Source organism: Balaenoptera musculus, chromosome 6 (genome assembly GCF_009873245.2).
Source record: "Balaenoptera musculus isolate JJ_BM4_2016_0621 chromosome 6, mBalMus1.pri.v3, whole genome shotgun sequence".
In the NCBI taxonomy this organism is placed as follows: Eukaryota; Metazoa; Chordata; class Mammalia; order Artiodactyla; family Balaenopteridae; genus Balaenoptera; species Balaenoptera musculus.
In genome coordinates this window covers 78,556,919-78,624,629 of record NC_045790.1, presented here as the reverse complement: position 1 = coordinate 78,624,629, position 67,711 = coordinate 78,556,919, and the positions used below count along the sequence as shown (strand labels likewise).

The window sequence follows — 67,711 nt, the reverse complement described above, 5'->3', positions numbered from 1 at the left end:
AATAAAGACTATTACAAGAGACAAAGAAGGACACTACATAATGATCAAAGGATCAATCCAAGAAGAAGATATAACAATTATAAATTTTTATGCACCCAACATAGGAGCACCTCAATACATAAGGCAAATGCTAACAGCCATAAAAGGGGAAATCGACAGTAACACAATCATAGTTGGGGAGATTAACACGCCACTTACACCAATGGACAGATCATCCAAACAGAAAGTAAATAAGGAAACACAAGCTTTAAATGACACAATAGACCAGATAGATTTAATTGATATTTATAGAACATTCCATCCAAAAGTGGCAGAATACACTTTCTTCTCAAGTGCACACAGAACATTCTCCAGGATAGATCACATCTTGGGTCACAAATCAAGCCTCGGAAAATTTAAGAAAATTGAAATCATATCAAGCATCTTTTCTGACCACAGCACTATGAGATTGGAAATCAATTACACGAAAAAAACTGTAAAAAACACAAATACACGGAGGCTAAACAGTGGGCTACTAAATAACCAAGAGATCACTGAAGAAATCAAAGAAGAAATAAAAAAATACATAGAAAGAAATGACAATGAAAACACGACAATCCGAAACCTATGGGATGCAGCAAAAGCAGTTCTAAGATGGAAGTTTATAGCAATTCAATCTCACCTCAAGAAACAAGAAAAATTTCAAATAAACAATCTAACCCTACACTTAAAACAACTAGAGAAAGAAGAACAAAGAAAACCCAAAGTCAGTAGAAGGAAAGAAATAAAAAATCAGAGCAGAAATAAATGAAATAGAAACGAAGAAAACAATAGCAAAGATCAATAAAACTAAAAGCTGGTTCTTTGAGAAGATAAACAAAATTGATAAACCCTTAGCCAGACCCATCAAGAAAAAAAGGGAGAGGACGCAAATCAATAAAATTAGAAATGAAAAAGGAGAAATCACAACTGACACAGAAATACAAAGGATAATAAGAGACTACTACAAACAACTATATGCTAATAAAATGGACAACCATGAAGAAATGGACAAATTCTTGGAAAGGTACAATTTTCCAAGACTGAACCAGGAGGAATTAGAAAATATAAACAGACCTATCACAAGTAATGAAATTGAAACTGTAATTAAAAAATCTTAAAACAAACAAAAGTCCAGGACTAAATGGCTTCACAGGTGAATTCTATCAAACATTTAGAGAAGAGCTAACACCAATCCTTCTCAAACTCTTCCAAAATATTGCAGAGGGAGAAACACTCCCAAATTCATTCTATGAAGCCACCATCACCCTGACACCAAAACCAGAAAAAGATATCACAAAAAAAGAAAATTATAGACCAATATCACTGATGAACATAGATGCAAAAATCCTGAACAAAATACTAGCAAACAGAATTCAACAAACATTAAAAGGATCATACACCATGATCAAGTGGGATTTATCCCAAGGATGCAAGGATTCTTCAATATATGCAAATCAATCAATGTGGTACGCCATATTAACAAATTGAAGAAGAAAAACCATATGATCATCTCAATAGATGCAGAGAAAGCTTTTGACAAAATTCAACACCCATTTATGATAAAAACTGCAGAAAATGGACATAGAGGGAACCTACTTCAACATAATAAAGGCCATATATGACAAACCTGCAGCAAGCATCATACTCAATGGTGAAAAACTGATAAAATTTCCACTAAGATCAGGAAGAAGACAAGGATGTCCACTCTCACCACTATTATTCAACATAGTTTTGGAAGTCCTAGCCATGGCAATCAGAGAAGAAAAAGGAATACAGATTGGAAAAGAAGAAGTAAAACTGTCACTCTTTGCGGATGACATGATACTATACATAGAAAACCCTATAGATGCCACCAGAAAACTACTAGAACTAATCAGTGAACTTGGTAAGGTTACAGGATACAAAATTAATGCACAGAAATCTCTTGCATTCCTATACACCAACAACGAAAAATCTGAAAGAGAAATTAAGGAAACACTCCCATTTACCATTGCAACAAAAAGAATAAAATACCTAGGAATAAACCTGCCTAAGGAGGCGAAAGACTTGTACTCAGAAAACTATAAAACACTGATTAAAGAAATCAAAGATGATGTAAACAGATGGAGAAATATACCATGTTCTTGGATTGGAAGAATCAATATTGTGAAAATGACTATACTACCCAAAGCAATCTACAGATTCAATGCAATCCCTATTAAACTACCAATGGCATTCTTCACAGAATTAGAACAAAAAATTTTACAATTTGTATGGAAACACAAAAGACCCCAAATAACCAAAGTGATCTTAAGGAAGAAAAACGGAGTTGGAGGATCAGGCTCCCCAACTTCAAACTATACCACAAAGCTACAGTAATCAAGACAGTATGGTATTGGCACAAAAACAGAAATATAGATCCATGGTACAGGATAGAATGCCCAGAGATAAACCCACGCACATATGGTCACCTAATTTACAACAAGGGAGGCAAGAACATACAATGGAGAAAGGACAGCCTTTTCAGTAAGTGGTGCTGGAAAACTGGACAGCTACATGTTAAAGAATGAAATTAGAACACTACCTAACACCATACACAAAAATAAACTCCAAATGGATTAAAGACCTAAATGTAAGACCAGACAGTGTAAAACTCTTAGAGGAAAACATAGGAAGAACACTCTTTGACATAAACCACAGCAAGATCTTTTTTGACCGACCTCCTGGAGTAACGGAAATAAAAACAAAACCAAATGGGACTTAAAAGCTTTTGCACAGCAAAGGAAACCATAAACAAGACGAAAAGACAACTCTCAGAATGGGAGAAAATATTTGCAAATGAAACAACAGACAAAGGATTAATCTCCAAAATATACAAACAGCTCATGGAGCTCAATATCAAAAAAAAAAAAAAAAAAAACCCAATCCAAAAATGGGCGGAAGACCTGAATAGACATTTCACCAAGGAAGACATACAGATGGCCAAGAGGAACATGAAAAGATGCTCAACATCACTAATTATTAGAGAAATGCAAATCAGAACTACAATGAGGTATCACCTCATGCCAGTCAGAATGGCTATTATCAAAAAATCTAGAAACAACAAATGCTGGAAAGGGTGTGGTGAAAAGGGAACCCTCCTGCACTGTTGGTGGGAATGTAAATTGATACAACCACTATGGAAAACAGTGTGGAGTTTCCTTAAAACACTAAAAATAGAACTACCATATGACCAGCAATCCCACTACTGCGTATATACCCTGAGAAAACCATAATTCAAAAAGAGTCATGTACCACAATGTTCATTGCAGCACTGTTTACAATAGCCAGGACATGGAAGCAACCTAAGTGTCCATCGACAGATGAATGGATAAAGATGTGGCACATATATACAATGCAATATTACTCAGCCATAAAAAGGAAAGAAATTGAGTTATTTGTAGTGAGGTGGATGGACCTAGAGTCTGTCATACAGAGTGAAGTAAGTCAGAAAGAGAAAAACAAATACTGTATTCTAACACACATATATGGAATCTTAAAAAAAAAATGGTACTGATGAACCTTGTTTTGGGGCAGGAATAAAGATGTAGACATAGAGAATGGACCTGAGGACACGGGGTGGGAGGGGGAAGCTGGGGCGAAGTGACAGTAGCATGGACATATATACACTACCCAATGTAAAATAGCTAGTGGGAAGCAGCAGCATAGCACAGGGAGATCAGCTCGGTGCTTTGTGATGACCTAGAGGGGTGGGATAGGGAGGATGGGAGGGAGGGAGGCTCAAGAGGGAGGGGATATGGGGATATATGTATGCATATGGCTGATTCACTTTGGTATACAACAGAAACTAACATTATTGTGAAGCAATTATACTCCAATAAAGATCTATTAAAAGAAAAGAAATTAAAAACATGACAGCAAAGTTAAAAAAGTAAACAATACAGAGTTTGGAAGACAGATTTGAGGAGTCTTCCAGAAAGAAAAGCACAAAGAAAGAAACCAGGAGAGGAAGGAAGGCCAACATCCAAGAATTGCTGTTCTGGAAGGCAACAACAGAGAAAGCAGGATGACAAAATAAGACAAATTTCCAGAGCTGAAAGACATGAGTTGCTAGATTGAAAGAGCCTATCTAGAACCCAGAAGAATGGATGAAAATAGAGTATACCATCATTAGGACCCTATGCCTAGTGAAAAAATTGTCCAAGTTTCCAGAGAGAAGAAGCAAGAAAATCAGGAAACAAGAATTAGAATGGCTGTGCACATTTCAGCAGAAACACTAGAAGCAAAAGGCAATGAAGCAATGCTTTCAAACTTCTGAAAGAAAATTCTTTCTAAACTTTAATTCTGTACCTAGCCAAACTATCAAGAAAATGTCTATAATAATGACGTTTTCAAGATATTCAAGGTCTCCAAAAACCTTCTCTTTCATATGCTGTATGCACTTTTAAAAGAAGCTCTTGGAGAACTTGTTCCAACAAAGGAAGAGTAAGTGACATGGAATATAGGAAATAAGAGATTCAGCACAGGAATGGTATGAAGTTCAATTCCCAGAGAGACACTGAAGGGAGAGCCCAGGATGAGAGACTTTGCAGTTGCAGAAGGATACTGGTCCGGATTGGAACAGTGTGACTTAAGAAAGCTGTCATCTAAATATAGCGAACACTGCTGAATGTTATACATGAAAATTGTTAAGAGAGTAAACCCTAAAAGTTCTCATCACAAGAAAAATTTTTTTCCGTTTCTTTAATTTTGTATCTAAATGAGATGATAGATGTTCACTAAACTTACTGTGATAATCCTTTCATGATGCATGTAAGTCAAATCATTATGCTGTACACCTTGTAACTATACAGTGATGTACGTCAATTGTATCTCAGTAATACTGAAAGGAAAAAAAAGAATAAAAAAAAAAGAATAAAGAGTCCATTAAAAAAAAAAAAAAAAGCTGTCATCACCAAGTGCCATTATAGCATCTTTTTATCTGAGGACAGAATGCTGCGGTGAGCCTGACCCTAGTTCTCATCTGTGCTCTCCTGTCCTTGCCTCCAAGAGCTGATGAAGTTCCTCCTTCCTTCCCTTCACGCTGTTTGGATTAGCTGTTCATTCTGCCTCATAGGAATATTCTGTTCCTACCTCTTGGTGGGAGGCTGTGTCGAACTATAAAACACGAGAGGGAGGGAGGAAAGGGGAGAAAGAGAGAGAGAGAGAGAAGTGCACTCTTCTATTGCCACAGACATCCTGTACCCAGGTCACACTAGATCCTCCCAGATTGCCCATCTCTGGTAAGCCTTGTTTCCAGAGAGTTACTCATTGGATTTTCAACTGATGTGCCCAGAAGGAAGGAGAGAGGGAGGGATGGAAGGAAGGAAGGAAGGAAGGAAATAAAGAAGAGGAAGGGAGGGAAGAGGAAGATTAGTGTTATATGGAACATAATTTTCAAACATTCTCTAATTTAAATATTTGAATTTCATTCAAAAAAGTTTTAATCACTTGCCTATGTTTTTCATAACTGTAGACAAATGGGTCTTCACAATAGTATTTTAAATTTCTTGATTAAATACTACACTGGATAATTCAGGTTATCAGACCCTCTGATAGCCATTTGTCACTTTCTTTTCTACCAGCATCTGAGTACCCTCCTTCTTTAGAGGGAATCCCACACCACGAATGTTAGTGGGAAGGAGAATGCCACAGATCCTGAGAGAAATTTAAAGGAACAAATATTTTCTCTCCCCATCCCCTAAAACCCCAGCTTATGTGTATAACCTAGACTTAGCACCTATCTCTAAAGGAGTGATACAGACTTAAAAGTAGTTATTAAATCACTCACACCACAGTGATGGTAGAGGGGGTGCTACAGTGGCAATATCTTGGTTGGATCCCAGACCCTCTGGGGCATTGATGTGGTTGAACTCCCCAGAGATGAGCTTCCCTTGCTTGGTTTCTGCTTATAATCTGTAATCTGCACTGGATTCTTAAGCCTTCTCACTGATTCTGTGAGTTACCCAAAGCCTGTAGATAAGATTATTTTCTGCTAAGACTCAAAAAGGACTGTAAATCCATTAATGTTTCTAGTTTGTTTACATGTAACATCTCTTAATTTTGATGTCAAAACCCCAAATAATTAGTCTATGTATTCTGTCTTGTTTTTCTTCTTGATCTGACAAATTACCACAAACTCTATGACTTAAAACAACATAAACTTATTATTTTACAGTTTTGGAGGCCACAAGTACAAAATAGGTCTCATGGACTAAAATCAAGGTTTCAGCAGGATGGAATTTCTTCTAGAGACTGTAGGGAGAATCCATTCCTTGTCTTTTCCAGCTCCTTAGAGGCTGCCTGCACTCTTTGGCTCACGGCATGACATCATTCCCCCATGCCCTCCAGCAGTGACATCATTCCAAGTTCCTTTTCTGCATTCGTATCTCTTTCTCTGGTTCTGACTCTCCTCCCTTGCTCTTTCCCTTGTAAGGACCCTTGTGATTTTGTTGAGATGAGCTGAATAATCCAGGACACCCTCTGCATCTCAAGATTGTTAATCACATCTGCAGAGATGAGATTCTTTTGCCAGTAAGGTAACATGTTACAGTTTCTGTGGATTAGTACTTTGGTGGGCTATTAGTCTCTATACTGCAGCATCACAATAATTTTGTACCTTTATTTTTTTTTCTTTTTACAATTTCAGAATTATTAGGTGATTTAAATTTTAAAAAGGAAGAATGCTTTATCTTCTCTCATAGTTTGCCTTTTAATCTTCTAATTTTGAGAACCTAAATAAGCACGCACCAAACCTTTTGAGACCTTTTTAATATTTGTATGTGAGGTGATTTTTAAAAATTTGTAAGTGCTTTTTTTAAAAAATTTATTTTATTTTATATATATTTTATTTTTGGCTGTGTTGGGTCTTTGTTGCTGTGTGCGGGCTTTTCTCTGGTTGTGGTGAGCTGGGGCTACTCTTCATTGCAGTGCACAGGCTTCTCATTGCAGTGGCTTCTCTTGTTGCTGAGCATGGGCTCTAGCGCACGGGCTTCGGTAGTTGTGGCACGCGGGCTCAGTAGTTGTGGTTCGCGGGCTCTAGAGCACAGGCTCAGTAGTTGTGGCGCATGGGCTTTGTTGCTCCATGGCATGTGGGATCTTCCCAGACCAGGGCTCGAACCCGTGTCCCCTGCATTGGCAGGCAGATTCTTAACCACTGTGCCACCAGGGAAGCCCATAAGTGCTTTTTGAAAATAGGAAATGAGCATTTATTATTTCAAACATTAAGTTTATCTAAATGGCCACAACCTGACATAGGGCTGGCCAAATAAACACTTACACAGCATCGGTTAGAGGAAATACTCTCTGAAAGGTTGGGCAGAAAGAAAAAAAAAAAAAAAAGATATGCTTCCTATTCCTGAAGAACATATCATTTAGTTGACAAGATCACAAAAGAGGCCATCTCCTCTGCTGCTGGAGAGAATGGAGCCATTGATAAATTCCAGCTGTGTAGTGACTGGGAGAATGTGTGTTCCCGTGGGCTTCTTCGCCATCCATTGGGTTAATGTGTACTCTGTGCCTCTTACCATTTTAGAGGCTGTTCAAATGGCTGTAAATGGATATGGTCCTTTGAGGAGTTTATAACTCCAGAGATTGTAGACTCGATGGGATTTCAGTGGGAGCACTGGGCAAGTACACAGATGAACGACTAAAAATACACATCACGGCATGTACAACTGACCTTGTGCAGATGCTCTGTCATAAAGGGAGCTAGGTATCTACCAGACGGTACCATAGAGCATCTACCAGACTTGTGGCTAGCTTAGATTTGGGCAAGGTACGGAGAGGACATACTTTTCTTATTTTAGTCAGAAAACCAAGTATTTCCTAAGTGTTTACTGTGTCCTACAAGCTTTCTACGTATTTTCTCACTGTATCCTTGCAATAACTCCTGTTTTAACAGAAGAGGAAACAGGCTTAACCAAGATGAGTGACTTAGCTCAATTGATTAAGGGCCTAAATGGCAGAGGTAGGATTCCACCTAGGTCTGTTTGAGTCTTTCCACTATAGCACCCTGCCTCAGACAAAGTATGTCTTAAAGATCACCCAGATTTACTGAGTCTAAATGATCTTGGGGAAGAAAATATTTCATGATGATGATTATTATATATACTTTAAAAAATTATAGGAAACATCTTTTCTTTCTATTGTCTTGACTCCCCGGAAGGAGAGATTAGATTGTAATGTAGCCAATGCTCAGATTCAGATCCAAGACGGTCATCTCAATGGCCTTTGCCCTGTGGCAGGCCAGGTCTCTTTCATTTTTTGTTTTGGAGCGACTATGGTTTCTATAGGGTTTTTCTCCCTCCGTCTTGAGTATTGGAAGCTCTCAAATTCTCCTAAGAACCAGTTCGTGATTTCCCAACTGGCTGGTGAGCAGAAGAAACGCTCTCCTCTCCATGGGCCTAACCCAGTGCGTGACACCCGGGATAGAATGAATGCCCGTGTTAAGAGGGATTTTAGAGATTATCCATTCTAAGCACCTTGTATTTAACTGGTGAGGTAACTGGTATTTGGGGAGAGCCTGTGACTGTCTGGTGGTGTTTCAGAGCTGGACCCAGAGTCCAGGGCTCCTGTCTTCAAGCCAATACCCTTCCTTCTGCTTTGCAGGACTAGGAGCTGAGAGTGTGGGCCAGCTTTTTTCCCCTCCCTTCCTTCCATTTCTCTTGAGTGCAAAGGTAAAGGCACAAAGGGTGTGGGGTTTTTGTTTCAAGGCACCGAAGGAAAGGACAACTAGAGGCATATGGCCCAGTCACTAGTGACTCCCCTGTTAAGCATAGAAGTAAAAATTTTTCCCAAACTAGACCTTAACCTAAAATACTTGGGGTATTTAATGCAAAGCCCTCACTGTCAGCTAATTAAAAAAAAAAAAAAAAAAAAAGCAACCTAGTAGGCAAAAGACTTAGGAAATTAACCAAAGGTCTTAGGGGAAAAGAGCTGTTCATGTGTGTCAGTTACATAAAGGAATACAAATTGCATAATGACTCATCAGAACATAATTTCAGAAAACCTAGTTGAGATGGCTTTTTTTCCTTTTGATATGATACTTATGAAAGTATCATATGTATCTTATGAAAAACCCAGTTTTTCCCTTTCTTTTCATTTCTTCTTTCTTTTTTCTGTGAAGTATGCACTTATGCACTTACTTGCTTTTTCCATTAAATCACAGATGTGGGTCAAATTGTATCCCCTCCAGAAGATATATGGAAATCCTAAACTTTGGTATTGGTGAATGTGACCTTACTTGGAAATAGGGTCTTTACAGATACTCAAATTAAGATGAGGTCCTACCTGACTAGGGTGATCCCTAATCCAATGTGACTGGTGTCCTCATCAGAAGAGGAGAAGGCAGACAAGCAGGTAGGGAGAATAGTGTGTGATGACGGAGTCTGAGGCTAGAGTGATGCAGCTACAAAATAAAGGGACCCCAAGGATCGCCAGCAACACCAGAAACTAAGAGGAAGGCATGGAACAGATTCACCTTTAGAGCCTTTAGAGAGAGCCTGAACCTGCCAACTCCTTGATTTTGGACTTCTGGCCTCCAGAACTGAGAATACATTTGTGTTGTTTTAAGCCACCTAGTTTCTGGTAATTGGTTATGGTTGCCCTAGGAAACAAATACAGTCCTCAAACATTTCCAGACTTCCTGCTACAGCCAGAAGCTTTGAGTAGCGAGGGTGGTGGGGAAGAGAGGACCAAACAGGTGCATAGAACAATGTTTTACCTTCTAGGAGATCACAGGCCAGCAGTTCCATTAGGAACCTTGGTGATTCCCCCATCCCATTCACACAGGTTTATCCACTTTTCAGAACAGCAGTCGAAGACAGGTGACATCCATGGTGCCATCTGTGGTTACCCCTTCAATGCACGCAATGATGGCAGGAAACAGTGTGGGGAAAGGAAATGATAATAAGTCTGTGGAATCAGGCAGCCATTGAGATCAGCCTCAGAGAATTGAGAATTATTGAAAATTTCAGTAATTTTCAATTACTGAAAGAACAACGATAATATTTAGGGTTCTGTTTGGAGTTATTTTGGGGTTCTTAGCCAAGATGAAGAGGACTGAAGAAATCAGATAGTAGAGGGTAAGAAAGTTCTGTCTGAAAAGCTGGGATTCAAGGGGAAAATGTGGGGCAGAGATCAACAGCTCCCCAAGGACCCACATCACTCTAGCATCACCCCTTCCCAGGTCCTCTCGTGAACAGTAAATTCCTACTGGGTTGGCTTGAATTAAGTTGTGATCATTTCCCCAGCTCTGATTTCACGTAAAGAGTTGAGCTGGTAATGAGAGAGGAGGGGACCCACAGTGGCTCTGCTTTTTGTGCTAATGAACTTACCCAGGCTGGCCTTGTCCTCTGAAGGCCAGTTCAGACCATTTCCTGTGTGGACTTTGGAGAACATGAAGAGAGAGGAAGGTGGAGGAAAGACAGTGGAAAGTCTGGGGTAAGAGAGAGCAGCAAGGAGAGGTAAGACCAGAATGAGAAAATGGTTTGTACCCAAATGTTGGTGCTCACACCTTGATAGAGCCTGACTTGAATGCTTCCCAACCTAAATTTTGTAAGGTAACTATGGGCTGCTTCGATTTTAAAATCAGCTGCTCACTAATTGATCATTTAAGTTTAGCAACACTTAATTGGAAGAGGTTTATATGTCTAATGGAAACAGCCTAATAGGCCGAATAGGAGGCAGCATGATACAGTAGAAGGCACAGAAGACCTGCATCAGGCGTATGCCTAGAGCAGTGTTTCTCAACTTTTTTTCATTATCATCTCACTGAAGATTTAGACATGTTTTCCTAGTTGCCTCCCACATGAAATTTTATACCATAGATATCTTAGAAATTTGTTTATATACTACATGCACATCTGTGTTTATATACAGTTTAAATTTGTTTATATACTGTTACAAGAAGCAGTTTGTCCCATCTGGGGCCAATATTGCCCCGTCGATAATTTCTGCTTTAGATGAGAACTGACTTCAGGACCTAGGAATCCTCAGGAGTTGGGACAGAAGTCCCTGGGTACAAGCTGACAGACCTGGCCTTCAAGTCTACTTCTGCCACTTCCAACTGTGCCCGTGAGCAATTTACATAACTCACTTTGAGTTTTAGTTTCTTCATCTATCTTATCTATATTAAGAGCAATTTAGGTGAAAAGGTACAGAAAGTTTAAGTACTTTGCACGTTGCTAGACACCTAGTCTGTGATCAAAGCAGACGTTTTTTCTGGCTCTTTGCTAGGCTGTTGTCCAGCCCCCTGCATCTACCATCAATGAATGGGGTATATGACAGTGACGTCAGGGAGTTAGACAAATGTGAGCCGTTCATTTGCAGAGGGTTTTCCTCCTTGAGGCACTTTTCCATAATGAGCGTGATGACCTTCTTCTCTAGAAGGGTTTGCTGGGCCTGGGCAGCCTGGATCTTTGGGGAGCTCTGCTTTTGCTTCCTCTCACCTGCCTGTTCATACCATGCAGAAGAGGGCTGCAGGCTGCTGTCGCCTTCCCAGTTCTCAGGACAGATCGAGCCAGAACGTAAGGGCCTCTCCGGGGAATTCAAAAAGCCAAATGAGAGAAATATATTAAGAAACAATAACAAAAAAGAAAAGTCATAAGCCTTCAAAGTGTTTAAAATGAAGGAGCAACACACAAATGAACTGTTGTGTAGAAGAAAATTTGTCTTCAGTTGTGGTTTCTAAGCGTAAGATGACTCCCTATTTAGGTAGCGGGAGAAGAAAAAAGAAGAGGAAAAAAATTATAGAGGAACTCTTCTAAGGAGATGAATGAAAGAGGAAAAATGCTTCCTTCATGCGTGCTGGTGGCACTCAGTACAAAGTTTAGAATAGGGTGGTCTGTTTCTAAATGAGGTGTTTTTTTAAAAATTAATTAATTAATTAATTAATTTTTTATTTTTGGCTGTGTTGGGTCTTCGTTTCTGTGCTAGGGCTTTCTCCAGTTGCGGCAAGCGGGGGCCACTCTTCATCGCGGTGTGCGGGCCTCTCACTATCGCGGCCTCTCTTGTTGCGGAGCACAGGCTCCAGATGCGCAGGCTCAGCAATTGTGGCTCATGGGCCTAGTTGCTCTGCGGCATGTGGGATCTTCCCAGACGAGGGCTCGAACCCGTGTCCCCTGCATTGGCAGGCAGATTCTCAACCACTGCGCCACCAGGGAAGCCCCTAAATGAGGTTTTTGAAGATAATCAGCTGTGAAATTTTAGGAGCTGATGATGATGCATTTGCATAGGCCAGGGCTTTTGCTTTTCTTTTCCCTACAGGACATCTGAATTTTTGCCATATTACAAGGTACTACAGACTGAGGCCTGGAAGGACTTGAAGGTAACAACTCCAGCTTTTTGACAAATTCTTTGAGAAACCTGAGGACCTCCCCCGCCCCTAAAGAGGTTATCATTTACCCAAGGTCGCACAGCTAGTGAGTAGCAGATGGACATACCTAGGTTTTCTGATTTCAAATCTGCTGGCCTTGTTGCTCCAAGTTAGCAGTTAGTAATGCCAGGACGCAGAAAGAGCACAGAGTGTGGTTACAACTGACTTGGATTGCAATCCTAGCTCTTCCCTTTATCAGCCATGTAGCTTTAGAAAAGTCATTTAATCAGCTTTTCTCAGATAAATAATAGCACTGTGGAAGAGCAAGTTTCTGCTTGTTGTGAGGGGCAAGCGTGTCTGCACATAGTAGGTGCTCCATCAACGGGACCTCATCTCAAACTCCAAACCCAGGTGTCTCGGATCCCAGAGTATGGGCCCCTTTGCCCACACGCTTGTGAAATGGGTCTAATCCTCTGTAACACATGACATGCGAAGAAATCCTAAAGTCTCCATCAATTTTTATCATATGAAGTTTATACAGCATCATTCATTATAAGAAAAATGCATATTAAAACAATAATACTATCTCACTCTTCCTATTTGTTGGCAAGTGTTTGGGGAAACAGGCACACTCATGGTTTGGAATATTAATTTGTATCACCTCTTTGGAGAATAATTTGACAATACATGTCACAATTTAAAATGCACTTACTCTTTATTAACCTGCCTGTTTCACTTTTACAGATACATTCATACACATCCAAAATGCGTATCACTGCAGCATTCTCTGCTACAGCAAAGTTTGCACAGGAACTAAATATACCTTATAAAAAACATGATAAATTGTGGTGTGTCTGTACAATGAAATATTATGCAGCCATCAGGATGAACCAGCTCTACATATACTGTTATGGAACCATTTCTAAGATGTCCTGGTAAATGTAAAAGAAAGATACAGACTGATAAGTACAATATGATATGGCTTGTGATATATAGGCTGTAGATACATTTATGCTTATATATGGAAAGGCTACCTGTGGAAGTATCCAGAAGAAATTCAGGGGAGGAAAATTGGGGAACTGATGGCCAAGGGTGAGAATGAGATTACCATTTGGTATACCCTTTGGAAACTTTTGAGATTTGCTCCATGTACACGTATTACCTATTTTAAAAAATAAACACAAAGCAAAAAGAAAGCCCAGCCAAACAAATAAAATACTTGTGGTCTCAGTGCTGGCACAAACAGCCCTCCTGCGCATCTACTCTGATGTGCTTGGCCCAGTCTTCTTTGGCTCACTGGCCTCTTGGATCCTCACCTTGGCTCTCTCTTGACTCCCAATACCCACCACCAGCCTCCTTTGTCCTGAAAACCTGTTTCAGACAGGCTCCTCTGGCTTCCATCTCCGGTGCTCTCTCTTGGGCGCAATGCCATGCACGTTCTCTGGCTCTGCGGAGCTCAGCTTGCTGGAGCTCGCCGACCCCTGGCCAGGCCAGCCAGGTCACTAGACAACGTGCATCTCTTGGCAGCAGCCACTGCCTAGGTGTAAGGAGGGAATGGTCTACGTGGTTGTCCACTGTGTAGATGTACTACTGGGGCTGCCTGTGGTGACCTTTTACCTTTGATTGGCCCAGGGCATCTTGGTTTCTTCATTCAGTTTTTTCTTCATTGGTTGGTTTGTTGGTTCTTTTGTTCATTCATTCATTCAATACTTCTGAACCAGAGGAACAGAAGCTATGGTCTGATGGGATTCATTTTAGGGATGTGCCTGGGAATTTCATTTCCCTCTACTTTCCTTTTCCCCAACCCTATGGATAATTTAGATTTTATCATATCCTGATAGCATAAGACTTAACAATTAAACCAACTGAACATGTTGCATTATCAGGGGCAGCTTCTGGGGGTTACAGTTAAATGACCTCCCTTTCACCCTCACTGGAAAGGATCTACAGCAAAGAGGCATTTAGTTTAATGACATTCGCAGATGAGTCTTATTTCTCTTGGCTGATTTTTTAAAAAAATTTATTTACTTATTTATTTTTGGCTTCTTTGGGTCTTCATTGCTGCACACGGGCTTTCTCTAGTTGCGGTGAGTGGGGGCTGCTCATTGCGGTGGCTTCTCTTGTTGTGGAGCACGGGCTCTAGGCATGCGGGCTTCAGTAGTTGTGGCACACGGGCTCAGTAGTTGTGGCTCGCGGGCTCTAGAGCACAGGCTCAGTAGTTGTGGCGCACGGGCTTAGTTGCTCCGCGGCATGTGGGAATCTTCCCAGAACAGGGATTGAACCCGTGTCCCCTGCATTGGCAGGCGGATTCTCAACCACTGAGCCACCAGGGAAGCCCTGATTTTTTTTTGAACCAGTAAAATCCTTATTTTGAGACTTTTCAGTGTTTCAATTTTTTCAGAGGGCATCTTGGAGAAAACAATGAATGCCTGTAGGCCATTGACCACTTTCTATCTTCAGCCATCAGGGATCTTGGGTGAGGTTAGAAGAGCTGCCAGGAACCGCCTCTGGCTTGATTAAGCTTCAGAAATACCTCCATTGATCCTATTCAAATGTTTATTGAGTACCTACCTCAGAAATGATACTGAATTGACTTCAGAAAATCACCTTTGCCCAAGGCCTGGGAGGGGAAGGCCTGTGGACTCTGGTGGGAAAAAGAAATTCCTTGTGGGGTGACTGAAGAATGGGCTGGCTCAGCTCCAACCAGAGAAGGATCCACGAGAGAAAGCCATTAGGTCCTGAACACTGATAGGGTTTATGGCCTCTGCTCTTAGTGAGGTGATCTGACTGAATGGGCATCTGAGCAGGAAAGGAAGCCTACAGAAGTGGCAGCAGGAGTGGTCCCTAGGAAGGCAATGACTTACATCAATTGGAGGCATCATCTTGAACAATTGCACTGGAAAAAGCTGTAGTTTCTTGTGTTGTCCTGTAGAAAATGTTCTTTAATGAGATAGCTTAGCATGGTATTTACAAGTACAGACTCTGGAGACAGACTAACTACCTGGTGATCTAGGCTCTATCTTTAAGTTTGTTTAACCTCTCTGGACCTCACTGTCCTCATCTGTAAAATGCGGATGTGATAGTGTCCACCGCACTCCGTTGCTTGAGGACCAAATGAGTAAAGCCCTAAGATAGCACCAGGACCATTGTTAAGTACTCAAAAATGTAAACAGTTATTTTAACTGTGCTGTTTTGCCCTTCTGAAAATAACCATCTTCCAATGAGTTGAACTATTAATTTGCCTAATATTGAATTTTGTATTTGTGGCGTAATAGGATTTTTGCACGGCAAAATACATTTCTTTTTTTTGTGGCTTTGCTCTCTTGTTCTTTCAACATCAAAACCCTAGGTGTTTTGATCTCGGAGAAATGATGCAAACGAAGGGAGCCACACAGTCTGTGGTCCTGGGGTGTGTTCCCGAGCGTACACGTGCTCCTTCGATTCAAAGCGGAGTCTATAGTTCTTGGCTTAAAATGTCACAAAGAGATTGCAGCTGAAAATGCCCAAGCTCTTGAATGATTTGTCTCCGGCTTTTGCCCCTCTTTTATTGCAAGTATCATTAGTAATGTTGACTAAATCATTACCTCTCCAAAATCCTGCCTAAATTATCTTTTTCCTGAACTTGTGTGTTCATTGCATTAATCATTTGGAAATAACGTCCTCACCAAATACAAGTTCTTCAGGTTTATTTTAAATGGCTTGCGTTTGTGTACAAGCTGACATTGCCTGAGGAGAAAGTCAAAGACCTTGTCAACAACAGACTTTTGAGTTTGCCCTTGAAATAATGACAATTAGGAATACACCCGTCAGATTCTGTCATTTGCAGAACTTCAGTAATCAATAAGACATCATCAGCCTTGTCCTTTTTTCTATGCCCACAATACTCCCTGGCTTCTGATTTGAACCTGAATAACTTTTGAATAAATTTCATTTTTGCAATTGAAGTGTAGTTCTGACCAGATGGACCTATTCAGACTTTTGTAACAATCCATTTCCAAATGATTTTCCAGCTATTCAGTTCAAGCTGCAAATCTAACTGTTGTAATGAAAAGAACTGTGTATTTTCCAAGAGCTCCTCAGAACCATTCTTTAAAGGATCTTCCTCTTTAGGGCCACCGTGGGTGTTTTCAGTGAAAAGTTATTATATATTTTATGATTGTATATTTTATAATATATTTTGTTTAAGTGAAGCTGAGGGAATCATTTCAGTTATTTCACCCAGCCCCGCGCAGTGGGAGAAAGGTCCCCTTTTAACCAAACAGCCGGCCACTGCTCTTTGAAGAGCAATGTGTCAGTTCTTCAGTGGTACCTCTAGGTGGCAGTGCAGCCCAAGACAACGTTCTTGGTCCTGGCTTCCTCCCCTCCCCCTCTTTCTGGGCTGGCAGCACAGGTTGGATTGGCACTCAGGGAAAATAATCATTAAAAGTAAATGCAATCAAAAGAAATAGGTTATTATAGTGGCACATTGGAACTGCTTTAGTTAGAAGTCTGTCACCCTCCCATTAGAAATGTTATCTGGGAGGAGTTTGCCACCGGGCTGTGAAAATTTGCTAGAGGTTAAAAGTGACACTTGCTGGCGCCTCAACCTTGTAGCCTATTTAATCCTAAGAAGTTTGACTTTAGATGGTCGGGTGGCTTTGAAGTAGCACGCAAAGGTGCACAGATGGATTTGCTTTGCTTAAGGCAATTCATAACTGTTTTTGTAACACTGACATGCACTATGACCCAGTGATGTACGGTGGTTTCATTGGCCATGAGAAAGTGTGCGTCCTTAGGAGGATTTCAAGATTAAATTCTGAAAAAAAAACTGTTGTGTGAGCAGGGAAATATGATTAGAAAGTGTTGTTTAGTAAAACACTTTGGTAGGTTTAGTAAGAATCATCCCCCCCCCCACCTTCTCTAAGGCCAATCCCCTCCCACTGCGCCTTCTTTTTTTTTTTTAACTTTTTTTTTTGATGTGGACCATTTTTTTAAAAGTCTTTATTGAATTTGTTACAATATTGCTTCTGTTTTATGTTTTGATTTTATTGGCCCTGAGGCATGCGGGGTCTTACCTCCCCAAGGAGGGATGGAACCCACACCCCCTGCATTGGAAGGCAAAGTCTTAACCACTGGACCACCAGGGAAGTCCCCCCCTGCCCCTTCTGAAGAAGCTATGGTTTTCTTCACTTTAAAATCAGGAGTTACCCTCCATGAACGTTATCATCCCACATGAGTCAGGTGTTCTGGGTTATGCTATGGTAACAAGCAACCCCTAAGTCAGAGCGATTTATCCCCACCGAAGTGTATTTCTCACCCACATAGCATGACTCACTTGGGCAGCAGGGGACTCTATCAAGGAGCTATCACAAAGCTCCACCATCTTGTAACTGCACCAAATGGAATGTGTGTTCTTGGGCCCTCTCTTCCACATTCTGCTCTGGATCGGACACACAACACTTCTACCCCTGCTTCATTACACAACTCGTTTCACAGCCCCACTTAACGGGAAGGGCCTGGGGGAGATGTTGGCTGAGCCGCACAGCCTCCATCAGCAGTTTAAGATCCTATGATGCTGTTGGGGGCGTTATCTTATTTATTTTTTAATGCCCTCGACTGTCAACACCACACACATGTTAATTCCTCAAAAACTAAATGTAATGGAATACCTTGATGAATGCCCAGGCCCCCTCCAGGTGCAGACTGTATGATTTTTTCTGAGGAGCTTGTTCTCCTTTGTAGGCAAAATTAATTGCTTCTTCTCTGTGGTTTGGTGGCGCTTCGTGCATGCTGACGGTTTTGCATTTGTCACAGCCCAGTTTGTTGCTATTCTGTCTCCTCTGATAGAATATAGTCTCCAGGATGGCAGACACTCATTTTTATCCACCTTTGTATTACTGATGCCTGAGAAGATAGAGATGAAAAGAAGAAATGGGTGGAAAAAGTTATTCTATGAAAAATAATGACAAAAATAATATTTTTAAGCTCCGCGTGCTCAAAATACTGATTAAGTGTTTAATGTCTATAATATACATAGATGCCTGTCTTTTTCAATTCCTATAGTAATTCTATAAGGTAGGTAACTGAGAAATTACATTTCACAGCAGTCAAATAACTTTCCCAAATTTGTGAGGTAGAAAATGCTAGAGGTGAGATTTGAATCCAGGCCTCTTTGGCTGCAGAGTTCTACTTCTGAACCATTATGCTATGCTGACTTCTATCCTGATATGTATGTTTTATTTATTTATTTTAAAATTTATTTTATTTTATTTATTTATTTTCGGCTGCGTTGGGTCTTCGTTGTTGTGCGCGGGCTTTCTCTAGTTGCAGCGAGCGGGGGCTACTCTTCGTTGCGGTGCAAGGGCTTCTCATTGCGGTGGCTACTTTTGTTGCGGAGCACGGGTTCTAGGCGCGTGAGCTTCAGTAGTTGTGGCACACGGGCTCAGTAGTTGTGGCTCGCAGGGTCTAGAGCGCAGGCTCAGTAGTTGTGTCACACGGGTTTAGTTGCTCCGCTGCATGTGGGATCTTCCCGGACCAGGGTTCGAACCCGTGTCCCCTGCATTGGCAGCAGATTCTTAACCACTGCGCCACCAGGGAAGCCCCTGTATGTTTTAATAATAAGCACATAATTAAAAACATAATTGTGATTGGTTGAAAAGTTGACTATGCAAAGTAGTGTCAACTTGGAGTGAAGCCTTCCACGAATGACAAGAGACTTGGATTCTATTTCCCACTCAGCTGTATGACTTCAGCCAAGGATCTTCATTTGCCTCATCCCGGGTTCCATATCTGTAAACTGAGAGTTAAGTTTGGATCATTAATTTTCAACTTTACTGTACATACTGGAGACTGTTAAAATGCAGATTCTGATTCAACAGGTCCAGGGAGTCTGAGGTGCTGTAACTCTAACAAGCTTCTTGGTGATGCTATTGCTGCTGCTATTTTGAATAGCCAGGAGCTACATGCTTGCTGAGGCTTCCTACTGTCTGAGTCTGTGAGTCGTTAGAAACTCTTGATTGAACTGCTTCTGAATTTCTATAACTGGCACAAAGATATGAAGCAATTGGTTATCTTAACATCCAGGTACTTGATCATTCACCCCAACATTCACTCTCTCTTCTTCCAGCAGTAAATCTAGAGTCTCCCTGGAGATTCTCTCCAATCTTCAACCTGTGCTTCAGGTGAATTTGGAAGGCATCAGTGTTTATAATTTTCTGGCCACTACAGTTGGTTCAGGGAATGTCACGAGACAGATTGAAAGCCAGTAAAGTACAATCAAATGTGTGCCTGAGAATTCAGGGATGGGGCAGAGACTTTTTTTTGCTGGACTTGAACTTGAAGGACTAGAGCCGCCATGGCCATCTCACCTTACTACCGTGCGCACAGTAAGGTTACGCACAAAGAGAAAACAGATCGAAGATATGGAGGGAGAGAAGCTAAGTCCTGGGAAGTCTTTTGAGCTTTACTTGTAAGAGTAACTGGGAAGGCTCACCCATACATGGCTAGATACATTTATTAACATGTGTGCATATGTGTGTGCCCTTGCACACGTGTGCCATGTGTGATTACCAATTAAAGGCATGTCAACGGTGTAGGTTCAGTCTCCTCCCAGATGAGGGCCTTAGGCCCTGGGATCTGGGCTCAGCATTGGAGAATGGGCCCGAGGGATTAATTCCTGAGAATTCAAGGCTGAAGGCACCACTAAAAGCCAAGCAGAAAGTACAGCAGAGGCATGGATGAAGCAGAGGGATAGGAAATGGGAGGTAGGCCACAGGACCACTAGAGAGTCAAGGCCATAGCCCAAGGGATAAGAATAGGACCTGCAGAGAGGTCCTGAGCTGCTGGTCTCTGGCTGCGGTGCCTCCCGCAGGGAAACTCTGACCTGTGCAGTAGGTGAGGAAGGAATCATGAGGTGTGCCAGGCCAGGAGGATGTAGAACGAGGTTGTGCTGCTGTCTCAGACCTTAATAAGGCAAAGTCACAGACTATGGATTGAAATTTGTTTGGCTAGGAAACTGCTGCTCGCATTGTGTGTGCATGCATGTGTGTGTGTGTGTGTGTGTGTGTGTGTGTGTGTGTGATTATTTATTTTCTGACAGAAGCAGTAACCTCAAATAGTCCCTTGAGACTGGGCAGCTATTATGGATGTCACAGATGAACTCCTTGTAGGATGGCCAACTTCACTTTGACCTGTGGCAAAGCTATTTAAATTTTATTAGGGAAGCAGGCCAACCACCCTATTAGACCTTTGGGTGATTAAAAGAAAATCATCTTAGAAAACGTTCCATTATGGAGGTCTCTTAACTGACCGTGGCTTCTTGATGAGTTTAAAATATCTGATAGGCAGATAGCATAACGGTAACAATTTGTCTGAATCAGACTAAGCACACTCAATTTTATGGAATATCATGACATCGGTATTTTTCCTATTTATGAGCAATCCCCTTTTTTTCCCCCATCCCCCCAAACATGGCTGCTTCAGCATATTCCAAAATCCATGTTCCCAAGATTGTTTTTGTCTTGCTTCAGTAACTCGGGAGCATTTATCCATGTAATAGCATGGTCTTCCGCTCCACTGCGTATATAGCCCTCACGCCTCAATGAATTTGCTTGATGGGATGCAGACAAAATGCTGCTTAGTTTATTTTATATATCTAAATGAATATTTATAGCAAACAAAGGAGGCAGATATTTTAAAAGAGATATAATTATTTTGAGGCAAATGGCTAATTAAGTTTTTATCATATATAATAACTTACATTCGGTGTACCCCTCACTTGCCTTTCAGGACAGTGTGTTGAGCCATATTTGACTAAATGGTGGATACTGACGTGTTGGTTTATTAATAAACCAAAACACAACCTAAAATATGATTGTAAGCTGCTATCTTGGTTTAATTATTCTACAATAGTCATTTACATGTACAAAGATACTATGTGTTTTCTGAACAGGAAATTTGTGATTGGGGAAATTAGACAAAAAAATTTATTAAAAGGATGCCCATATTGTGGTACAGACTCATAGAGGAATCTAATGCAGTTGAGAAGAAAGAATGCAATAGGTTTATACTTGCTGACCAGGAAGAATTTTTAAACACAAAGACAATTTTGTAATAAGTGTATTTCATATAAACCTGTTTTTATTAAAATATTAATAGTAAAAATAATACTTATAAAACTATGAAGGAGGGCTTCCCTGGTGGCGCGGTGGTTGAGAATCTGCCTGCCAATGCAGGGGACACGGGTTCGAGCCCTGGTCTGGGAAGATCCCACATGCCACGGAGCAACTGGGCCCGTGAGCCACAATTACTGAGACTGCGTGTCTGGAGCCTGTGCTCCGCAACAAGAGAGGCCGCGATGGTGAGAGGCCCGCGCACCTTGATGAAGAGTGGTCCCCACTCGCCGCAACTAGAGAAAGCCCTTGCACAGAAAGGAAGACCCAACACAGTCATAAATAAATAAATAAATAAATAAATAAAAGAACGTGAATTTCTTTAAAAAAAAAAAACTGTGAAGGAAAATACTTATAATAACTCCTTCTTATAAAACTCTAAAGGAAACTGTAACCAAATTGTTTTCACAAGAGAAGTAAGATAATGTGTTACTATCTCTTTCTAAATACATTTCCATATAATTTTATTGTGGAATTTATTTTATAATGAGAAAAACAAAGTAAATGTTTTCTTTGTTTCCCAACTTAGTGTATATAGAAATAATTCTGGGCTACCATTGGAAATCTGACCACCAAAAAGTGATCTGTAAGGTAAAATGAAGCAATTTCTCTTTTTTTTTTTTTTAATTGAAGTGTAGTTGATTTACAGCGCTGTTCCAATCTCTGCTGTGCAGCAAAGTGACTCCATTATACGCATGTAGACATTCTTTAAAATGAAACAATTTATATTGCTGTTTATAGAAAAAAAAGAATATGATAGAAATCCTTGAATGTCTGGCTTGGCAGGGAACTTAGGGACAGGGAAAATGACTCCTCGTTTTGGTGATGGGGAAAACGAAAGATTAGCAAGAGAGTGTCTTTCTTGAGCTCAGGCAGTCGGTGCATGATGAGATGGCCATGGACCCGAGGTCCCAAGATTCCCCAGAGGCCCCACCCAACGCTCTCTCCAGGAAAATATTCTTTCCAGTTTAAAGGTAAATAATACCCAAGATTTGAAATATGTCTGCCATTGCATCTGAAAGCTAAGTAATACTTTATCTCATTAACTTAAGAATCCTAAAACACCTGTGTCTTCACTGCCTGTATTTTATTACTGTGCTGTACGATTCTCGTTTGGAGTGTGGGAAATGAATTAATCATGACTCTTCCTTGCAGCCCTGTGAGACGGTGAGCCCTTATTATGGTACCTTCATTTTCCAGGTGAAGGAACACGGCACCAAGAGGATAAGTGATGTGCCCTGGGTCACTCGTTGGGTCAGTGGCAAAGTTGGTAACTGTCAAGCCTGGGTTGGAGGGTTTTATCGCAGATTTGTTCTGTTCCTCTGCATTAAAAACAAGTTCAGAAAGATCCAGGACACTTACAGATTCTGGTATTTTGGGATTTCAAGGATTTGATATTTTGTAGTCAAAAAAAAAAAAAAACAAAATTATAAAGTTAGAAAAGTAAATATAACAGGGATATTAATAGAATAATTAACTCTTCACCATCGAGCCTAGATTTGCATATCTGTGAAGTACGGAGTACTTACAAAATGCCTGTGTTTAAACAATCTATTTCCCTTCTATGAGAAAAATACTCTTCATCTGCTTTGTCTTTTATAAAAATGTGCACAGGTCCTATAGAAAGGTTTTAAATTTGCCTATCTCAGACTTGCATGATGTAGCAATGAATTTGTTTTTAGTAGATCATTCTATGCATAAGAATATTTCAATTATGTTTTTTGAAATCTAAATTAATCCTCTATTAATTTGATGGGAAAGAGTCAAATAAGGTGAAACACATTATTCAGACTCTCCTGAGACCCTCACACCCTTGCTGAACCCACTGGGACTCTCAATTCATCAAGTACACTTGTGAGAATTCACAAACAGGTTTTTTTTTTTTTTCCATTTTAGGTCTTTGGGGGGAATTTGTTTATACCTGCAAGTAACTTTAGTCATATGCTTCCTTATGAAACACACACATTGTTCATTCGTGGAGAGCACTGAAGCTCCTGCCCCCCATGACAAGGGCAGAAATTTGGTGATCAGAGAGCTGGAGTGAACTGGGCACCAGTCAGCATCTTAGTTGCCTCCAGGAGTTAATATTGGTTTCTGTCAAGTGACAACTGACCCAGGAAAGCAGCAAGAGCACTTTCAGGATAACGTGGCTGAGGGAGTTATCTGGGCGTTGGGTTAGCGTTGACCTTACAAAAGCAGTATTATGAGTTGCTTCCTAGGTTGAGTGCAGGTAGAGAGGGCAGTCTTCAGATACACAGGCCCAGGTGACCTCCAGAACGTGATGACTTATAATGGAGACCAGCTGCATTTGCAGTTAGAGGAACCACTGCCCCCAACCCAGTAATGCTGGTGTAGAGAGATGAGCAGAGCTAATCGCACCCTTCCGCCCACGAAGTATACGTTCTTCCTTCCAGACTAAGTCTGCAGAAACCTCCATGAGTACCAGCTGAATCCAAAGACAGTTCTATACAGAGGACATGGAATGGGCTCTGTCATTCCGGGGGTGGACAGCAAGGGGGCTAATTTGGTGTGTCCTGAGGGAGGGCTGGTGACACCTCGAGGAAGGCTAAAAGAGGATACTGCAGGAGAAGCTGGGAAAGAATCTGGGGAGACGGGGAAAGTCAGACATAAGAAGCACATTCTAGGATTGTGTGGGGTTGGGGAATGAGGCGTCCCCTCCATAGATCTTTTGTCAGGGTCTATGATGGAGAAGGGCTCTAGGCAGAGAAACTAGCATGAAACATACTAGTTGAGGTGTGACAGTGGCATGCTGTAACTAGAAAGATGGTGGAAAGTGTGGGCTAATGACTCTAGAAAGGGAAATTGAGACAGATCGTGAAACTTGTTTGATTTTTCCTTCCTGAAAAATTGATCGTAATAAGCGTTAGCTAGAAACATTTAGAGTGACTCATTTGCCTTTTGGCCAGTATCACTTATGACCTTATTACTAAAAATATATGATCAAATCATAAATAGAGAGGTGGACACAGTTTTCTTTTGGTGAGCATCACCTAGCCTAGAATAATATTCTTTGCATAGCATTGTCTGTAAATCTTTTTGTGCTAGTTATCTACATTCACTGGAGAGCAGTAGTTTAGAGAGGATCCATTTTACAGGTGGTAAAATGGAGAGCCAGAGGGGCTGGGGCATTTCCAAAGCTACAGAGAAAATCAGTGGTGAAGCTACGACAGGAATCAAGACTCCTCAGACCCAGGCTGACATCATTTTCCTCTGAACTGTACTATCTAGTACTACTTTAGCTAAAATACTTTCCCTGGCAAATATTTCTCTCCTTCCCCACTCCCTTCACAAACCTGGAAAGGAAATATTGGTCGGTTGAGTGACAGGGTCACCTGGAACTAACACGAAAAGACTGGATAATTTCTTCGCCTGCATCATTCTCAGTAGGATGTATTTCCTCTCTCTCTTTTTCACTCACTCCCACCTCCTCCACACGTTCCAGCCCCACAAGGCAACCCTGTCCATTTTATAGGGCTGTATTGAGTCCAACTTAATAGTGTATCTTGCAAAATATCTATATTAGATTTATTTTATCCTTCAGAGGAGAAATAATCACAGAAAACAAGAGTATTCCTTTCATTTAGGTCATAGCTTGTCACACACATCTAGCCCAAGAAGCACTAGCTGAAATTATTTGTTACATCTCATCTGGGTGCTGCAAAAAAATTAGACATTGTTTTGAAACATCATCGAGTTAGATCTCTTCTTGGTGGAGAGTTTTCATTAATTTATGCAATTGTCAAGCTGCTTCATGTTTGAGTATACACTCTGTAGAGTGAATTCTTTTCTGGGCATCACGAGAGTGCAGAATTTAGAAATAATGTAGCAACAGAGATGATTTGCCCTTCTATTTATTTTCTCTCTTTTGGGAGAATTTGTTATTTTAAAAAGGAAGACTGCAGTGCAATCTGTTTCATTCCACTCTGATGGTAACCTTCCCTTGTACAACATATCAATTTTGAATGATACGGATTCCTTCTCCCCATAAACACATAAACCTATCAAGCTCCGAGATGGCTGACAAAGCTTTAACTTTACTGAATGTGATGCTATAATTAAGGAAATGTGGACTTTGGAGGTAATCATTAGTTCTTCTGTATGAACATCTAGCCCAGGATTTTGCCGCCTACTATGTTTCCTTGTTAACGACAATGTTGGGAGGCTTCCATGTAATTGAAATTGCCCCCTTTGAAGAATTGATGTGTGAAGTGATCATGTAATCTCATAATGAGCTAGCAATGGAGAGATGAAGACAATTTATATACTGGCACAAAGTGGAAATAACTAGTCATACAGTAAATTTCTGTACCAATCTGTAAGTTTCTGCAGTAGAATTAAAGTAGGTATTACCCCCTGCTGCATAAATTTTAAAAAATGCTTCTAGGCTATTTTAGGTAGATCATAAATGAATTCCAATCGTATTCCATGGATTCAGCCATTCGGGGTGGAGGACCGTATATGTCTTATGTGGGGTTGGGCTGTGGAGTGTATTGCTCAGCTATTTCTGTGACAGTGTTGCATTCCAAGCGTCCCACCAAACTTGCTCAGTGGTCTGTGGGTCTGATGCACTTTGGCGAGGCTGGACTCTGGGTTCCAGGCTACGGGCTGTGGTTTGGGTTGCGTTTGGTTTGCTCCACGAGTTTCTCATCCACCTTGGACCAGTAGCCATCCAGAGTCTGCTCTTCATATAGCAAATGGCAGGACTGCAAGAGAGCAAATTGAAACCCGTGACCCGGCTGGAGTTCTCAGCCCTGAAATCTCACACTGTCTCTTACACCTATGGTTCATTGGCAAGTTGCAGGGCCAAGCTCAACATGAACACAGAGGGCAGGAATTCTAGGTCACGTGGCAAAGGCACGGATGCATAGGATTATAATATATGTAATAATTGCAAATAGTGGTTGAAGCCACCGCAAGGCCAATAATCTCCATTCCTACAAATTCCCCAGCTGGTTCTTTTGACCCCCATCCTTGAGAACTATTGGATATATTTTGTTTATTTTTGTCGTCTCCTTACTCGCAGTTTCTCTAATCAGCAATAAATGTCACACCGTTAATACTGAATTCACTTCGAATGAGGATCACAAAGTGTGCTGTGAGGGGAGTATTTGCTCCCTGAAGGGTCTTGTTTGTTTCTTGGGGATTTGTTTAAGGATACATATAATTAGGGCCAAAGAAATGTTTAAATTTTGTCTCATTTAATCGCTAAGTACCTTTTAGAAAATGTGGAGAACTCTGTCGTAGAAGAGTCCATGTCAACAGTAAGCCCCTTCTGTCTTGGGGAGGAAAGAGAGCTGCCACCTCCTCCACCAACATCCTATACCTCCTTCTCCTCCTGGATGTCTGGCCAGTCCGCGCATGGGAAGAAAGGCTACACCCGCTTAGCCCAGGTTATGTCCGAACTGCTCTCAACCTTAGATTTGTATGGGTATAGAGTTGTGTTCAGTTCTCCAGGAAAGAATTTATAGGATGCATTTACTATCAGATTCACACATGAGAATGTATAGTGCCTTTGCCTGAAAGGGCACTTAGAAGTTCATATTCTTTTTTAAAAAATTTATATTTTATTTTTTTTGGCTGCATTGGGTCTTCGTTGCTGCGCATGGGCTTTCTCTGGTTGCGGCGAGTGGGGGCTACTCTTCGTTGTGGTGCGTGGGCTTCTCATTGCAGTGGCTTCTCTTGTTGCGGAGCACGGGCTCTAGGCACGTGGGCTTCAGTAGTTGTGGCTTGTGGGCTCTAGGGCATGCGGGCTTCAGTAGTTGTGGTGTGCGGGCTCAGTAGTTGTGGCTCGCGGGCTCTAGAGTGCAAGCTCAGCAGTTGTGACGCATGGGCTTAGTTGCTCCGTGGCATGTGGGATCTTCCTGGACCAGGGCTCGAACCCTTGTCCCCTGCATTGTCAGGAGGATTCTTAAACACTGTGCCACCAGGGAAGTCCCAGAAGTTCATATTCTTGAGCAATTTATTTTCATATATTCTAATGGAAAGGAAAAGAAAAATGGTTAAAAAAACCTCTAGGTCCTTACTGCATAGTTATTCATGAAACCCTGCTGAGCCTTACTGTACTCCTTGCTCCACAGTATTCCATTCACTTTATTTTCACATTGTCTGAAGACAAGTGTATTTATGGAGCAGACTACTTGAAATAGGAACTGTCCACTAAACCTTGAAAACATAGTCGCTGAGTCTATAGCTGACTTACCATTCTGGTGCACTCTCTCAACACTGAAGCTCTCAGAAGAGACCTTTTATCCACTTTATAAGTATCAGGCCCAACATTACATATAAGCATTTCACAAAATAGTTTGAATTTTGGAATAATTTTGATTCAAATACTTGGATGCAGAGATGGAGAAATGAAGGAGTCAAGAAGGTACTATTCCTCTGTTCAGCCCCTTGCACTAGGTTTGTGTCCTAAGGAAAGAGGAGCATCTCTGTGTTTCTACATGGAACACGGCCCTAAGGAGAGTGAAGGGCACACAGGACTGTCCTGCCATCTTCAGGGTATGAACCACTCTTCCAGGTTTCCTGGCAGACTAGATAATGTGGCTCTTTCATGGGGGGCACACAGCAGTGTCAGTGTGACAGAGCCATCCTCGGATATCTTAGCTGACACCCGACATTCCAGTGGCTGCCAAAGTGGAAGAACAAATGGAACATGTTTCTGAAACCCATGCAAGCATCTCTCAGGCTGCTCAGCATACTGGGCAGAGTCAGTGTGTGTCCTTAGGGACCAAAACGCCACAACACGACAGAACTGTAAACCAGGAAATTTTTGCTTGATACCATTTCTCGAACTCTATTTACGCCCACAAATAGGTGAAACCCAAGGCAATTCAGGTCACACTGACAGATGCGTTTGGCCAAGTAGGTATGTTGAATACCAACTGTTGAGTTTCTTGACCTCATCTGAGCAGTTCTCTGATGTGTATGGTCAGAGGAAGGTCATGGATCCCAGGAAAGCATCTCCCTACCACACCTTCTCTGTCTCTGCATTCTTTGTTCCTGTTAAGTCCCCAGCTTATTGCCATCTCCTGCTCCCACTCTCCTTGCTGGCACAGGCTTTTTTGAGTATGATGTGTCTTGTTCCTGGCTCATTCTTTGGCATTTCACTGAAACACCTGCTATCAGACCTCAGGAATAGGGAGAGTTATTTTTTGCCTGGTCAGGAATGAGCATTTGGTGGGAGTCATTTCTTTAGTGTGCAATGCTCTGAACCCAGTGCTTTGGGTGTGGAGGTCCGAGGCATTTCCTTGGGGAGTCTGGTCAGCTTCCTGGTATAGAAGACTGAAGTTAGCCACAGTCCTTAAAGCAGCCCTATGAGAACATATAAAATACACTTCTATGTTAGAAATGTCCTAGCATTTTTGGAATTAGGTACTTTTGAGTATTTTTATTCCATAGACATCATGGATGCCATATCTCAATTGCATTTCAATTACTGACTTATACTTCCACAGTATAAATTTTGTAACTTCTTGCCCACAAACTAGACTGAGCACTGAGCTTGCTTCCTTTCTTTCCTCCCTCCCTCCCTCCCCCTTTCCCCTTCCTTCTTCCCTCCCTCCCCCCTTTCCTTCCTCCTTCCTTCCTTCCTCCCTCCCTCCCTCCATCTCCCTCCTCCCTCCTTCTCTCTCTCTCTCTCTTTCCCTCTCTGGCTTGGGTGATTGATGATGACATTCAGAAACAGAGAAGATGATCTCTTCAGTTTCTAATATGTCAAATTTGAATTATCTAAACAGGTAGAGATATACTCTACCCAGTTATGTCATACATAGTAGAAACTTTATAAACACCTGTGATTAAATATATTTGGGGTCCAGTTCTGGAGCTCGGCAGAGAGGGCAGCCTGAAGATGTAAGTGGGGGTCTTCAACATACAAGGTGGATGACATGGGCATCTTGGGTTTAGAAGATGTCCCTTGGGGAATCTGCACAATGTGAGAGTGAAGGCCAAAGCTCTGGGGAAACAGACCAGGGGCCGGCAGAGGAGCCGAGAAGGAGCAGTTAGAGAAAAGTGAAGATAACCAGGAAAGAGAGAGGTAATGGCAACTGAGGGAAGCGAAGATGCGAGAGAGTCTGTGTGACAAAGAAGAAAATGCCTGCAGTGCCCCGAATCCTGCAGCCCCCGACCCCGGCACCTGGGGGCAGGGAGCAATCACTATATAGTCACAAAGTTTGTTGCTTTTTATAGAGAGGAAGGACTCATTCAGAACCAGAATGAGCAACATTGCCCCCTTTAAACATTATTTTTTATTAATAAACCTCCACAGAATTAACAGTATTTTATTTTAAAAAAATTTGTCTCTTCTTTTTTTTTAACCATTATTCATCATCTCTTTGATTATTTGCTCAAACCCAGTACACACGTATAGTGGTATCAGAATTGAGAACTGAGGGAAACCACTTCATTAACGAGAGAACAGTCCTTATGTATATAGTTCCTTTAGTCCTCAGTCTTGTAATCTCTACTCATTTTCAGATAAATTTCCCCCCCTTCCTTTAATGAAGTTATGTCATGGATCTGTAACACAGATTCTTTAAATTTAAAAACATTAAAAAATAAATGTGTACCCCCTTCACTCATTTCTCCTACCACCCTACCCCCTGCCTCTGGCAATCTCTAATCTGTTTCCTGTATCTGTGAGCTTGTTTTGTGTTTTGTTTGTTTGTTTTAGAGTCCACATATAAGAGAGATCAAATGGTATTTGTCATTCTCGGTCTGACATTTCACTTAGCGTCATGCTGTCCACCCATGTTGTTGCAAGGGGCAAGATTTCATTCTTTTTAGGGCTGAGTAATATTCCATTGTGTGTGTGTGTGTGTGTGTATAAGATATATAAAATTCTTTATTCATTCATCCATTGATAGACACTTCTGTTGTTTCCATATCTTGGCTATTGTAAAATAATGCTGTAGTGAATATGGGGGTGCATATATATTTTTGAGTTAGTGTTTTTGTTTTCTTTGGATAAATACCCAGAAGTAGAATTACTGGGTCATATGGTAGTTATAGTTTTAATTTTTTGTGGAACCTCCATACTGTTTTCCATAGTGGCTGCACCAGTTTATATTCTTACCAACAGTGCACAAGGCTTCCCTTTTCGCCACATCCTCACCAATACTTGTTATTTCTTGTCTTGTTGATAATAGCCATCCTAACAGGTGTGAAGTGATATCACATTGTGGTTTTGGTTTGCATTTCCCTGATGACTAATGATGTTGACCTCCTTTTAGATTACTGATTCAGTCTTCTTACTAGTAATTGGTCTGTTCACATTTTCTACTTAATCATGATTCTCTCTTCATAGGTTGTATATTTCTGGGAATTTATCTATTTCTTCTAGGTTGTCCAATTTCTTGGTGTATAATTTTTCATAGTAGTCTCTTATGATCCTTTGTATTTATGTTGTACCATCTGTAATATTTCCTCTTTTACTTCTGTTTTATTTATTTGAGTCCTCCCTTTTTTTCTTGGTAACTCTAGCTAAAGACTTGTCAATTTTGTTTATCTTTTCAAAGAACCAGCTCTAAGTTTCATTGAACTTCTGTATTGTCTTTTTGGTCTCTGTTTCTGCTGTAATCTTTGTTATTTCCTTACTTCTACTAACTTTGAGCTTCATTTGTTCTTCTTTTTCTACTTCCTTGAAGTGTAAAGTTCGGTTGTTTGAGACTTCTTGTTTCTTGGGGTAGGTATTTATTGTTATGAACTTCTCTCTTAGAACTGCTTTTGCTGCATCCCCCAAATTTTGGTATGTTATATTTCCATTTTTGTTTGTCTCAAGGTATTTTTAAATTTCTCTCTTGATTTCTTCTTTGACCCATTGGTTTTTTTTTTTTTCCATGTTCACTCTTGTTTTAATTATATACAGCAGAGACCCTGACATTCAGAGTACCAAAAAAATCCCTCTTAATAACTACTGTTCCTACCAAACAGATATTTAACATATGATGCTTATTGAGAACCTACTGTGTACATGGGGCTCTGCTAAGTACGGGAGGGGGTGGTTACAAAGAAGTATAAGGCTTGCTGTCTGCCCTCAAAGAACTTACAACAAAAGGCTGATGAACTAAGGGACACGTGGGCAGGCAATATACAAGATGTGATACATGTACAGGAAGGTGAGGCCGCTGTGATGTGATGTAGTTTGAAATCCAGACTTTGCTGCTTATTAGCTGTGTCAGCTTGAAAAGTTACTGAACCCCTCTGAGCTTCATTTTTCTCATTTGTAAAACGGACTACGAAGCCTACCTCAAAAGCTTATCATGATGTAATGAGCTAAGGCACATGGAAATCTTAAGGTGTCGTTATTATGGTTTCTCTGTGCTAGATACTCAAGAACGGCTCCTGGATCTATGGGATTTGGGTTTGGCTTTGAAGAATGGATAGGACTGAGAAAGCAGAAAGTTAGGGAAGGAGGCCATTCACCCAGATCTTTCCATAGGCAGCAGTGTGACCTAAGTAGTGTTTGTCTTCCTGCTCTAGTATTTCATGACCCCATCCTTACCCAAAAACCCCCTTTTCAGGATCCTGTTTTCCAGAGACATGTTGCTGCCACGATCTGAAACTTTAACATACACCCCTCCTCAGAGTCAGTCCCTCTGTGCCTTCCAAGGAAGCTGCTGTCTAATCCAATAAGCCCTACAAAGTGGCAGTATGTCTCAATTTACTGATCTGTAAAATGGGGGTGACATTACCTCCCTTTCCTTCCTTAAGGTTTACTGTGAGAAGCAAATGAGATCATTGATGTGGAAGCACTCTGTAATTGTGAGGTTCTAACTACATAGGATGTTGTTAGGATTACAAACTCAGCTGCTGATGGAATTCAATTAGATGCTACGTGGAAAGATAGGCCTGACACAATACCTGGTCTGTAGGCTCTTTCTTGAGAAATGTCAAAAGGTATATATTATTAAATGGAAAGAGTGAAAAGAGATCATCTTTAAGGTCTGTTGTTCTCTCTTAGGGGAAAGTTTTTAACGTTTAAAAATAGCTCTCTAGAATCCATGATGTGTGCTTTGTAATCAACCCCCCAAAATGACCGTTGAGAAACGGGGTTCAGTCAGGCCCAGTAGGAGGGAAGAGCAGCTCCTTGCCCGCTGCAGGTGTTGGGGGAGAGATCTGTGGACTGATGGATTCTGGTAGCACTTGCCCGACACCTCAGCTGGTGGCCTCCTCTCTCACTGAGCAGAGCGCTAGGCTAGTTTTTGCAACTCTAAAAGTTGCCTATTTTTTCAAGCGTTTCCCAGTAGGTGGATTTTTCACTTGTCCTTCTCTTTTCTGTCTGTAATGCTGTCTCCTTTGGGCAGTTTCCCCAGCACCTCCCCTGGGTTTTATGACTGGATGGACATTGAGACTTTTATTCCTGTGGGTGTTGGGTTTTGTTTTTATTCCTAAACCTTTATGGTCTTCTGGTCCCTTGCAGGCTGAAGCCTAAGGAGGGGCTGAATTTCCTAAAGCAGAGGCCGGTGGAGGCTCTTTGGGCTGAGCAGGAGCAGGAGGCGGAGCCGGAGCCCCGACCCACTGGTGTTTTAGTAGCATGCTGTTTAATCGCCACATATTTTTGAATTTTCCAGCTTCATGTAATTAATTTCTGGTTTCATACCATTGTGCCTGGAAAAGATACTTGATATGATTTCAGTCCTCTTAAATTTATTAAGACTTGTTTTCTGGCCTAACATATTATCTATCCTGGAAAATGTTTCCTGTGTACTTGAGAAGAATGTGTATTGTGTTGCTTTTGGATGGAATTTTCTAGATATACCTGTTAAGTTCATTTGGTCTAATGTGTCATTTAAGGCTGATGTTTCCTTATGGATTTTCTGTGTGAATGATCTATCCATTGATGTAAGTGGGGTTTTAAAATTCCCTACTATGGTATTGTTGTCTGTTTCTCTCTTTAGGTCTGTTAATGTTTGCTTTATATATTTAAGTGCTTCTGTGTTGGGTGCATATATATTTACATATGTTATATCCTCTTGTTGGAGTGACTCCTTTATCATTGTAAAACTCCCCTCCACTCCCTCTTGTGACACACCTGGCTCTCCTCTGTGGAAGCCAGAGAGCCCCCAGGAAAGCAGACCAGATGATACCTCAAGCTAGTATCAAAGAAGCAGAAGTTTGATCGGGGTTTTTCATAGTCCCAGGACCCTCCCTTATAATCCTGTCCCAGGTCCAGTTCTCTCCCAGGACATTGTTTGACTGCCCACATTCCAGATGGGGATGAAGAGGAAATTGTCAGGAAGGATGGTTCTCATCAGCTGGCCACTGTCACTTTCACCCCGTATTTGGAGGTGATGATCCTGTTGTTCTTCTCCTATTACCTCCATTTCATTAAGGCTTTTTTTTTTTTTTTTTGCTGAGGCTTTATCTTGTTCTTTCATTTGGAACATATACCTCTGTTTCTTCATTTTCTTGACACTCTGTTTTGGTTTCTGTACAGTAGATGAAACAACCACCTCTCCCAGCCTTGAAGGAGTGGCCTTGTGTAGGAGGTGAACCTTGTTGTTCAACCCTACCCCAATGCTTTTTTGTCTCTCAAACCTTTGTGCTTATGCAAGCAGCCCATTATATTTTTAATAACTCCCAGTAATTGAGAATGTGCCAAGACCTGTCAGCATCCCTAGTGGGAGGATCTCGGCCCCTAGTTTCAGGCTGTTTAGAAGCCAGACCCTCAGGCAGTGGCTTTTTAAAGTATGGAAACGTACACATATACATTTTTTGTAGGACCATAAGTGTAAGCTCTGCTGGCCAGGTGACCTGGCAGTCACAAAAATCAGGGCTCCAAACAAGTATATAAGCTCTTTCTGGGAGATACTGGAACGAGGCAGAGGGAGAGTGCCAAGATGGCATCCACAGCCTGCATTCCTTGAGAGCAGCTCCGTAATCCACTAGATGTGTGCTGAACCTGAAGCCTGCCCCGCAGGCTGGAGCTCCAGAACAAGCCAGGGAGCCTCCTTCACAGATGACTGGGGGATGTGTATCAGTCTGCCGCCGGCTCAGTCCCTGGGCTGGCAGCCTGCCAAGAACCATCTCTCTGATTTGCTACAATCCCGTAGGATCCACAAACGCAAGTCCCCCTGTCCACCAGAGCCAGGCAATCAAGGGGCATCCCCTGGGCAGCAACTGCAAAAACTGGGGCACCAGATACAAAAACCAAGGCAGTAGCCAAGTGTAAAGCTTCCTTCCAGGAGACACCGGCTCTCTGGAGTGCAGCAGAGGGAGAGCATAAAGACAGTGCCTGCCCTCCAAGGCCTCTGAGAAGGATTACGGTCAACCCCTAGATGTGTGTTTCATTAGAAGCTTGCCCCTCAGGCCACAGCCATGATGATAAGCTAATAGGCCTTCTTCACAGAAAGATAGGCTTCTGGGTCTGTTGCCTCTTGCTGTGCCCCGGGGGTGGTAGCTGCTTAAGAATTCTTTCTCCTTCGGTTGTGTGAGACCCACAAGTGTAAGCCCCACTGCCTGCCAGAGCCAGGTGATGGAGATGTGTACTCTGGCATCAGCTGCAAAAATTGGGGTATGACCTCCTTTCTGGGTGACACTGATTTTTACAGTCCCAGGGGACCAGGAATGCAAGCTCCACTTGCCTCCAGAGCCAGGTGGTCAAGAGGTATCCCCCGCCCCAGGTGGCAGCCACAGAGATCTGGGCACCAGGCGCATGGAAAGAGCTCCTTCTGGGAGATACTGGTGCTCTAGAGCACAGCAAAGGGAGAGTGTGAAGATGGACCCACCAGTCTCCGTCCCTGGAGAATGTTCCAGCAGGCTTCTAGAGGTGTGTGTTAAATTAGATGCCTGCCCTTCAGGTCAACACTAATATAAGCAGGTGAGCCTCCTTCATGTTAAATCAGGGCTTGATTGGCTGCCTCTGAGCTGGGCCCGGGGGCGGGTACATCTGAGCACGGGGCCGCTTTAAGAGCTGGCTCTCAGATAGTTACAGCTCTGCGGGTCTCAGGACGTGAGCCCTGTTGGTTTTCAAAGTTAGGGCTTTTGGGGGCTCGTCTCTCAGGTGCAGGTCCTAAAAGGTAAGGTGTCCAATGTGGGGTTCAAACTCTTTCCTTCTTGGGGAGAAGCTCCGGGTTTTGAGTTTTCTCCTGGTTGTGGCTCACTGGGGTGAGCTGGGGGTGGCGTTTATATTGAGATTGTATGCCTGTTTTCATGTGGTTTCCTTCTTGTTTGCCAGTTGTGTAGTGGTCATTCAGCCGGACTTGGACTTTAGGTTTTCTTAAGAGAAAAATTTTCCGTATGTAGCTGTAGACTCAGGGTGTCTGTGGGAGGAGGTGAATTCAGGATCTTCTTATGTTGCCATCTTGAGCTGGAACTTTTCTAGACTGAATTTTAAATACTCTTCAAATCATGCAAAAGCTTGCTGCTTACAGGTTTTTAGAGAAAGTCATAGGAAACGAACTTTTTAAGTAGTATCAATGCTAAAAGAATTATCCTGGCGGCATAAAACATTGTGAAGGTTTTCCTAAGTGCTCCTTGAGACAATAGGGCCTCAATGATTGAGATTTGAACTCCTGTGATCTGCTTAATACTGACAAGGTTATTCTAAGGGCTTTGTGCTCTCAAACATGAGCAGCATTTTATTACCCTAGATTTCAACAGAACTTCTGAAATGCCAAGAGTTTGCCTGCTGTTCCTAAGCTCAGAGAAATATAACCTGGTCCAGCAGGTCAGAGGACCTTACCTTTGGATGTGGCCCACTGTGAATATGTAATGCTAAGTCTCTATAGCCAGAGCATTTGAAACGGCCTTTCAGTTCTTAATTAGTAGATGCTTTCTCTACCACTGACTACCTGGGAGTGACGTGAAGGAGAATTTGCCTAGTTTGCAGGGGGGTGTCTGGGAACGCCATTATCGCTCACAGTGTGTTAGAAATGAAAGACTGAAGAAAAGATGATTAAAGCCCCAGCAGCTGCCTTCACAAATGAACTTCAGGAGAAAAAGCAGTTTAGTGGAAACGTGGCAAGTCTTCATATTGGAGCTTGATGAAATTAAAGGCAATGCCAGGTAATATAAACCACTGTTGAATCTTTCTTTTATTAAAACTGGGTTAAAACAAGGAGTAGGAATTTGTCAGGTGCAGTAATTACTTTGGTACTTTACTGATGAAAGCTCTCTTGGCAAAGCCCTCCTCTCATCTATTTTCCATTTCCTCCTAAGTTAGACTTTCAGCTGCTAGAAGAGAATAAATATGAGCTAAGAAGAGGGTAACTTCAAAGCCTATCCATTTATGAATTAAATATTTCTAAGGGTAATACTGGTGATGTTTTTCCTCACTCTTTCAGTTGCCCTGAATTACTACCTTGAGAAAATTTCTAGATGATTTGGTCAATTATATTCTTAGGGCAACAGAGAAACATACATGTTGGTGACCATAGAAACAGGAAAAAAACTCTGATGAGACAACATTTGTTGCATGTGAAAATACTATAACCCAGCTGTTGCAGCTAAAGCGGGAGATGGAAGAAGGATACTGGGGCATTAATAGTGGGATAAAAGAAACTGATAAGGAAGAGATAAGTCTGTAAGGTCCTTGTTGCTTGTAGTGTGGTCTTTGAAGCAGCATAAATGTCACCTGGAAGAAATCACCTGTTAGAAATGCAGAATCTCAGGCCTTACCCCAGAATACTGAGTCAGAATCTGCATTTTAATGTGATCTGCAGGTGATTCATATGAACATTCGGGTTTAAAAAGCTCTGATCTATGGGCAGCCCTATAGATGCCCATCTAAGTGCTATCAAAGCCAGGGAGACCTATACAATCCAGAGGATATTCACAGCTTCTCAGAAGGCATTTGCAGAGGGTGTGCCAGTGGAAGGAATTACACATTCAGTGCTGGTGAAGATAGCAACAAATAGCTAGAGAAATAGAAATTCTCAGGAAATCTTTAATTTTTAAAATTTTATTTAAGTGTAGTTGACTTACAATGTTGTGTTAATTTCTCCTGTACAGCAGTGACTCAGTTATACATATATCTATTCTTTTCCATTATGGTTTATCACAGGATTTTTTTTTTGGTATAAATTTTATTTATTTAGTTTTTTTTTTTCATTTTTGGCTGCCAAAAGTCTTCGTTGTTGCCTGCGGGCTTTCTCTAGTTGTGGTGAGCGGGGACTGCTCTTCGCTGAGGTGCACGGGCTTCTCATTGCAGTGGCTTCTCCTTGTTCTGGAGCATGGGCTCTAGGCGCACAGGCTTCAGTAGCTGTGGCACGCGGGCTCTGGAGCGCAGGCTCAGTAGTTGTGGTGCGCGGGCTTAGTTGCTCCGCAGCATGTGGGATCTTCCTGGACCAGGGCTCGAACCCATGTCCCCTGAATTGGCAGGCGGATTCTTAACCACTGCGCCACCAGGGAAGTCCCTATCACAGGATATAGAATATAGTTCCCTGTGCTATACAGTAGGACCTTGTTGTTTATCCATTCTGTATATACTAGTTTGCATCTGCTAATCCTAAACTCTCAATACTTCCCTCCCCTACCTCCACTCCCCTTTGGCAACCACAAGTCTGTTCTCCGTGAGTCTGTTTCTGTTTCGTAGATATGTTCATTTGTGTCATGGACAAGAAATTTTTATAGTTAAGGCAAGAAAGCTCTCTGCTTTAAGGACTGAAATGGTGCAATAGTAGAAAGGAGTTAAAACTCTTTGCAGTATATTTACTTGTTATGAAAAAAGGCACGGAGTGATCCAAACAAGGGCAGCATGGCTGAGTGTGAGACGTGGAGCTACTGGAAGCAGAAGGGACACTCAGCACCAGGCAGCAAGACAGGGGTGTGGTCCAGGGTAAAGATCTGCTTCTAATTACTTTTTGCTCATAGCTTTTGTAGTGAGGTGGGGTTAACAATAAACCCAGACCGTGGTTATCCACGTTAATTCTTAGTAATTTACTGCATAACCTTATCTATTCCCACGTGCACTTAAATTAAATCTTGAATAAACTCTACATAATTTGTTCGTAAATAGGTTTTGTTTCTTCACCAGCATGAGTTCATTTCCCAGCTTTTATATGCTGTGTGACTTTGACCACCTGTATCTTAGCCTCCCTTGCCTGTTTCTTCAGCTTTAAAATGGGGATAACAGTAGTACTCACCTCAGAGGTTTGTTTGAGAATTAAGTGAATTAGTACATGTTATTTGCTTAAAAGAGCACCTGACATATAGTTAGGGCTTAATAATTATTAGTTATGATTATTATTTATAAAGTCTTGAAATAAAAGTATCCATTCAGATACTTTAAGGAGAGGTAGCTGCATGAGGAGGATATAACCAGTACTGGCAGTCACTCTGCTAGGACAGATCACATCAGTTAGACATATTATTTTTAGATGCTCCAGACCTTAAATATGGATAATAACATAAAAATCAGATAGGATTTTGAGTAGTCATAACTTAAATGTATTTTTACATACCTAAGGAATGAACTCCCTGGAAATGGAAAATCCATTACTTATCTTTGCTTCCAGAAATCTCTTCCACTTTCTTGGGTCCTTTCTATCCTTACTCATAGAAAGGATATGGAAGGCCAAGTCCATACCAGTAGTTCTTGCATAAATAGTGATAGCTGAAGTATTGTGGCTGAATTTCACTCCTTAAAAATGGACTGAGGAATTGAACTTAATTTGTAGCTGTATTATGCATCTTGATCCACGTGACAGGAATACTAGAATACGATGTAGTGAAATTGTAAAATGTTTAGGATCAGCTGGATCTCATTAAGAATGAGATATTTATGCTTAAAACCTACTTTAGTGAAAAAATGTTTTTCTCAACTACTTTGCAGTAGTTTTTCATGTGCATTTTGAAGATTTTTCTCTTCCTCTTCCTGTTCCTTCTGCTTTCTTGAGGGGCATTTCTGCAAGGAAATGTCATTATAAAAACCATTTGTTGTAGGTAATGGCAGTAATCTCCAAAACAATGCATTTGAATAGCTCTCCTTGAAGAGGCAGGACAGTTATGTAAAGTAAATAAGTTTGACCCATGTAATAGACTGGATATCTGAAAACTTTTCCTTCTGGTCATGGTTCTGCTCTGACATTGCTGTCATCTCCCTTCTCGAAGCCTCTGTGTCCCATCTATGAAATCTGAACTAAAATATAAAATCACATATTCAACCGACTTAAAATTCTAGGCCTCTATGATTAGGACCCTACACAAAGGAATTGTGAAAAGCATTTCTAACCAATTAGTTAAATTTCACCTGGTTTAGGAGAATTGGGGTCAGGAACCAACACGAGACTACCCTGGGGAGAAATGCAGGTCTTTCCCTCAATATACTTTACTTGGGTAAATGTAATTTCTGAGAATAATTTCTTTTCTTGATTTTTTTCCTTCAGTCTGGGGCCATGTTGGTCAGCCTTTTTGTAATATGAATTTTTATTTTCAAAACGGACTTTCTCACATCTCTCTCTGTACCATTGAAGATGTTGACAATCTATACAAAATCAGGAGAAAGAGGTCTTTGGGATGCTAATGCATTACACTCAGTCTCTTGGCCCAGGTGGCCCAGGTTTGGTGAGGAGGACATGGCAGAGATGCAAGGAGGTCCTGAGCCAGCAGGGATTACTGTAATTGAATTCCTGGGCAGCCCCTTGCTGCCTTCCAGCCCAGGCACATGTCTTTGCCTTTTTTCTATTTTCTGGCTTCCATAAATAATCTGCAAAGTGGACAGTTGGCGGCCAGAAAATCAATTGGCCCTTATATCTTCTCGAATTAATTTCTCATTGTCAAGCATTCGCAAGGCATTTGTAGGGAATAAACTAATTCTTCTACCTGTTACGGTGCTTTTGATAGATGACAAGACAAAGATAGATTCAGGGTGGAACAAACAGGTAAAGTTCTATAGCTGAGTACACTCTATCTGGACTTCCTTTTATCTTGTGTATCTGTAGAGGACAATGTTTTCCCAAATAACAAATTATTAATATAAATAATAATTAATTTAGAGTTAAATATGTTATCTTTTTTTAACTCTACTTTTTTAAAACTACATTTGTGTTGTGTGACAGAAACAAACTGTGGGTATTATAAGTAAATAGAAAATAGGGATGACAAAATGAAAAGTAAAATCATAAAGTACATGAACATTCCTAAGGCTTTGAAACATGCATGTGAGGAGACCAGCAGACACATATATTAGGTGCTCAAGAAATATTTAATGGATGAATGGAATTTTCCAAAACAGTTCTTATTTGTATTTCTACCTACTGTCAGCTTAGGAGATAACCTATTTGTTTTATACTTGCCAGTGTTGTTCAATTCTTTTCCATTTTTAAAAATTTAAGTGAGATATTCTTACTACACACCTATGAGAATGGCTAAAATTTAAATATTGAAAATACCAAATGCTGGTGAGAATGTAGAGCAACAGGAACTGTCATCCATTGCTGGTGAGAATGCAAAATTGTACAGCAACTCTAGAAAACGGCTTGGCAGTTTCATATAAAGTTAAACATATACTTATCATAAGACTCTGCAAGCACACTCCTAGGTATTTGCCCGAGAGGAATGAAGATTCGTGTTCATATAAAAACTCTACACAAATGCTTATAGTAGCTCCATTCATAATCACCCTAAACTAGAAACAGCCTAAATGTGGGCTTCAGTGGGGAAGTGAATGAACAGACTGCTGCATTCATGTGATGGAATACTACTCAGTTGTATAAAAGAACAAACTTTTGATGCACATAACAACTTAGATAATCTCAAAGGCACTATGTTGAGTGAAAGAAGCTAACCTCAAAAGACTACATACGGCATGATTTTCCCAAGGAATCAGAACTACAGTTGACCCTTGAACAATATGGGAATTAGGAGTGCCAACCCCCTACAAGTCAAAAATCAGAATATGACTTTAGAGTTAGCCTTCCTCATCCACGGTTTTGCACCTGCAGATTCAACCAACCTTGGATCATGTAGTTCTGTAGAATTTACCATTGAAAAAAAAAATCCTATATAAGTGGACCTGTGCAGTTCAAACCCATGTTGCTTAAGGGTCATCTGTATAGTGATGGGGAGCAGGTCAGTGGTTGCTAGGGGTTTGAGGCCAGGAGAGTGTGTGACTCTAAAGTGAGAGCAATGGGGAGTTTTTTTGGCTGTAATGAAACTGTTCTGTATCCTGACTGTGCTGATGGTTACATGAACCCATACATGTGCTATAATTTATAAAACTGTACCTCAAAAAGGAGCCAATTTTATGGTATAATAATTTTTAAAACAAAGTGAAAAAAAATACATTCTTATTGAAGACTATTAAACAATAGGGAAATGTAAAAGTAAAATGGAAAGTCTTCACTCCTCACCTCCCTAACTCATACCAGGATGTGTATCCTTTCAGAGCTATCTATGCTGTTCTGACAGGCTGAGAGTTGCTGGGAAAGACATCAACTCAGGAGCCACATGGCCTTGATTTGTCCCAGCCCCTCCACTTAATTATAGCTTTGTGACTTTGGGCAAATTACTTAACCTCTCTGTTTTTCATGTTTCTCTTTCTTATGTACAAAATGGTGCTTATAACTTGTTATTTACATAACAAGCACTGTGTGAGCATTTGCCATTTTTACTATAGGAACATATGACATGCACACATAAAATAGGTTTGTATTTGTATCGTTTTGACATCTTTTGTTCATTTGACATTACATAATTAATATCTTTCCATGTCAGTGTATAAAGATCTTCCTTCTATGAATTCCAAAGGCTGCATAGTAGTAGTCTATTATATATATATATATGAATTAAAATATATTTAATATTACATATTATTTATAAATATATATTTAATACATTCATATTAAATTTAATATATCCTATTTAACTATAATATAATATATTTAATAATGTTCTTATTGATGAAGGCACTTAACTTAAACTGGTTTTTTATTTTTGAAAAATTTTCTTTTTAACTTAAACTGGTTTTTTATTTTTTTAACTTAAACTGGTTTTTTATTTTTGAAAAATTTTCTCTACCAATCGGATCCCAATGTGCTCGCAATCTTCCAGGATTTGTCCACAGTTCATAGTTCACTGCTGGTACCCTTTGCTCCCTTCTCATCCTCTTCTTCCCCTTTCTCCTTCTTTTAAAAATCTTTTCCATAAGTTCCGTGGGCTTTTCGGGAGGCATTGGAAGTGACGTGTGTTTTCAGTCCGTCATCTTGAATCAGAAGCTCTTACCCTCCTAATATCCTTTCTTAAACACATCCTATGAGTTAGGGGAAGTATTGAGGCAGAAGATTGCAGTGCTTAGGGAAGAAAACTGAACTTAAGCTGGGAAATTTGAGTGTGAATTCTGCTTAGCCATCCATTAGCTGGCTGAAGGTGGGCATTCACTTCACATTCTCTGGTTCTCAGTTTCAACTGTAAAATGATATGCTTAGACTAGATGAACTCTAAAATTCTGTTACCTCCATTTACAAAATGGTGACACTAAGGCTCACAGAAATGATTTGCCAGTGGTCATCCAGGAAGTGAGATGTAGACTTGAGTCTTGAACACGTGTCTTCAGATTTCAAATCACAGCTGCACCAAGCCAGCCTGAGCAATGCCACCTCAAGAGCTGAGCGTGAAGGGGACACATCTCTCTGAGAGCCATTTCCTACCATGTGTGGACATGGGCATGTGTGCCCACACACACACACAGAGGCTGTCCCAGGAGGTCGCCTCGTGGCCCTTATACGCCTGCCCTCCAGCGGACAGAGCTGTGTTCTAGAACGTTGCCTGCTCCGCCTCTCGCGGGGCGGGGGCGGGGGCGGGGGCGGGGGTGTAGCTCGGCTCTGGCCCAGCACTGAGAAGCAGCCCTGTACAGATGGTGGTGCGGCTGTGTGCACAGTGGTCGGGCCTCCCAGCACTGGAGAGCATGGCTGAGCTCGTTCCGAACTCGCTCTGACAACATTCCTCTCCTGGCAGCCGTGTACTCTCTCCTCCAGCCTTGTGCAAGCAAATGGCTTTGCAGCGGCTCCCCTCGGTCCTGGTGTAAGCAAGGTACAAGCATCAGGGCTGTGCATTTGTATACATTTCCCTTATTTGGATCTTTCCACAAGGCCTTCTCTAGGTGTCAATTTCTTCCTTCCTTTCCATGGATTTCCCTTTGGGTTGTATGAACACGGTTTTTCTTTTTAGTCAATATTAGGATTATTTTTAAAAATTTGCAGCAAAACCCCCCAACTCCTCTAAACACACAAACAAGCAAGCCAACAGAAAATCAAACCAGCAAACAGATGCATCCTACAAATCCATTAAAAGTGCTTCCTCAACATGATCACATCAGCTTCTAGTTAGGGGATGGTTTACTTGTTTCTTACATGGTTTAAGAATCGAGTATTCGTCTATTGCCACACACCTTTAACTTCTTTTGAATATGAGCTTCTGGAATTCTGATTTGTAACTTCATTCTTTCTGGCCTACTTCTTCCTTCTCCATTACCTGGTTCTGTCCATTCCCTGAGTCTTATGCAATTATACCGTCTGGCCGACCTTTTGGTTCCTCCAGACCAGCTGTTCTCAACTCTGACTGCACGTTAGAATCACTTGGGGATTTAATTTGTCTTTGTTGGATTCTAGGTGTGCATATATTTGAACATACCTTAAGTGACTTGTACATAGAGAGGGGTAAGAAATGGATAGCATTTGTTAAATGGGATCAACTCCTTCCTTTTTCTACCTACCTAATCTAGCTTTTTCCTCTTCTAGTGATTCTCAGAGAGAAAATAGGAGGTTCCCTTGGGCGGTTGTTGGCTTTCAAGCCTTTGATCTGACAGTGCATTCATAACTCTCTGGGAGTATGGTACCCACCCTACGGGCTTATAGTCACTCTTAGAGGTCACAGGATGAACACGAGGCACAGCATGATTTTTCGCTTGCTTTTTAATTTTCTCTATATCACTCTTTCATTCATAGTATAGAAACAGTAGATGAATTATGTAGGATTTTTAGACTCCTCAATAAAAGGAGACAGGGAAAGGGAGCTCTAGGTTGAAGAAATTTGCATAGAAAGAAAGTATGCCCCAGTCACTGCACATTTCAAAATATGCGATATCAGTATTTGAAATGTTTTTGAGTCTGGTTCCTTTTAAAATACTTAGGGGCATCCTGGCTGTAAAGACACAAGGCATTTTGCACAGGTTGTATGTTTAAGCTCATGGGAAGAGAGTCATAAAGCACATCTTCCATATCCACCTTCTGTTGGGTATTGAGAAAACTCTTTTCTCTTCGTCTAAGCACCTGTGTTGAATTTGGTAGCTGTGGTGTTTGGACTGATTCAGCAGTAATTAATCTCCAGGCTAATTATGAGCTCTGTTGTCATTTTGCTAGATGTAATTAAACTGCATAGCTGGAGAAAGTTGGGGAACTACGGTTTCCAAGAAAACTCTTCCCTGTAACTTGGCAAGGAGCTCAAGAGTGACAACATAATCAGCCAATTAAATATAAGCTGGAAGCCTGATGTCCTTCAGGATGAGTTTACATGAAGAAGACAAATGTATGTTCACAAGAGGCACCTGCTGTTTTACTGCTGCCTTTTTGGAAAGAGCTTGGAGTATTCTAGAGGTTTTCTCTCATTAATCCTTTTGATAGCTTTATTAAACAGGAAGCAGAACAAACATTTTAGTCCCTTTCAAACAGATGAGATGATTAACATCGTGAAGGTCAACTGTCTTGTCGAAGAGCATAGTGACCACGGGTCAGAAGAAATTTCAGTAATGTATTTCCTTTAAAAATGTGATGATTGTCTACATAGATTCCTATAGCAACCATCAAATACATAAGATTATACTAGCATAAAGATATGAATTGGTGAATAAATTCTTTAAGTGTTTTGGGGCCAAGGTTCTGTTTCACTTTGTAGTCTAGGGTAAGGAGATACAGACCCTAACAAAGGTGGGTGTTGCTGAATCACACTGGCCTTGGCCTTGCTCAGAAGGGCCACTTTGAAGAGATGAGGAAGAAGGTACATCTGGTCCATATTTCCACAAAAATCAGCCCTGGTAACCTGTTTGGCAAATAAGCTGCAGGCTTCCAATGCCTGACATAGGTAGAAAGACATATCGTACTTTGTTATTTTAAATAGGTTTTAATGCTTTACTAGATCTCTGAGCAGACTCTTTGCCTTGGTGTGCACAGAATACATGGTCAAGGAGAAAGCATTTAAAGCATGGGACAGCTATTCTCGTTGCTGTGTTTCAAAAGCATATGTGGGTGTGTATATGGGCTCCACCAGTGATACTCAAGAACTCAGGATGATTTGGGGATGTACATTGACTCATACAGGTAGAGTTTTATATTGTTGGATACTTTTCATAGTTTTATTTATGGCAAGGGATTTCCATTTAAAAGAGTAAGGAATAAAAATTTCCTTTTGAAAATAAATTTAAGTAAAACTGTGACCCGTATAATTGTTAAATAAATAATGATATGGGTGATGTGTGGGTAGAGGCACAATTATGAAGGTGGCACTCAAATGACTAAGGTTTAGGTCACAGGGGCCTCTATCCATTCTCTCCTACTCCTGGTAAGAGATTTATCTTCTTGATTCCTTTGCCTCAACAGTAATTCCATTTTGTTAAAGGTGGGTCAGATAAGAAAACTAATGTGTTGTACCATTAAGTCACAAATATGTATTCCGTTGCTATTGCAATAATGAAAAAATAAGGAAAACCACACTCAAACTCTGCCTTGAGTCTCCGAATTAATTTTAGTGCCCAGTCATTTGACTAACAAAAGTTTGGGTCTTACAAACATATGACTTAGTGCCTATAATAATCACAGATTATGATTATTCCCTGAGAGTGTTTATTCTTTCCCTGCTATGCTGAAAACAAACAGCCATAATAAAAAATCTGTTTCTTCCTAACCATGGACAAACTAAATGGCAAGAGATCCAGGCTTTGCATATTGACTTTGGCTTTGGAAAAAAAGGGAAACCCTAAAGGACAATATCCCAGTCCACATTTCCTGACACACACAACACGGTTAATCTCACTTACCTTGTGCTAAGTGAAAGAAGCCAAACTCAAAATGTTACATACTTGTTGATTACATTTATATGCCTTTCTGGACAAAGTAAAACCATGGGGACAGAAAACTTATTAGTGATTGTCAGGGGGCTAGAGGTTGACTTCCAAGGGGCAGGGAAAAATTTTCAGGATGCTGGAACTATTCTCTATCTTCATTTTGGTGGAGGTTGTATGACTATATCCATTTGTCAAAACTCTTAGAATTGTACGCTAGAAAGGGTGAATTTTACTGGCTGTAAATTTTACCTCAATAAACCTGACCGAAGAACAAATAAATGTTCTTAGTGTTCCATAAGAAGAATTACAAGTAAAATATGAAATAATAGTCAAACCAAAACGAAAAGCCACAAATACCTGCAAATCATTTCTTGAGGGTGGAGAAAGTCAATCTCAACTTTCAAATTGATTTACCTTGATAGACAGCCTCTTAATCTGTCTGCCTAGAGTGAAAATATCAAGTGTATACTTTTATACAAACTGTTTCCATTCAATCATTTTTTTTTTTTTTTGTTCACGACTAGATTCATTTCAGCCCTACTGCTCCTCATAGTTTGAACAATTTATCATGGCAAAGCGTGGTTTCTCTGGTTGGGTATAATATTAGTAAATCGCTGTTAATGATTGCCCTGTAGCAGTTTTTTTCATATAAAACACATTCTACCTTTGGTACAATTAAGGAATTCCTAAGAGTGGAAATGATGGAGAAATTAGGAACATATAAACTTTTGGCGATAACGTACTCTGAATTAGCTAGGAATGGCCAACTTTTAAAATAGTGTGATCAGGTACAGATAAGGTTTGTAGCCCCTCTTACCTTGCATGTCCCCCTGTCCAATCTGCTCATCAGATTGTATGGAAAATTTTGGCTCACCTGGGTGTCTTCAGCCTGTGAGTTCCTTAGGAGCAAGAGACATATTCATTTTTGTATCCTATTTCCTAGCACAGTGCTTGTAGGAACTAAAAATTGTTTCTGAATGAATAAGTGAGAACTTACGGCTTTCTAACTATCTTAAATGAATCATTTCCACGTAAAAACGGACTTTTGCAAGGAGTTGGGCAAGTGGCCTGAATTCTGACATGCCAAGATGGACACATGAGGCCATTTGTCTGTGATACTGTAGGTGTAGCTTTTCTTGGAGGCATGTGGCTGGACTTGAAGTCTTCTTGAAACTTGTTCTAGTTGCTGGTTGGTTAAAGTAAGAACTACTGAAAGCTTTTAATGCATTAATTAAAATTTGTTTAAGGTAGTATAATAATGAAAATTAAGTCATTTAAGAAAAAAAACGGATGCATTTTTAAAGGTTCCTCTGCCTTGCAAATATAATGAATTATCAAAGGTTACACATATTTTATAGACACTGTTTTTATACGACTAATTGATTTTCTTTTGAAGCACTGGTATATTGTTGCCAATTCAGATCATTCCATAGTTCAAATCAGAGGTCCCTTTTCCTCATGGCTTTTTAGGGAAGTCTTTTAAAGTAATACATGAAAATCTGATTAATATATAGTCTAGTTTTCATAATTGTATCTGTTGTGATTCAAGGACTGATTTAAGATTTCTATTTCATTTTATTTTTCTTCTTTTGTTTTGTGGCAATCACAGACAGTTAGCCATGTTCACCTTCTGAAACCTATGACACAATTTTCATATCACAGAAGGCAGAACTCACCTTACCAAGCCCTCAGGATTGTTTACTGATTATAGACTCAGTTAATTCTTCTCAAACAGTGCAAACAGTCAAGGTCAGCTCCTTTTTGTTGATTTATTTCCAAGAGGCCTCGTAGGATACTGCCCACCTCTGTAGCTCCATTTCACAATTTATCTTGGCTGTGTTTCCCTTCACACATCGTTATTTATCATCATTTCACTTATCCCAGACTTACTAATCAATACATCAATTAACAAATATTTGCTGAGTTCTTTTTGTGGTGGGCACGTGATATTTATCTCGCCCAGGAGACATTGCCTTTCCTATGGTAACTACACTTAGGTTTCCCTTTGGGGCATCTCTCCCTACAGCTCTCAGTCATGTGCTTTGGAAGCAGCATGAGCTCCAGCAGTGGGCACATGACTCAGACTGGCCAATCAGTGTACTCCATTTCTCTGGCCCCAGTGACTTGTGTGGTGATGGGCACACGACATAAAACAGTCCATTAGGAATGAATTCCATGACTTTCGACTAAAACTGTTGGGAAGAGAAGCTCTCTTTCTCCCAGGGTTACCAACCAGGTGCAGTATTTCTGGGGCTATCTTTAATCCCACTCTTAGAGGATCTTTGAAGAATGAAGCCAATATAGAGAAAACCAGACCCAAGGAATGGAGGAAGAAATTCTTGTGTCCTCTTTAAAAAGCCTGATCCAACTGTGCCTGAAGCTGATATCAGGCTACACGTGTACCTTAGAATATACACAATTTCTGTCCTTCACTAAAAAGGACTACTGATTAAAATACTCACATGTGCAAAGATTCTGAAAAATACAAATTTCTGGTTTCCAAGGGTTTACAATAGATCAGAAAGAATAAAATATAATCATATCAAGTTAGCATTACTCTTCAAAAGTATGCTATTTTTTCTCTCTATCCCTGAAATTATGTCAGGATTGTTTGCATATATTCCTTTCTTCAAAGATAGATTGCAGAGAAGAGAGCCTGGTCTTCTATTCACCTCCTTTTTCTTAATATCTAGCAAAGTGCTTGTACATGGAAAATATTCAATAAATTTCTATTGAATTTATCTGAAAAGACAACTAACGGTACTCAGGGATTTATGGTAAATGCCAAATGAGTAGTTTAGATCATGACATCCTATTGTTTTATGTTAAATCGCATTTTTTGTCCTCTGGGCCAGGTCTTCATTCAGATTGCTACCACTAGATGATTTGTGTTTTGTTTTGCTTTCTTGAACAAAGCCATGGCTCAATACTAGACAGAGGCAGCTTTGTGGGGATAGAAGAAGGGGAATTGAGAAAGCCTCCAGGGATTTACGTTTTACAAGGAATATGCTCCATTATCAAAATAATGTTAAATTATCTTGTTCACTTATCAACTTTACATTGATAAACCATAAAATTTTAATTTTAATGAGGAAAAGAGAGAGGAAAATTCACTCCCAATAATCAAAAGTATATGCAATAATAATAATATCTTGATCATAATCGTTGTTTTTGACCTTTCCTAGCTCAAATAACTCAGCCACTTTTACATAGTTGCAGTGTAGAACCATTTTGTCACTAGTTAATTAGAACCAAATGTCCTGACAAGGTCTGATTCTTTCTTTATTCTCAGAGCTGTGAATCTTTTTTCTTCCTGGACCAAACTAAAGTGAACTTCATTCCTGTCTGATATTTCTCTAGCTTCAAAAGTGGAAGCTCCTGAAACTACTTTGTTCAAGGTAAGTGAACTAGATATCTGCAGTGAATATTTGTTTTTTTAAATTTTAATCGATACAGGCATGAATGGTCTTCTTATTATATGAGGATGCATATAAAACAGTGCTCAAAACAATGCTTTTATTACAGTAGCTAAGATTCACAGAAGGAACTGAAAATGCATGAGTGATATTCAACACCTGTATCTTTTTCTCTTGGGTTATGTCATTCTATAGGATGAAATAATGATGGTTAAAGTTTAATAATTCCTTTCTATGTTTTTTGTTAACAACTTTATTGGAGTATAATTGCTTCACAATGGTGTGCTAGTTTCTGCTCTATAACAAAGTGAATCAGCTATACATACACATATATCCCCATATCTCCTCCCTCTTGCGTCTCCCTCCCACCCTCCCTATCCCACCCCTCTACGTGGTCACAAAGCACCGAGCTGATCTCCCTGTGCTATGCGGCTGCTTCCCACTAGCTATCTATTTTACATTTGATAGTGTATATACGTCCATGTCACTCTCTCACTTCATCCCAGCTTACCCTTCACACTCCCTGTGTCCTCAAGTCCATTCTCTACCTCTGCATCTTTATTCCCGTCCTGCTCCTAGGTACTTCAGAACCACTTTTTTTTTTTTTTTAGATTCCATATATATGTGTTAGCATACGGTATTTGTTTTTCTCTTTCTGACTTACTTCACTCTGTATGACAGACTCTAGGTCCATCCACCTCACTACAAATAACTCAATTTCGTTTCTTTTTATGGCTGAGTAATATTCCATTGTATGTACGTGCCACATCTTCTTTATCCATTCATCTGTCGGTGGACACTTAGGTTGCTTCCATGTCCTAGCTATTGTAAATAGAGCTGCAATGAATATTGTGGTACATGACTCTTTTTGAATTATGGTTTTCTCAGGGTATATGCCGAGTAGTGGGATTGTTGGGTCATATGGTAGTTCTATTTTTAGTTTTTTAACGAACCTCCATACTGTTCTCCATAGTGGCTGTATCAATTTATATTCCCAACAACAGTGCAAGAGGGTTCCCTTTTCTCCACACCCTCTCCAGCATTTATTGTTTGTAGATCTTTTGATGACGGCCGTTCTGACTGGTGTGAGGTGATTCGTCATTGTAGTTTTGATTTGCATTTCTCTAATGATTAGTGATGTTGAGCATACTTTCATGTGTTTGTTGGCAATCTGTATATCTTCTTTGGAGAAATGTCTATTTAGGTCTTCTGCTCATTTTTGGATGGGGTTGTTTTTTTGATATTGAGGTGCATGAGCTGCTTGTAAACTTTGGAGATTAATCCTTTGTCAGTTGCTTCAAATATTTTGCAAATATTTTCTCCCATTCTGAGGGTTGTCTTTTCATCTTGTTTATGGTTTCCTTTGCTGTGCAAAAGCTTTTAAGTTTCATTAGGTCCCATTTATTTATTTTTATTTTTATTTACATTTGTCTGTGAGGTGGGTCAAAAAGGATCTTGCTGTGATTTATGTCATAGAGTGTTCTGCCTAGGTTTTCCTTCCTTTCTATGGTTTTATTAGATAACTAACATCATAGGTTTTTCATAAGAGAGGGACCCCTGAAATCAGACCTAAGGTTGAATCTCAGCACCACCATTTGCCAGAGCTGTTAATTGTAGACAAGTCACTTACATTTTCCAGCCTGTTTTCTCATCTGTTCCTCATGGCGTTATTGTGAGGACCAAGTATTCTAATATATGTGAGGTCAAAGGACAATGGTAGTAGTAGCAGTAGTTACAAATTAGCTGGAGTAGTAATTCTGTACAACCTTTCCCTATATCCTCCCTAGGAAACTTGATGTGAAGGCAATTCCATTTTTCCCCAATGTTGAATGGGCCATATGGCTGACTAGGCCCCCTTTTTCTTCACATTCTGCCTGTGTCCCTCAGGGATGCATATGCGGTTGAACTGGTATCCTTCCAGGATGGAGGGAAACTGTTCTTCAGTTCAGGGTACACCTCTAGGAAACATAAGAGTGACAAATAATAAAAAAGAATCAACCCCAAATGCTGTCAAATTGTGAGTACAAAACTAACGTTGGTTTTCATGTAGCTGAATTTTTTGTTAAAGGAATTAAATTCTAACAAAACTAGCTTTGGTCAAAGAAGTTGACCCAATTTCATACAAGAAATAAGGATGTTACTGGGAATTGAATGGTTTATTGCTAGAATAATAAAGGCAACAAGAGGAAGAATTTTGGTCTCTTTTGTTCTCTCTTGAATCCCAGCTCCTAAAGTTGTGCCTGGACTATAAGAGGGGCTCAATATATAATTATTGAGTAAATGAGTGAACGCTGCTAAAAAAAAAAAAAACAAAAACAGGTGGACTTGGGCTGAATTTTAAGCATGATAAATGTGGCCATGTAAAATAAACTAGATAGAAGCAACATAGTTAAGCCAGGAAGCTGAAATTCCTCTTCTCTGAAGATCTCTAAGATCTCTAAGAGTAGGTTCAACTCCCATTTCTCCAAGATCCTGTCAGTTTACCTTTTGAAAAGAGGATAGGCCAGATAAATTCTGAGGTTGAAAGGCTCTAGAACTCTCATGGAAAGTTCCATATATGCGTGAAAGGTCTTTCCTCATCTTGGAACTTGGAGAGCTTTGCCAGGCACCACAAATATTTATCCACAGTTAGTCTTTTACCCCCAATCATGCCTTAAGACAGATTTTCCTGCTACAGATCCATTTTGCTTCTGACACTATTTTGTTGCAAGCCACCTGTTACCTGTGTGTGCAGGTGATAATGACCCCAGTGATATTTATTCATAGTTCACTTTTCCTTCACAGAAAGCAGGAAACAGTTCCTCATTAGTATCTGGGCCATATGTAAATAGCTGAATGACATTGTTGCTTTCTGTCCGCAAAGGAGAGAAATTTTGCTCAAGGTTTCACAGATAATACTGACTTTTTTGTGTCCGAGATCATGTCCAGGATATCATCATACATTGTGGTTCTACTTTCCTTTTGAAAACAGTGTAGTATATCAAAGTACTTATTTCCTTTATGTGAATAATGCTTTATTCATTTAAACTCCTAATATGAAACAAGAATATTTATTAAAAGATTTCATGGAAATTTTGGGTAGAAAACAGTGCTCATTTTATAATCAATTGGAAATCAAATGGTAATTATTTGAGAAAGAACTTTCTTATTACCATGGTGGGCTACTGACAATTGTTTAGGATAAGGTAACTAATTTAATAATTGAGTGACTATATTTGTTGCCAAAATCTCTGAAAATGGACAGGTTTCATGTTAAATGGTCTAATGTATATGAAGCCAAAGCACAATTTTTGTTGTTTTCTTGTTTGGTTACTGAATAGATACAGTACCAGAAATAAATAAATAAATAAACCACAAATAAATAAATAAACCACAAATAAATAAATAAACCACATCCTAGAAGCCCCCATCATAGCTAGAATACATCTCAGGAAGACATAATTGGAAGATAAGTTTGAACCAATGAAACCCACAGAGCAGAAAGATACCATTACAGATTTAAAGATCATACATCTTATATACCTTATGATAAAGTTGATGAATCTGAAGGACCCAGATCACTAAAACCAATTTAGTTACATTGCATATGTAAAGAAAAGACAATGGGCCTAGTGAAACTAAGATGACTAACATAGCAAAAGACTTCAGTGCTCTCTAGTTTGCTTTGAAGGTATAATTTATGAAGATGCTTTAAGGTCATATGTAATACAAATGACAGTATTTCTAGAGATATATTTGTGCCCTGTAGGATTCATGAGTAATAATGCCTGGAGCACTCCAACAAAGGTAGTTGCATGAATTAATGGAGCAATCTGGGCATCAGTCCAATAAAAATGTTGGCTGAATGCTTCCTTGCGGGGAAAAGATATTGAGAACAGGATAGTTATAAGCAATTGATGCTGGTTAAATAGAACATCTTCCTTACTCTTTTCAGCTCGCTTCTGAACTAAGTGAGCTGTGTGCTTTTGAGAGAGGAAGAAGAAGACTTTAAGGGGCAAGTTTACTTTAATGCAAAGAGTCAATTTTCAAGTAACTTACTTCTTTTTGGGTAGACTGACCTGAGTATGAAAACCCAGGCTTACTAGCAAGCCCTTAGTTATAAAGTCTCTGCATTTAATGCTGATATCTCAGATTTATGCTGCACACTTCCTATAAGATCAAAGTACAATATGTAATTCTCAATTTCTATGCAACTACATATTTGAATAAATTTATTTTGTGTTGGGAACAGTGGGAAGAAATGGAGTCAGTTAACTAGGTCTAATAGGAAGAGTTCCCTTCTCTATTGGCTTGAGGTCTTCCATGGGGACATAAAGAAATAAAAACTCTAGGCTCATAAGAACCTCTGTGTCCCACTTGCCAATCAAAAACAGAAGGCAACTGGATGTCTTTAAGTGGTTGGTAATGGGCATGGAAGCAAAGAGCATGCTGTGGAATAGCTGAGCTGAGTGGAGTGTCACATGCTTTTTAGAACTGGTCTGAAGGTCACTCTCTCCATTTACAGCCATGGAATGGATGGAGACCAAATTCAGTGTCAGAATGTTTTAAATCCATCCTTATTCTATACCTTTCTAGCCATGTTACTCAGGGCAGGTGGCTTAACTTCTCTGAGGACCACTTTTTTAATTTACACAATTGGAAAAATAAAACTCTCCTCTGTGTCTTACAATCATTTCCTGAGACGCTATTGAAATAATGTATGCAGATGTGTTTTGCTGGTTGTGGAGAACTATGCCATTGTGAAGTGTGGACATTATTATCCTCTCTAATGGAAAGCTCCCTGAGGGTTTATACCGTTCATAAACCTCTTCCAGCTGCCTACTTTATTTCCCAAACCCTCCTCCTTTGGCTCTTGCTTCTTTTTGTTCTAATTACATCCAGGAGGACACCTCCATTAGGAATTAATGAGCTTTAGTACCTTCATTTGCCATCTGCTCCCCTCCCCCTTTTAACAAATGAAGGTGTGTCTCAGCCTCAAGACCTTATGTTGACTGTAGCCAGGCAGATGTGAGTGATTCAGATGAGAAAGATTCTTTATTCCATGGTACCAAGGTCACATTTGGATTTCATGCTGCTTTTGGAAGCCAGATGGCGACTAGAAGGTGAGAAGAGCCTCTGTTTAGAGCCCTGCTATGGAACACACTGGCCCCACAGGCATTCATTTATTCAAGCAGGCATTTATTCATTCAATTAACATTTACTGTGTCTGTTATGTGCCAGACACTGTGCTAGATGGCAAGGATAGAAAGTTGAATAAGACGGACTCTTTTCCTTGAATTGCTCACAGCCTACTGGAGGAAATAAATACATGTATTCAGGTAACTATAATGCAATATTTGATGTGCTCTAATAGTGCTATAGCACTGAGTCTAGGTTCAAATATGGGGAAAGTTAGAAGAGCTGAATTGCTCTCACAATTTGGGCTTTTCAGAGAAAAGACTGTCTTCTCAGTTCCCTCCATGTCTATTAGCAAAAGGAACTGGTTTGTGGACCAGTAAGTATCTAGTTGATACCCCCCAGTTGCACATCTCTCTTTTCCTTTATTCCTATATCTGCTGGGAATCACCTAGGACATAACTGCAATATTGTATTTGCAAATGTAGAGAATAATAATCTCCCCATCTCTATTTATAATAACTGTGTGCCATCTATTGTTTAATGAAGAGGGTGGTAATTAGGGTCCTAATAGAAAACAGATGGCACACAAAACTGTTACAAAGGTGTGAGTACAACTCCATAGGAGGGATTGTGCAGGAATCTGGGGATGGGAGCAGCTGAGCTGAGACAATCTCTATGTCCAAAGGGAAAAAGAGAGGGATCAGTTTCAGGAACCCAGCAGAAAAAGGTCTTGTAGAATTGGTCTTCTTGAGAGGTACAGTAACCTTCAGTAGAAGGTCATAGTTAGCCCACTTGGAGGCTATCTAGCGGGGAGAAAGCCAGGGAGACAAATCCCTGACTTCACTTTCCTCCTTCCTCCCTCACATCTCTCTGATGCTCTCCATGGCCCAGACCCAGTTAGAAGTCTCAGGGGCTGGGATCCTGTCAACCTCACCCTTGCAGTTCACCAGAGAAGGGTGGAGAGGGGACCTGGGAGGGCAAACAGAAGATAACCACCCAGGAGAGATCAGGATCTTCACCTGTAACATGATCTTGTAAGAATGCGGACTTGCCCGCTCCCAGAAGTTATGTTAATTGTGTATATATGCATATATATGTGTGTGTGTGTATATATAACATAACTTTTTATGCACATATATTTTATTATGCCTATATATATATACACATATATATGCACATATATACATGTGTGTTTTCTTAAAATAATAGCACACAAGTTCTGTACAGTAAGTCCCCTACATACAAACCTTCAAGTTGTGAACTTTCAAAGATGCAAACATGCATTCGCATGTCCAATCACGTAAGTTCAACAAGTGTCTGGCGTAAATTGTCACGTGCGTGCATCCTCTACAAGTGGTTGTGCTTTTGTGTACTTTACAGAACTGTATAGAGTACAGTAGTACAGTATCTTTATTTCAAGCCCAGGATGTCCAGAAGCAAGCGTAAAAGCATAGGTAATGTAGCTGGTACTACTGTACTTTTCAGAGTACTGTACTGTAAGATTAAAAACGTTTTCTTTATTTTTTCTGTTTGTTTGTTTTGTATGTATTATCTGTGTGAAAAGTATTATAAACCTATTACAGTACAGTACTATATAGCCAATTTGTTAGTTGGGTACCTAGGCTGACTTTGTTGGATTTACAAACAATTTGGACTTAACGAACGCATTCTCGGAACGGAACTCGTTTGTATGTAGGGGACTTACTGTATAACTTTCTTACTTGAGATGCTTTACCAAACGCTCTTTTTCTTTCCTTTTTTAAAATACTTTCTTAGTTATGGAAAATTTCAAACATACACATACATAATAAATCCCTGTATAACTTTCTTACTTGAGATGCTTTACCAAACACTCTTTTTCTTTCCTTTTTTAAAATACTTTCTTAGTTATGGAAAATTTCAAACATACACATACATAATAAATCCCTGTATAACTTTCTTACTTGAGATGCTTTACCAAACACTCTTTTTCTTTCCTTTTTTAAAATACTTTCTTAGTTATGGAAAATTTCAAACATACACATACATAATAAATCCCTAGATGCCCATTATTTTTCTTCAGTACTTATCAATTCATGACCAATCTTGTTTCATCATGCTCCCATCCAATCTTCATAATCCTACGATTTTGAAATACATCCCATGTTTGGCTTTTGTTAGGCCAAAGGCATGTTAAAGCTATTTTTTAAAATGAATCCCCTTTCTCAATCACAAATTAAGCATATATTTTTAAGAGCTGAATCGTAGGCAGTAATTAATATATTTTAAAAGGTCAGTCAGCCTCTCTTAACCCTAGATTGTTTTAAAATGATAAATGATTGCAAAATACAATGAATAACATTTATATAACTATTTACTGTGTTATAGTTTAAAAGTACTGGCTTATACCTTTTTTTACCTCTTTTTCTTTTCATTGTTTGGGAGTTAACTAAATTCCTAAATGAAGATTTCTTCCGTTTTCTTTATTCCCCACCCCTATACCCGGAGCCTATCATGGGGTACCATTCAGTATACAGAGCATTGTTCCCCTCTGATTTGTAATGTCCCATCTTCCGTATATCAGATTTCAGTGCATGCGTGGGCCTGTGTTGGGCACCTCTTTTTATTCTGTTGGTTTATTATTTTTTAAATCATTGTGCCAACATCATACTTTATAATATACTATAAAGTATCACTTTATAATAATTCTTCATATCTGGCGTTTGGAGTCTTCAAAAGTATCCTAGCCTTTCTTGGCCCGCTCTTCCATATAAATAGGTTCAGCTTGTCAAACTCCATGGGGGAAAAAATCCTATTGGTATATGGCAGTTGATTTCTAAAATGATCTGAAGTACAAAACATATTTGTTGAGAACTTTGAAAGTTTTCTAGAAGTTTATGAACTGAAGGCTTCATGAGGCTTAAGACAAGCTGGAATAAAATATGATTTTCTTTTTGCACATGTGAAAGCTTGATTAAAAGAAAAAGAATATATCTTTGTAATATTTGTGTGTCGAGTATAGGATCCATATCTTTTTTTTTTTAATATCTTACTATTTTTATTTATTTATTTATTTATTTATTTATTTATTTATTTATTTTTGGCTGTGTTGGGTCTTGGTTTCCGTGCGAGGGCTTTCTCTAGTTGCGGCAAGCGGGGGCCACTCTTCATCGCGGTGCGCGGGCCTCTCACTGTTGCGGTCCCTCTTGTTGCAGAGCACAGGCTCCAGACGCGCAGGCTCAGTAGTTGTGGCTCACGGGCCTAGTTGCTCCGTGGCATGTGGGATCCTCCCAGACCAGGGCTCGAACCCGTGTCCCCTGCATTGGCAGGCAGATTCTCAACCACTGCGCCACCAGGGAAGCCCCTATATCTTTTTGTTTAATGTAGTTTTCTACTCACTTTAAGATCTTTCTTTGCAATATGGGCTCTCAGTGACTAAAAAGGCAAGGTTGAGAAGAAATGAGAAATGATTGACAGAATATCTCAAGAGCTCAATGGTCTCAAAAAATATGCACCATGGACCCAAGAGGCAATGCATAGAAGGAATATATTAATTGGCTGGTGATTTGAAGATGTTAATGATGAAGACCATGGCTGCAATGCAGCTGAGTCACCAGTCATTTTAAAATGTAGGATCTGAATGCTTAGGAATTGTATTAGTTATCTATTTGCTGAGTGACAAATTAGTGGCTTAAAACAACCCAGGTTTTATGGGTCAGGAGTCCAGGTACTGGGTCCTCTGCTTGGGGTCTCACCAGGCTCTGATAAACGTGTTGGGTGGACCACATTTTCATGTGGACATCAGCCTGGGGGGGAATGCACTTCCATGCTCATTCAGGTTGTTGGCAGAATTCATATCCTGGTTGCTTCAAGACTGGGGTCCCCAGCTTTTTGCTGATTGCCACTGGAGGCCACCCCAGATCCTAGAGGCGATGGAGTTCCTCCCTGTGGGCTTCTTCAGTGTAGCTGCTTACTTCAGACAGCAAGGAGGGCCTCTGGCCTGTAGAAAGCCCGGTCCCTCTTTTATGAGCTTTCACCTAATTAAGGCCACACAGGATAATCTCCTTTTCGATTTACCCTTTTTGACTTGGGACCTTTATAACATCTGCCAAACCCCTTCCCCTTTGCCATAGTCAATTGTTTAGAAAAAAGTCACAGATCCTGTCTGTGCTCAGAGGGAGGTGGTGATCATACAAGGTGTCAGCACCAGGCGAACAGAGTCACAGGGCCACCCTAGAGGCTCTTTGCATAGGGCTAAAATAAAATGGCAGAAAAATTGTCATCTGTGGTCACAGTTCTGGCCACCTGGTTCTTTCAAAGTAAAGGGCGTTTCTGGGATGAGACCTGCAGAGGCAGAGGTGTTAGGGTGATGTGGGTCCAGCCTGCTTTGCCTTGTGTTTGTGAGAAGCAGAAGGAACACACGTTGCCCTCCCCGAGCTTTCAGGGTGGCTGTGCCGTAGGGCTTGGGCGCTTGCTGTGGGCTGTCTCCCCTGCAGAGGAGTAGATGTGGGGACGCAGATACGTGGCTCTGACGGGCAGGCAACACGGATCTCCTTGCAGTCAGCAGCCCAGGAAAGAGTTAAGCCTTGGCTTTTGTTCCTGAGCTAGGAGATTTTGATTAGATGCTTAATTGCTATTGGAACCTCTTGTGTAGGGTACACGCTTAGCAACCTGAGACATTCAGAGACCGAATTTAGTACCTACTCTTAGGCCTGCTGCCAAGGGCAAGAAGAAAAGGAGTTGTGAGGTGCACTGTTGGAACAAACGCTGGGTGAACAATCACCTTCTTGGCCAAGCAGCAGTTTCCTGGTGCAGGTGATTCTGTGGCATTTGTGCTGTACATCTCCCTTCACTTTTCTGGCCCCAGCCTCCAAAAAATTTCTGGCACAGCAGGGAATTAGTGCCTAATGGCAAGAGAAAAGGCAATTAGCATTTCCTAACAGCTAACCAAACACAAAAGCATCCCCCAGCCTTGCATGGAACACCTCTGACCAGCCATCCCTCTACGGCAAAGCCCTGCACCTTACAATTTGTGCTTAATTATACAGGAAAAGAGAAATCTGTTTCTCTGGGAGAGCCTCTGAGAACCTGTTGGGGAAAGCTTTCAATTTTAATTACAGAAGAAATACTGGCTGAGGCAATGGTGAAAGGGAATTACCTTTCCTTTTCTTCTGATTTTGCAAAACAGCTGGCCAAACAGAACCCTGAGGCTCTGTCTAGGCAACCAGTGCAGGGTGGCTGCAGGCCGTGCTGGGGTTGGTTTTGCAAATCAGCTGGAAAGATTTCTTTGGGGCTTAAGGAAGCTAATTTAAACATTGCCTGTGTACAGAAACTTTAATCCCTCTTAATATGTCAGCTGTGCCATCAGAAAAGCAGACCTCCTGTGCTGGCGAGCTCAGGAAGAAAACCAATACGGTCTTCATTATTCAAACCATCAGCCCGTAGACAAAGGGGAGAAACAAGAAACAAATCATCCCAGTGACACCCCGATCTTTCCTATTTCATCTTGACAGGGTGTGTTTCCATGCGGCGCTGGCTGCCCCCATCCCACCCCCCAGCTATCGCTGCCTGTTACTCTTTATGGTAATTGAAGCTGGGCCCCAAAGCCCTCAGAGGCTTGTATTTTCTTCTCACATGAGTGACGCTTCAGTGATAAACTTGAACTTAAAGTTACCGAGGCGGAACTGAGGGTTCATTTGATAGCTAGTGGTTTTCAGCAGCTCCGAGGGGCTTCGGGATGCAGCGTGAGGTAGATTGTTAATGTCCTGTGAGGGAAAACAATAACACATTTCATTAATGCGTTCATGTGTGAAGCATCCATTAGTGCACTGGAGGTATTAATGACGTTATGCTTCAAACTGACATGTGGGGCATGACAGGAATTGCAAGGTCGGATGGGAACAGATGACATGATGAGCAAATATTTGAATGGCTTCATTTGCCTGCAGGTCAAATGGTGGGTGCAAGGAGCGGGGGCGGGTAGAGGCTGGAAAGGAATCTTTCGGCTTTAACGTAGATCAGTGGCAGCAGAACCAAGAAGAAGAAACACACACATGTGTATACGGCGTGTGCCCTCCCTCCCAAAGAAAATCAGAGTCTGACAACAGTTGAAGCACAAAAACAGATTTTACTCAGGAATTATTGCAATCAGGGAAAAGAGACCTCAGTTTAGAGCTGGGCTCAATTCCAAGTACAGCACGGACAAGTGGGGATTTATAGCTGAGGAGCAGGGTCGAGGGTGATGGATGGAAAATTGCTAAGAGGAAACATCAGGAGTAGGGGGCATTGTGGCTAAATGGACTGGACAGGATTCTTGCTGAAGACTGGCCAGCGTGGTCAGGTACCAAGGGTGGGGGATGAGGAGTCTGATCAGATGCTTAGGGTTGTCAGGTATTGAAGGTGGGAGTTCTTTCTGGACTGACTTAACAAGATTCTTGCTAAAACTGGGTGGTGTGGGTCCTATGAAGATGGATAACTGAAGTTTGAAGCCTGGAGGGCTTCGAGGAGCCTGACAGTCAAGAAGAGAGTCTCTGTCCCCATCCCTACCCTGCCTTCCCCTGCCGCCAGACACACATACACAGCCAGGAGGGTGGGAAAGGCATGCACAGAGAATGGGTAGGCTGAAAGCCACAGGTCATATGATGTTTGATTGCAGGAAGGGGCCAAGCAGACTCTTGGCTGACAGGAAACTTTCCTCAGGCAGAAGCTTCCTCCAGAAAATCTCCTCATCAGGCCGGGATGGAGATAAAACGGTACATTCTCTGCCCAGCTTGATAATGAGGGATGCGGAACTTGGAAACCTAGTTGGATTTGGCTTGTTGGATCCTTCATCTGGTGGCATAAGACAGTCACTGAATGGTACTGGGAGAAAAAAAATGAAGAATCAGACCCCACATTGACCTCCAGTAGTGAAGAGTTTGTTGCATATTTAGCAAATATGCAGAATGTGACAAGTGTTGAAACTGGGGTCAGTCCAAAGTGCCTTGGGAACCAGACCAAATGTGACCAATATTTACAGTAACATACATCTGGGTTTGTCACAGAGAGCCTGGTTTATGCCTGTTGTCCCAGCATAATTACTGGGGCTCTTAAAAGTATCCTAGTTTCAGGTCAAATGAATCAGTGGTGTTAGCAGTCAGGAGAGTGGTCACCCTGGCTGGGGGGAGGAGCAGGATGGGGCCCCAGGGAGGGGTTCCCGGGGTAACCTTCTGATTTTAATCTGGGTGCAGGTTCCATAGGGGTAGTCACTCTGCACATAGGACTTGTGCCCTTCTCTGTATGTGTGTTATGCTTCAATCAAAAGATTTTTTTCTAAGTGTCCCAGTTGGGAGATGCCCTAATGCTCTGCCCATTATTCCCTCAACTTCCCACTCCTCACCCATTATTCCGTCAACTTGCATACTCCTTACCCAAATAAGATCTTTAGCTAAAAGGAGCAGTGCATATACATCTTAGCTTGAAGTATTTTAGCTCAGTTTTGCTGACAAAGTAGAACTGCCTACTCCTTGATCAAGGTCCCAAAGACTGAAAAAGTGGCAAAAGGAACCATGTGAGAAAGAAAAGAGGGGCAGAGAAGATCCTCCCCAAGACCACTCAGACTCCAGCCTGGGCTCCAGGTGCAGAGGTCTGCCGTTCTGCCCAAGGAAAGTCTCTGGTCGCTGTCTCAGTCCCAGAGATGCTAACATCTGGATTTTTTTTTTTTTTTTAGTTCATGGCAATGTAATTCACTGAGTTTCTTATATAAGCTGAATTGGGCAGTTACTGTTCCGTTTTTGCTTTAATAATGAGATGTAGAAAAAGTATTGGATTTTCTCCTTGGGTTGCAGCAGTTGAATGCTCACTGTAGATTCTGAATGGGGAGGGTTTGACGGCTGCAGATGGGGCGGGAGAGGTCAGCAACACAGATCTCAGGGTGACAAGTGTAATTCAACCTGAAGGGTCTGAGCATTTGGCAGCTTCTCTGAGGACGGCGCCCTTTGTTTTCCTTCTCTGGATTCCAATGGTCTTTCCCAGCCAGAGAAGACAATTCCCTTAATGCTGTTCTAAAGCAGAGCGAGGGCTGACCTGCAGCTAAATTAGCAAGAGAGTGGGCTCCACATGCTGCAAGAGTCAAATGCCAGCGGGGTAATCTCAAATGGCAATCCCGCACGAGAAGGTTATTGCAGGAGTGGACCCCATGCCTTGCACATTTTTTTCCCCTGAAAGTGAATTTTAGATCTCTTTTATATTATATATATTTTTAAATTAGTTTATTTATCTATTTTTGGCTGCGCTGGGTCTTCATTGCTGCATGCGGGCTTTCTCTAGCTGTGGAGAGCAGGGGCTACTCTTCGTTGCAGTGCGCGGGCTTCTCATTGCGGTGGCTTCTCTTGTCGCGGAGTACGAGCTCTAGGCGTGCGGGTTTCAGTAGTTGTGGCTCACAGGCTCTAGAGCTCGGGTTCAGTAGTTATGGTGTACGGGCTTAGTTGCTCCACGGCATGTGGGATCTTCCCGGACCAGGACTTGAACCCGTGTCCCCTGCATTGGCAGGCAGGCTCCTAACCACTGAGCCACCAGGGAAGTCCTGTTTTATATTATTCTTAGTGACCAGGTATTAGGCACAATTTGAATGGAACTGGAAGGGATTAAAATGTTAGTAGCAAGATTGAGTACCCCAAGTATTTATCTAGTCAATTAATATGACATGGGTCCCCAGACTAAATAAAAACACCTATGAAGCTTTAAGACATTTTTCCTCCCCAGTTAGAAGCTGAAGATGATGTATCTTTCCTGATGATATTTTAATGCTGCTATTTATTCATTGCAACCACTGGCCTGAATTAATGCTGGAAAAGACAGGGTTATAATGAATCAGAAGAGCAGGAACATACCAGAGATGCTGTGAATGGAAACATTTTTTTGCCAAACTTTTTTGGAAGCAGGACTGCCTAGAAGTTGATCCTGTCCTCACCACCCCCTTCTCTCACTCCACCGACTCTTAGACTTAGTTTGGCTCTCCCAACTCATCCTTGAAAACCCAGCCAAGATGCTGTCTCCTCCAAGAGTCTGCCTGGACCACTCCAGTGGAGGCTGGGTGGACCTCTGATATATTCCCTATGAACCCTGGCTTCCCTCTTGCAGATCCCTCCTCACACATCTGTCTCTTCCACTAGAACAGGGGTATCACTGGACAGAACTTGACATAGGTATTCAATTCATAGAAGTACATTTCCTTTCATTAGGTAACTGCCACAGTCTGAAATGTTTCTGAAATAAGATATTTGGTTATCGTGTTACATGTCTCAGGTGACATACTAACAGTTCAAGTCCTAGTTAAGTATGTGCCAATACTGGTGCAGACAAACGTCTGTACTTTGTTAGTGTGAGTCATCTGGAATTGCTAGTAATTGACTGTCATTGGCTTAGAAAAATGGCCATTCCATGTGTTTCAACCTATGACCCTGCTCTCTGCATTAACAGATATCATTCTGATTGGAAAAGATGTTCTTTCCTTCATATGGATTTTATTTAGGTTTTGCCAGATGGGTACGAGCATCTGTATGCTTTTCTTTTTAAGGCAAGCTCAGGAGTTGTTGAGCTTTCGCAACCCCTAATTGATGATACGTGACTGTCTGACATTGACAGTAATAGTTGAGCTGGCTGGTGTTGGTGCAGGAGAGGTGAATGACACGGCGGAGGGAACCTGGATCCTGCCTGTTCCCTGGTGTGTGTGTGTCATGCTCAGCACTGTGACCTTTCTGCCTGGGAAATGACTCCTGGCAGATGGCAATGAGCGAAAGGGCAGGGTTGGCATTAATTAAGTCAAAAAATTAGGTCTGAATAATTTGAGAAGAGAACATTATAGTGTTCTTTTTGGCGGTAAGTGGGATTTTTTTTTTTTTTTTTTTGGTACAGAAGATTTTTGCCTTTGCAGAATTTCTGTCATCCCATAGTTTATACACAGCAAAGAAATTTTCATGTGTTGGAGAAGAACTATTTGTTTTGGAGGTGGAAGAGGTTAACGTGCCCTTAAAAGAGCAATAATGAGCAAGTATCAATACAAGTACCTTTTGTAAAGAAGAGAGGGTCAGAGGAGTAGAGAGAGGTGAGCTCAGGAATTAATATCTCCTACACCCTGCTGTTTGGGTACAGCACTCTGATTCTGTAATCAATAGCTTGTGAAATGATCTCTTCTAAATGAACTGGCACAGAAGAGAATGGTAAGTAGGAAAGGTGTTTCCACAGCTGCACTTTCCACTGTAGGGAAAGCAAAGACATGGCACAAGGGTAGCCACTGTCTCTGCTAGTCAGACATCACTAATCAATGGCAGCATTCCTTCCCGCTAAGCCTGAGCACAGACATGACCTCAGAGTCCTTCTCAACACAGAGCTTGGGTAGCCTTCATGATGAAATCTCTTTACCATTCCTGCCAACATCCTGAACAGACAAACTGAAAAAAATTGTGGCAAACTGACAAACTGGCTGGCTCAGCTGCTGAATAGCTTATCAGAAAAAACTGAATTCAAATGAATTTCCCATAGCCTTTCTCCTTATTAGTGGTCTCCTTGCAAGTTCTACAACATTGACATCCTGTGTACTCTAGTATTTGCAGTTTATTTTTATCTGCTTTTCATGTAAATCTAAGAATTTAAGATACGAGAGCACTAAAGATACTTCACTTGGAATTTCTTTAAAAGATATTCATAAAACTTTTATTTTCAGTGTTTTGAGGATGAGATATATCTCTTAACAGTCATTTTTTGTTTGAATCCCAAATACTTGTAGGTATAAATTTGTTTCAAATTTTATTGTCTGTTTCCTTATAAGCAAGAAGGATATAGCCTTGATAAATTTTTAAGAATTGGCTATTGAGACTGAACATTGAAAACACATTTTTCTGAATTTATATTTGTAATTGCTCTGTGCACTATTTTATTTTTTTTTATTTTTTTTATTTTTTATTTTTTTATTTTTTTAAACATCTGAGTACAGTGTAATTGATAAACTTGGTTACAGTAACCAGAATTACAAATGATTACATTAAACTTAACACACCAAAAAATCCTAGTTGAATATTTCTCTTTAAGATACCTCAGGTGCCCTCTAAAGTATCCCAAAGTTAGCTGGAAATCAAAAAAAACTTTAAGGTTTGATATTTGGGAAGTTTGTCAAAAAATTTTAAAACACTTGGTCAAATAAGATCATCAGTCACTGTGAGACAGTACTTATTTCTTAAACCAAAGTAGCAAGAGATCTCAAAAGCAAATACAAATCACTTAAAGGCAAAGAAACTCACACAATCTGTTGTCAAAAGCAGCATTTCAAGAATACTTTGGAGGGAGAAACCAAATCCAGTCTTGTTCTAGCTCATTCCTACTGAAATCCATGTACCCAACTAAATTTAGTCCAATCTTAGAAAATCCTGATCATGTATCACTCTTTTCAGTATTTTTCATTCTTCACACATTTTTTTAATGCTTTTTAAAAAAACTTATTTAATTTATTTTTGACTGCTTTGGGTCTTCATTGCCGCACGCAGGCTTTCTGTAGTTGTGGGAGCGGGGGCTACTCTTCGTTGAGGTGCGCGGGCTTCTCATTGCGGTGGCTTCTCTTGTTGCGGAGCACAGGCTCTAGGCACGCGGGCTTCAGTCGTTGTGGCTCGCGGGCTCTAGAGCGCAGGCTCAGTAGTTGTGGCGCACGGGCTTAGTTGCTCCTCGGCATGTGGGATCTTCCAGGACCCGGGCTCGAACCCGTGTCCCCTGCATTGGCAGGTGGATTCTTAACCACTGCGCCACCAGGGAAGCCCTTCACACCTTCTTTTACTAAAAACACATATCTTACTTTCCGTAAAAGTTTTTTCCCATTGAGTTCCTTTTCTTATTGACAAATTTGTAATAGAGATAGAATAAGGTCTTATTTGACCTCTAGTAAACCTAGGTACAACAGAAGTATTATACTTGACATTGATGACTCTAACATATCTATATTAATCAAACCAACAAGCTTAAGCCACCTTCAATACCGGATATCAGTTTAGTACTGAATATTTTCTGGATGACATGAACCTGAAATTCATTCTAGCCAGATTATTTTCTATTTCTGAGTATTTATGTAAGCACTTGATTTTTTTAAAAGCCAATTAAGTAGAGCTCTTTTACGAATTCATTTTTGGCAATACCATACACCTACAACACACATATAGACACATACGAACACACAAACAAACATAGAGGCCTCATAGTTTCCATTCGAAAATTTCAGCCCTGAGTCAGGTACAACATAAAAGCCATCAGTTACAAGGGGTTGGATTCAAATTGGGCTTCTAGCAGATGGAACACATCAAGGTCACCTGTCTAGATGGTTAAACCCTTTTTACTAGTGTTTACAGAAGAAAAGACACTTAAGATTTCTATTTATCCTTGACAAGTCAAATTGTAAATTACTTTACCCTTTTTAAAATTTCCAGTTTAAAAAGATGGCAGAGGTTAAGTGTTCCTGAGAAGACCAGACAGGACATTTGCATCTCAATGGTACAGGCAAGTTCCTCCTAGGATGACTTTGTTTCCCTTTTGTTTAATATTTGTAAGCCTCTTAAGATAAATAGGGAAGGTTTTGGGAGTGGTAAAAGAGATTGGTGGGTTTTGGATTATTTTCGGAGCCACACCTCTGGTCCTGTAAAGACTACATTTGTAAAAC

At 40.7% G+C, this 67,711-nt stretch overlaps 1 long non-coding RNA gene across 1 annotated transcript; it reads left to right on the top strand.

The window, feature by feature from the left end:
* The first annotated feature begins 17,707 nt into the window (after nt 1-17,707).
* LOC118896598 lies at nt 17,708-35,818 on the top strand. The gene is made up of 3 exons (XR_005020218.1): nt 17,708-17,720; nt 30,471-30,473; nt 35,741-35,818. It is a non-coding gene; the product is annotated as an uncharacterized LOC118896598 (long non-coding RNA).
* The last annotated feature ends 31,893 nt before the right edge of the window (nt 35,819-67,711 follow it).